The 68,420-nt window shown below is 43.2% G+C and overlaps 7 protein-coding genes and 2 long non-coding RNA genes across 33 annotated transcripts in view; 5 read left to right on the top strand and 4 right to left on the bottom strand.

Annotated features, from left to right (window-relative positions):
- Positions 1-13,428, top strand: part of tow (target of wingless) — a 14,412-nt gene extending 984 nt beyond the window's left edge. For 2 of the 4 annotated variants that reach the window (XM_076693251.1, XM_034338523.2), the window contains 4 exons: positions 474-1,696; positions 10,949-11,120; positions 11,207-11,264; positions 12,136-13,428. In XM_076693251.1, the coding sequence (XP_076549366.1) occupies positions 1,606-1,696; positions 10,949-11,120; positions 11,207-11,264; positions 12,136-12,837 (1,023 nt within the window). In that variant the 5' untranslated portion in view covers positions 474-1,605 and the 3' untranslated portion in view covers positions 12,838-13,428. Of the gene's footprint in view, positions 1-473; positions 1,697-3,979; positions 4,507-10,948; positions 11,121-11,206; positions 11,265-12,135 lie in introns of those variants that run through there. The other 2 variants (XM_034338524.2, XM_034338525.2) reach the window with 2 other exon arrangements.
- Positions 13,429-15,876, top strand: LOC143308250 (uncharacterized). Its single transcript, XR_013065234.1, has 3 exons — positions 13,429-14,679; positions 15,224-15,358; positions 15,705-15,876. It is a non-coding gene; the product is annotated as an uncharacterized LOC143308250 (long non-coding RNA).
- An 87-nt stretch (positions 15,877-15,963) lies between these two features.
- On the top strand, positions 15,964-17,362 carry LOC143308249 (uncharacterized). The gene is made up of 3 exons (XR_013065233.1): positions 15,964-16,023; positions 16,352-16,440; positions 16,631-17,362. It is a non-coding gene; the product is annotated as an uncharacterized LOC143308249 (long non-coding RNA).
- A 5,578-nt stretch (positions 17,363-22,940) lies between these two features.
- net (atonal bHLH transcription factor 8-like protein net) lies at positions 22,941-28,754 on the bottom strand. Of its 2 annotated transcripts, XM_034338572.2 has the most exons (3): positions 28,279-28,754; positions 27,853-28,176; positions 22,941-24,833 (listed from the first exon to the last, which is right to left on the bottom strand). In XM_034338572.2, the coding sequence occupies exon 3, from the start codon at positions 24,820-24,822 to the stop codon at positions 23,332-23,334; it is 1,491 nt and encodes a 496-aa protein (XP_034194463.2). In that variant the 5' UTR covers positions 24,823-24,833; positions 27,853-28,176; positions 28,279-28,754; the 3' UTR covers positions 22,941-23,331. The 2 variants fall into 2 exon arrangements, with proteins under 2 accessions (XP_034194463.2, XP_034194462.2); XM_034338571.2 differs by lacking the exon at positions 27,853-28,176.
- Positions 28,755-38,676: 9,922 nt separating this feature from the next.
- Positions 38,677-41,901, bottom strand: LOC117610778 (putative inorganic phosphate cotransporter). Its single transcript, XM_034338570.2, has 8 exons — positions 41,663-41,901; positions 40,830-41,122; positions 40,500-40,745; positions 40,327-40,411; positions 40,032-40,249; positions 39,825-39,974; positions 39,558-39,690; positions 38,677-39,482 (listed from the first exon to the last, which is right to left on the bottom strand). Exons 1-8 carry the CDS (start codon positions 41,685-41,687, stop codon positions 39,034-39,036), a joined length of 1,599 nt encoding a protein of 532 aa, XP_034194461.2. The 5' UTR covers positions 41,688-41,901; the 3' UTR covers positions 38,677-39,033.
- A 273-nt stretch (positions 41,902-42,174) lies between these two features.
- f (espin protein forked) lies at positions 42,175-48,155 on the bottom strand. Of its 16 annotated transcripts, none has more exons than XM_076693205.1 (12): positions 46,783-47,268; positions 46,524-46,715; positions 45,816-45,935; positions 45,019-45,533; positions 44,727-44,866; positions 44,590-44,659; positions 44,145-44,305; positions 43,698-44,052; positions 43,161-43,609; positions 42,927-43,102; positions 42,666-42,856; positions 42,175-42,584 (listed from the first exon to the last, which is right to left on the bottom strand). In XM_076693205.1, exons 3-12 carry the CDS (start codon positions 45,900-45,902, stop codon positions 42,320-42,322), a joined length of 2,409 nt encoding a protein of 802 aa, XP_076549320.1. In that variant the 5' UTR covers positions 45,903-45,935; positions 46,524-46,715; positions 46,783-47,268; the 3' UTR covers positions 42,175-42,319. The 16 variants fall into 16 exon arrangements, with proteins under 16 accessions (XP_076549320.1, XP_034194434.2, XP_034194442.2 ...); XM_034338543.2 differs by lacking the exon at positions 46,524-46,715 and having other exon boundaries at positions 45,019-45,214; positions 45,290-45,533; positions 46,893-47,265; XM_034338551.2 differs by lacking the exon at positions 45,816-45,935 and having other exon boundaries at positions 45,019-45,214; positions 45,290-45,533; positions 46,783-47,264.
- A 532-nt stretch (positions 48,156-48,687) lies between these two features.
- Positions 48,688-51,378, top strand: hgo (homogentisate 1,2-dioxygenase). The gene is made up of 8 exons (XM_034338579.2): positions 48,688-48,974; positions 49,074-49,209; positions 49,295-49,428; positions 49,499-49,685; positions 49,788-49,967; positions 50,057-50,280; positions 50,357-50,483; positions 50,944-51,378. Exons 1-8 carry the CDS (start codon positions 48,957-48,959, stop codon positions 51,261-51,263), a joined length of 1,326 nt encoding a protein of 441 aa, XP_034194470.2. The 5' UTR covers positions 48,688-48,956; the 3' UTR covers positions 51,264-51,378.
- A 149-nt stretch (positions 51,379-51,527) lies between these two features.
- On the top strand, positions 51,528-54,531 carry LOC117610776 (uncharacterized). Of its 3 annotated transcripts, none has more exons than XM_034338567.2 (9): positions 51,528-51,996; positions 52,084-52,144; positions 52,228-52,374; positions 52,440-52,670; positions 52,748-53,050; positions 53,129-53,230; positions 53,322-53,479; positions 53,562-53,964; positions 54,055-54,531. In XM_034338567.2, exons 1-9 carry the CDS (start codon positions 51,904-51,906, stop codon positions 54,207-54,209), a joined length of 1,653 nt encoding a protein of 550 aa, XP_034194458.2. In that variant the 5' UTR covers positions 51,528-51,903; the 3' UTR covers positions 54,210-54,531. The 3 variants fall into 3 exon arrangements, with proteins under 3 accessions (XP_034194458.2, XP_034194457.2, XP_034194455.2); XM_034338566.2 differs by having other exon boundaries at positions 52,745-53,050; positions 53,325-53,479; XM_034338564.2 differs by having other exon boundaries at positions 52,745-53,050.
- Positions 54,532-54,818: 287 nt separating this feature from the next.
- Ret (protein kinase receptor Ret oncogene) lies at positions 54,819-67,930 on the bottom strand. Of its 4 annotated transcripts, XM_034338533.2 has the most exons (19): positions 67,429-67,930; positions 61,559-61,792; positions 61,363-61,490; positions 61,146-61,281; positions 60,644-60,897; positions 60,212-60,383; positions 60,041-60,138; positions 59,422-59,699; positions 59,162-59,344; positions 58,815-58,993; positions 58,498-58,698; positions 58,270-58,372; positions 57,439-57,607; positions 56,713-57,017; positions 56,316-56,487; positions 56,121-56,250; positions 55,841-56,042; positions 55,595-55,773; positions 54,819-55,525 (listed from the first exon to the last, which is right to left on the bottom strand). In XM_034338533.2, the coding sequence occupies exons 1-19, from the start codon at positions 67,475-67,477 to the stop codon at positions 55,128-55,130; spliced, it is 3,570 nt and encodes a 1,189-aa protein (XP_034194424.2). In that variant the 5' UTR covers positions 67,478-67,930; the 3' UTR covers positions 54,819-55,127. The 4 variants fall into 4 exon arrangements, with proteins under 4 accessions (XP_034194424.2, XP_034194422.2, XP_034194423.2 ...); XM_034338531.2 differs by having other exon boundaries at positions 58,815-59,344; XM_034338532.2 differs by having other exon boundaries at positions 54,819-55,773.
- Positions 67,931-68,420: the final 490 nt, after the last annotated feature.

Below are 68,420 nucleotides of genomic sequence, written 5' to 3'. Positions count from 1 at the left end.
ACACATTACATATACGCTTCTCGTTTATTCGATATCGACACGGTTTTACTGCAAAGTGTAGTAGACTGTAGTAAGTTATCGAATATAATTACTTGAATTTTCGTGAGGTCGGCGACTATTCTGTCGGTAAGAGGCGATGATAAGAGTCCCGATAACGCGGAACTATCGACAGAGATTGATTTTCACGGAAAATTGTCAACATACCGCGAGAATTTATACGACGTCAATTTTAAACGTGTAACGCGTTCCATTCTTACGTTAGACATGCGTGTGTGGCGGGCGGGCCCGTTGAAAGCTGTGGAGCGCGTTAGACATCGTGCCAAAATGAACAATATCGATCGCTTCACTTTTACAATTGTTTTATTGATGCATACACATATTAAACCTGAAGAAAGTAAAGTGTAACACCGAGACACGATAGATGGGAGGTTCAAACGGAAGAAAGTTTCATTCTGTATTTTTTTATTTTGCAGAATCCGATCAGAAACGGAAGAGAGAATTCGGTAGAGTGGATCACGTAACCGAAACATGTGTCAGCCAGTTTTTTAACCACGTTCAAACGTGGTCACTGCCTGAAACCGGAAGTCGATTCTACGATGGAACAGTGTTGTTCAGACTCGATCAGTTGGTAAGGTGGATCGTATAGAAATCTGGGTTCAGATACATTCCTCCTTTTGAGAGAAGAACCAGTGACGAGCGAACGAATGTACAGGACGACGATAGATTGGGAGGATGCACGATTGGCTTCTTTGGACATGGGATAGATGATAGATAACGAATGATGGGGTGGTAGAAGAAAGTTGAGACGCAACATGGATTGGGTGACTCGGCTCAGGTAGCCAGAGACGAGAAAGTCCACGGCGACCGGGGCGAAACGAGCCCCGATAGCTAAGTTCTTTGGTCAAAGACAACTGATTTTGTCAGAAGGAAACAGAGAAAGTTATGTTAAGATACGCTCTTTCTACAATATATACCTACACATACATATACACATATAGCTGCCCTTTTGAAATCGGTTCCAAAGACTGATGAACGTGTTAAAAATCAGTTGGTTTAAACTGGTGATAGCGTTAGTTGAATGTAAGAGGAAAGTCTCTGGTTGATGAAAAGACTGAATTCGTTAAATGTTTTAGACTCTGTCTTTCGCGTTTATTGTTTCGCATCTACATAAAATACATATCTTTTGGGATCTCGTGTGATTAACAATCTGCCTGCTTTCTTTATACATACATACATACATACATACATATATACATATATACATATATATGTTTACACGGATGCGTATAAAAGAAATATAGGTACATGTACGTATCTGTATGTAGGTAGACATGAAAAAGTTGTTTCGCTGCCTAATATGTAGAAGAAACTTGTATCTTTGAACGACCACGCAAATGTTAACGATAGACAATGAGGGCAATGAGAACAATTCTTTCGAGTTAATTTCTTCAGAAAAGAAATCTTTTTTTTTTCTTCTTCTTCTTTTTTCTTTTCTCGAGCGAAACGATTGTTTACGGAAAGTTGTAAAAGAAAATTGAAAAGTATTGGAAGTTGGTGGAAAGTGAAGTTCAGTGTGAGCAGCGTACGAGCACGCAACAAACCAGGATGGGTTGTGGACAGAGCAAAATCGGTAACATCTATCCGAAGAATAAGAAGAACAAGAACAACAATGGCAAGAAGAACGGTGATTCTGTGGGTAAGCGAACAATTACTTACCTATTATTTTCTAACGTAAGCTTTGAATGGATGATTCACATGAATATTCTCAAGAATAATCGTGTAGTATTAATTATTCTCGAGTAAGTAGATAAATCGAATTAGGTTCCAAAACAGGTGGAACGTTACGGAATATTGATATCCATATTTAGATTTCGCGTATCCATCTCGAGGCTAAGTCGCAATTCTCTTTGTATAATTACTATATTAGTAGTTTCTCGTCCCGAACTGCTTATCTTCACCTCTGCGTATATCGAATATACACCAATTAACGAGTTTATTTTTTTTCTTTGGGAGAAGAAAATGGGTGCGTGGTGACACGCACGCGTGTTAGAACGATCGATTTTCTTCTTAACGTATATCACTTGAGGTAGATCAGGTTGTGCAAAAGGGGAGCGTAAGTTTTCAGAACGGTAAATCGAGGTTCAGCAACCACCCTCTGTTCGTATTGTTCGCCTCTTCTTTATTCGATAAAATTATTCAAATAATTTTCAAATTGTGATTATTGATTAGTGATTAGTGATTAGTGATTAGTGATTAGTATTTGATAGAGCGAATAATAATAGCTAATGGTGTATCGATTAAACTTATAGAACGCGATACATTTTTTTGTTTCTATAGATCGATAATCGAGTACGTTGAAATAACGCAATGTCTATTCCGAGAACAGTGTTTATCGCCCCAATTTCACTGCTAATAAATTATCAACGATTTAATCGTCGTTGATAGAATAGATTTTTTAATTCGTCAAGTCACGTGCATCACTTATGTGCATACATTCGATTAAATTTAGTCACGAATCTCTACTGACTGGACTTGATTTTTTTACTGCTCACTTAAATTTTTCACCATTCGTAATAAGCAATGCTATATACATACTCGCGAGCAATTATAAAAGAGAAGAGAAGAGAAAAGAAGAAGAAACCAATCTGCATGATGGCCGTTTTGAAATCGTATGACGGATCGTGGTTTGTTGTTTACCGACTTCGACGTCTGTAAGCTAAATATACCATGCGATAATTCTGATATTTATATCATTACGATGGCTTCGCTTATTACGGTACTTTGAGAAACATCTTGCGTTGAAATGTTCTATTCTCACATACTCTTCCACCTTTTCTTAGGTAGCAATCGTTTAAATAATAACCGTTTAAACAACATCTGGTGTACCTGTTGTTTATCGTTGTCCGTTGTTAACGCTGAGAAATATTCATGCATCGTCTTACCGATGAACGTGAAACTATGTAAGTACGTATGTACGTTAGGAATTTATTCGTTACGTCACGAAAAAGGCCGTTCTAAAAATAACACTACGTTTTATTCAACATCTTTTTTTCATTTTTTCATTTTTTCATTTTTTCATGTTTTTTTCCTTTATGAAAAGTATGAAAAAAATAAAATAAACTTAAATAGATAAAAGGCGAGGGTTGGTATTTCGATGGTGTACAAATCGATTGTACAAAAGAGTAAGCATACATACATGTACTTGTTGTTGTTGTTTGGAAAATCATAAATATGTTTACGAATGTAAATTCGTTGATTTCTGGTCCGTATCGCGTTCTTAATAATTTATTTTTCTAACCCGATTATTGATTATGAATGAAAATCGGCGCAAATAATAGTATCACATTTGATTTAAAACTGATGTTAGCTCTTCTTGTTTAGGCAGTATAGTTGAGACATCCAGACGTGATAGAAGCCGACATTCTACCCGTGTTTACAAAAAAGTTACTAATTTTTGCCGGCGTAAAAACAAAGTTCAACCTTAATATCGATCGCGTGACTCGTTCGATTGTTTACGAATGTAAATCGATCGATTTTTTGTCGATGCGTTAGTTTACCGCGTTCTAAGATTGGCTCGATCGTAGCTCATAAATTTATCGAATAATGTATTGTTCTAATCTTGGTTATAAATATAAATCGACGCAAATAATGTGTTGCATTGAATTAACGTTGATCGTATGACCGCCGCGCCTAAGTACTTGCATACGTTACATATTATTGCAGTTTTCAATTTTTCGCTAACCTGAAAATGGTGCGCGCGCATCTTGCTTGTCAGTTTACACTGTTCACAGTGTTGCCATGGTTCGAGCGGGAGAACGCGTTGCTTTAATGTGAACGCGGGACGTTAGTAGTGTGTGTTTGTATGTATGTACATATTTTTTAGCAAGTTGCGTAGATATATATATATATACCGAGTTCGAAAGCAATTGCATTTGGCCGGTACTTGGTCAAAACACATTGCACTTGTCGGTACGTCGCGGCGCGGCACGACGATTCGCGGCCAGTCGCGTCTTTTCTTGGTAAACAAGACAAGTTCCAAGGCCCGAGGCCGATATTATCGCGTTCGGTAGTAGAGCAGCGAACGACTTGCCTACGTGATCGTTGTTCCGTCTATAAAAGGGTCGTGCCTCTCTAGCGTCGGTGACTGTCTGTCGTAGGAATTTCATGTGCGAGCATCATTAACTTTTCAATTATTTTTGAAAAATACACTTTCGTTCTTTCGTTTACTTATATAAGTATCCGTCGTTGATCGTTATTCGCCGTGTGACCGTATACATACATATGTAAGTACATATAATACGTGCAAAAAGTGAGGTTAAGTAACCGGCGTTTGGAAGGAAGACACTTGTACGTTCCGGTGACACAGTGAACGACGATCTTATTTAAACGACTGGAGGATCCTTGTCCTACCCAGGACGTCGGATTGTGAGAATAAACAAAAGGGAGCAAAGATGTGGCTGAAAGTGCTCAGACAAAACATATCACACTTAGCCCGTAGAACGAAGGGTAAGTGTTTGTTGCACTTGTTCTTTGAAATCGGACAGTTTAGATAGTTACAATTAGAATCAGAGAGGAAGAGATATAACAAATTATTTATAGTTGTATAGTGGAGTGGTTCGAGTCAGTTTACGCGCTGTGATCAATGATAAATCTAATTATACATATATGAAGTTGAAACGAAGGTCTTTCTCTGTCTCCTCTGTACGTAGTACGGGTAATTCTACACTCGAATTGGGCTGCATCTAAATTTAAGCTGGTCTCGCATTTCGGGTTCTTTCGGAGCAGGGGGGAATCGTGGAATGCCGTTGATGACGATGATGCGTTGCAGCTATGAGTGACTCAGAGCTGCTGCTTCAGCATATAACGTACATGTACATACATATGTACAATATCCTGGCGCTTGCATTGTTCGACGTTTGTTAACCTCGTAAAAAAATTGTGTAAAAAAAAAAAAGAACGGTAAACGGTTTTGTACTTATTTAGGTTACTCATCGTCAGTGTTAGATCGTGAGTGAGGATACCGCGTGACTCGAATAATTACAGCAAGCGTACTACGTTTCATTTCTAACCAGCTATCGCGCTTTGCGGAAAGAAAATGAAGAACGAAAATTATAAATCTCCTAGTTATTATCGTAAAAAAGGAACATTTTGTTTTTCATTTTAACGGTCTAACTAGCCAGATAGTCGCAACTTCCGTGTTCGGTAAAACGTGATCGTAGTCATGTAAACCTTCGTCCGGACAGTACAACCTTGAGAACACCAGATACGAGAGACGGACGCTTATTTCGGGCATTCGTTTCTTCTTTGTTATCGATACGCTGTTAATTCTGACACGAGCAATCATCACCTGTATCCTTTTTAGGCTTCTTCTGTATACTTGTAGGTATGTATATCGTGTCGGGGTTTGTTGTTTGTCAACATCAGATATAGCTGATAATGATATACGTATACATATGTATCTAGATGATACATACATTCGACGTTTCGAAGAGAGGATCAGCGTATTCCGTTCCCCCTTTTAAAAAGAATAAGCTTTATCTTTTACGTGACATCGATCATGAAAGCAAATAACCAACTGTACCATGAAAATAAGAATAGAAGTAGAGGGTAATACAATTGGTTACGGTTTCGTTGGTTAAACATGAAATTTCGGTAGGCAGACTTTACTAATTAACGATCACTCATTAAATCAATACGGTCATTTATATCGATAACTAGCGGAATTCGTGGAATGTGCAAAAGTAGGTAACGCAGAAATACAGGTCGGCGATAATGTATATTTTGAGAAAGATACGTTAGCTTTTATGCGCATCGGCTTTTAGAATAATCATTCTAAAAGCGTTATTTGAAAAGCATGCATCGAAGATAACGGTAAGATATTCGGTGATATCTTGTTCTTATCTGGTAATTAAAAAATCGTTGTTACATGCGAAATTAACCTTACCTCTTCCTGTCGTCAACTCGAGTGACTTTGTGCCAGTGCTTCTCGCCCCTTCTACTATACTCTATATTGTATATTGCTATCAATCGTCGTCAAAGTATTGATTTCCACGGAAACCAGTTATACCGCGGTAATTTGAACTCGCAACCCATATCCGGTATGATACGATTCGACATGACGCGACGCGACGCGACGCGACGCGACGACGGAGTAAATATCACTGTCCGTAAACGGAAAATTTCCTTCCGTTATACTAGATAACTTTTTCATCAATTCTTGGCCTGAAAAAAAAAAAAAAGAAGTTTTTTTTTTCATTCCCTTTGCGATTATGCAACTGTCGACATTGAAATATCTATTAACTGTTAGGAGCATCGTTAATGATATAATATCAGTTTGGATAATCGAGGTTAACGATTGACCTCAATTTAATGGATCTCGTGTAAACGCGCGTTCATTGTCGTTCACTCGATATCGCGTGTTTCATCAAACGAGAGACCAAGCTTCACGAATGCTCCTTTTCTTTTTTTTCCTTTCTTTTTTGTATGTTAATACGAAACATGGGTCACCTTTGAAGCATTTAAATATGAACAGACATCGATGAATGCACACCGTTTGAAATTTTTTATTATTTGAATAATTGCTAGAAGTATAGGAGTTTTCATTTTCACGACAACTTGAGATCGCATCGCAAAATGAATAATTCATCGTTTCGTCTAGGTCTTCTTTCGAGCCTGAAAATATGTGTGTTGGCACGATAGCACAATCAACTGAAATTGAGCTTATCAAGTTCGGCCTAGAAAGAAAAGAAGAAAGAAAAAAAAATAACAAAAGAGTTTGGTTTGCAACCGGAACAGTATCGAGGTCAATTTTAGCACGAGATAAAGCTACATTCTCGATCGAGCTGGCATTCTTTCTCACTGAAATATCGATCCTACGTGGAATTTGCTGTTTCCTTTTTCTCTCGTAACTCGAGACTCGTGACTCGTGACTCGTGACACAAAGTAGAACAGCAAGCTACAACCGCTCCGTGTTGCAGATCGATGGATTTCTTGGCGGTTCTGCTTCGCGGATCATTCACCTCGAGATATGTAGTCACTCTCAACTCCTAAAGAAATTCAGTTCGAACGAATTGAGGGGACAGCTGAAGAATTCGTACTTCATCGATCTTCATTGGAACAGAAAAGTTTTATTTTATGGAACTACATATTTGTAAAAATAAGAATAGAAATAGTAATTCTGTTGATTCCGCGAAAAATTGATAGGTGAGAAGGTTGGCGGGAAAAGTAGGTCGGCGTCAGACGACCCTATTCAATCGGTGGCTCGCTAAAATTAACGCACGTTGTTTTCTTTTCGTTTCACATAGGCAAATCTAATTGTAGACGACGCGGCGCGGTTGGATAAGCCTCTGAAGCAGGATTTTATTGAATTAAGATTATCAAAATTCCGCTTTCCGCTTTCCGCTTGTTTTAATCACCCATTTCATTGCATCTATGTGTAATTGGAGTTTTCTTTTAGAAACTAATTCGTGACGCAATATATTCCTATATCATTAAATAGTGCAAAAAAAGTTGAGATACTCTATAAATCAAGTTAGTTCAGTCCGGATAAAATATACAAAGAATTAGTAATCGTCATCGAAATAGTCATTGTCAGTCTGGTAGTTACGAATTACGATATTGAAATTCCACGTTACGGATGTCCGGCGAATAAAAGGCGCCGCCTATTGTGCTGACCAAGTAACGAGCCAACGGAAATCTGCCGTTCGACTGGCTGAATGGTTATTAACCCTTTCACTGACATTGCGAATGCTCTTTTACACCCGTGCAAATTTTTAGACGATATTCTTGACTCGACTATATAGGCTATGTGCCTACGGCCTATGGGATGTGAACGTGTACCTAATATGCACATAGGCCCCACGGGATAAAAAGTTTTTTACGTCTTACGAGCTCGTCGCGTGTATCAGTCCCGCGAGCACGTGGAACGTGTTAATGAATCACGATTGCGATTCCAATACTGCCAGCTAAATATAGACTATACAACTATGTACATCCGCGAAACACCACCAGTGACAGCACGACAACGTGACAGAATGTATTTATGGAATACGGATTTTGCTTCGTTCGTTTTCTTCGAGTAAACGAGGGTAGATAGATCAATTAGAATCACGAAATTTTCTTCACTGCTATATCGTAGAGTGATAAAGTCATTGAGAAATTGCATGAAAATCGTGGTGTGTTAATGGAGTTAGGTCCACCGAATTCCTGTGGAATTCAATTTATCGAGTGCACACGCACTTAGGTACACGCACAATGTGAATCTATTAAGTGCAGGTCGAAGCTATCGAATTATAGCACGCGACACCCACGTATCCATGAATAATGGAAGCTTTTACCTCGACGGAAATGTATATCAACTATCATCTGTAATATCGGAAAAAGATCGACACCGACTGAAAATTTCATTCATCCATTTTATCGGTTCAATCAATAATGGTAATTGTTTGCTGGATTCGAGTGTCGAACAGAAAAGTTATCTGTCATTGTAATTTGCGATGGACTCGATCGATCAGTGTTACCTTGAAAAGTGAGACTGATAATCGCAAATATCTTGTTTGAAATTTGCGTTGTTTCAATTGAAACTGTTGCCGTTGCTGTTGATGTTGATGAAATTGAACCGAATAACGAATCCATTGAGTTTTATTATTTCTAGAGTGGAAAAAATGTTGATATATGTACATACATGTCTACATACTTATATCGAGTATAAAGAGTGAATATTCGTAACGAAAATTGATCGATTTCAGGGACAATCCTTCGGTATCAGATAAATATAAGTATTCGCGTTACGTTAAGAAAAATGGAGCAACGATAACTTGTGATGATAAAATCCGATAAATAATGTTTTGCGAAACGAATATCACAACATGTGAATTACTCTGTACATTGTGTGGGCCAAATAAAAAAGTTGGGTCCTTAATAGGAACAAAGAGAGAAACAGAGTTGTTGAAGTAAACGGCGGTGGCTCCTCTCTCTCGATGTGAAAAACCATTAACAAGTTTAATAATATAACGTCGATGAAAGGCCGTCGTTTTGAGCGACTCCAGGTCGGGAGCTGGCTCGCTGATGCACGATAAACGTGCGCGTAAAACACGTACCAGATGCGTAATTAACTGCGACGTAATTAGCTCACCTTCCAGACCGTGTGCTTTTGCTGCACTGTAACGGCCATGATATTGCTTCTCTATCTTTCTCTCTCTTTCTCTGTGTACATATCTCTATGTGGTGAGTTTTCTAATGGCTGCGCGCCAAGCGAGGGTAAACGCGTCTCTAACGCGTATGCGCGGCCCAAGTACATAGTGAGACCAAGGGAAGGGATGCTTACCCTCGTCGAGTCTACATATAAAAGAGCGTTTTAGGGGTTAGATATGTAAGTACCTCTAAGACCCTTTCGCGCTCTAACTACCAATCACGCGCCAACTGTGACAACCAGTTAGAGAAACGAACGGTTTATTTTTGCGAGAAGAGCTGCAATCTAAATACAGGGTATAAAGAGTAGAAAGGGTAGAAAGGGTGTGGAAGCAACGAGTTGCTTTAAAAACAAAATGTATGCTTTCAGTTGGGCTTCTGTTTCAAGAAAGGTATAGGTACCTATTACTGAACGTTGTAAAGGTAACTTGTACTCTATGAAATTTCAGAATTTTACTCTGTTCGTGGACGTGCCATGCGTCGGCTTTGACTAGCGAAGAGTGAAATTTCTCTACTTTTTCTTCTCTAATTCGATCGTACAGTTAACAACCAACATGACAATCAGAAGAACGAAATAAAGTTTGAGCAGTGACTGCCGCGTCGTAATTGGCGATTCGCCCCGCAAATTGACAATCGATAGTTTTTATCCTATCTTGTTTCGCACAACCGAACCGTCGCGTCGCGTCGCGTCGCCTCGCCTCGTTGATCCAATCTTCTCCATTTGATGCATCAGAATTTCAATCATTTCAAACGACTTTTATACTTATTAAACTTCTACTAGTCGCCTAGTACTTGAGTAATTATAACGAAGCGAACGTAACGTTACGATCGTTAAGATTCACCTACTGACCTACACGCGTCTACAATGAGCCGGAGCAACCGTGTCTCTTTGCGCATGTTTCTCGGTGTCTCGGGTTTATTTGCGTTTCATTGTAATACGACGAGTTCATTCTCCTTTTCCTTCCCTCTTCTTCTCTTCTCTTCGTTTCGTGTTTCACGTTTGCCAATGAATGGACCACCTATACGACGTGTTATGTGTCTTTCAGCTCCTCCCCCTCTTTCTTCACCCCCTCGCGAATTATATTTGCAGCGTAAACAAAGATTCTTTTCAAACGGATTTGCAATCTTTCATTGCGATCACATTTCACCTACTGATTTATTATTGGATAAAGCATTTACTTTAATTTATTACCTGATTTTATCGTTATTTTTCTTTTCTTTTTAGCACTTATATACGCGCACGCGTACTTCCCTCGTCGCTGAGCGTTGAACGGGTCATTTATAGCCGACGGTCGGTCTATTTTAATCGAATATTCTGTTTGGACTCGGGCCTGAGTGTATAATGGCCCTTAAAAATGTCGAGCTACTCGTGATAAGATTATAAACGTGTTTACGAGTTAAATATCGCGAACCTTGCACTCGCTGCATCGCGTTTTTACGATTTGAAAAATCGTTCTACCCCTTCTGCGTCTGGCCATCATCGTTTCTCTTGCTTTGTTCGTCTAATTATGCACGATAATATCCCAGTTCGCGACCTTTCCGCGAGAAAGGGTTCCCCCCGCGTCTATGAGGCGCTTTTTTCCATGCGAAAAATTCTCCTATACGTTAACCACTCGCGTTCTACTTTGATGATTTATTCTCTTTTTTCTTTTTTTTTTTTTCTTTCGCATCGATTTCGTATTTCGTGTTCAATAAACACTAATTGTAAGTTAATTTTATTATCGTTTAACTAATAATTCGTTCCTCTGATGTGTTTCAGGCTCTGCGTCCGTGGAGCAGAAGAATGGAAACGGTAACGCGAAAAATAATAAAACAAACAATAACGGGGTCGAGGTGAATCGAAACGAAGAGCAGAACGGTTCTGGCGAGATAAAGGGTCAAGCCAAGAAAAAGTCGAACGCACCTGGAAGCGGTCCTCTGTTGCAACAGGCGTAAGTGTCGAGAACATAGAAATGAAAGAAAAGAGAAAGAAAAGGGAGAAATTTCAATTGATCGCTATTTGTTTTCAATGTTGCAGAGAGATATCCACCAGTCAGCTTGACTTCTTCAAGATGTTAGACGAGAAGATCGAGAATGTAAGCGTTGCATCTTTCAGAAAATACCTTTCAACCCTTTCAACAGCAACCGAACAAACTTGTTCGATCATCCGTCAAATCAGCCAGTCTTTTTCCAGTTAACCCAGTTTTTTTTATTTCTGCGACCGTCAAATTATTAAATATCTACCATTTTACGTATCGTAGGAAAAATTGTTGGTCTTGTTGCACGTACCTTGTGCCTTCTATGATGCAACATCGTCACGGTAATCCACTACGCGACGAAGCTTTTAGCTTTGCCTATGTAACGAGAATCGGGATCAGCCTCGAATTACGCGGTGTATTCTCTATACTCTATCGCGTCGGCAAAATACATTGGAATCAGGCCATGTAAAATAGATTGTGTCCTCTTAAGGCTTCGTCGACCTTTCCTGGCAGCCTTGTCACAGTAATAATAATAATAATAATAATAATAATAATATTAATTCGTGCATCAATTGGTCAACCAGTTGCAACTTTTATCTACTATGGGATATGAGTTTGCTCGGTATTTCATCAGTTGCATACTACTAAACGACCTTGCCTTCGTATCGTAGATGCCGTCGCTCGTTCCTCATCTTTTTTTCTTTTCTTTTCTTTTCTTTTCTTTTCTTTTCTTTTCTTTTCCTTTCCTTCTCCTCCTTCTTGCGTGCCGGTTGTTCTTGACCTCTCTAAGCCGTTCTCGATTTCTTGAATTCCTTATTCGTTCTATAATAAAGGATACAAGTGTAATTTTGCTCCGTAGATTACTAAATGAACCTAGTTTTTTTTTTTTTTTTTTTTTAATTTTCTTTTTTCTTTTTCGATTTGATCAACCCCTTGAATCGTTCAAACAGATAAGAGATAACAGATATGGTAACTTTCGTGTTCGCAGGGTCCTGATTACGACGAAAGTTTGGACACGACTGCGAGAGCCGAACGAGTATCTAGCCTTCTTCGTCAATGGGAGCTTGCCAGCGTAACCTGGTCCAGCGTGTCCGATCTAAACAGCACCTCTCTCTCTTGCACAACAAAGAATCGTAATTCTGGATTGAACTTGTCCCGTCAGAGTTTGACTGCTAAAGATAGAGAAGGTATGAGAAATATAGTCGGTGGTAGACCGGAGAGTGCTCCGATTTACGTGAGAAACGCGAATCGCGTAGACGGCCTCCAAGAGACTCATTGCCCCTCGCCGAACATGCCGAGGCACGTGTTGGAGTCCATCACCCAAAGTCCCACTCAAAGTTTGAAGAACGTCACTCCACCAGGCTCCTCTCCTACCAGTTTGATGCGTTATCATCAAGACAGCTACAAGGATAGCTGCAACGCCAATCATCCATCCGCCAAGACCGTAAATGTTCACTATGCTGCTACTCAGAATCCCATTAACGGAGAATACGTGAGCCAGCAGGCCCTCTATCGCGAACAGTATTTACAACAAACCGGAATCATTAACGTACCCTCGCAATATTCGACTAGCTCGCCCGGTGGCAACGTTCTCAGGAACAATCCGTATATGCAACAGTATCAGATCACAAACCCTCAACATTTTACCACCTCTAGGAAACGAGGCTTCAACGCCGCTCAAATGACGTGACCGGACTGACCCTGTACCATCAGATAAAAAGACTGACAAATTATATCCTGCGAGAGAGCAAGAGAAAACGAACGCGCGAGCTGGACTCGAACTCTTCGTCGAGACGATTCAAGAAGGAAGGAGAGAGAGCCTCTACAAGGCTGCAGACTGATCGACACACGGAGAAGAAGATACGGATGTTTCTCTCTATGTTCCTAATGATTCCGTACATTTTTCGTTCCGATCAAAACAGATTACGAACATATACAATAAAGGTATACATACATATGTGGATTACTGTTGTGGAAACATGGGGCGATGCATAGCAATGCTGAACCGCGTCGTAACGATGGCCTAAAAAGATATCGCGATTGGGAACGATAGACACAGCATCGTCTGTTTCCTGGAAATTCTTCTCAACTCTGCTAACAGAATTCTTCGCTACAAGTGCCAAAATGCTTTTCTAAGCAATTCACTAATTGTCACGGGAAAAAAGGAAGAGATATTAAGGTTCATTTATATCCAACCCTACACTGTGCTGTCCGTTTTGGGTCTGAGGCTTCCCCCTTTTACTTATTCCTTTCACTTTCATAGGTTCTACTCTTGATGTTTTCCTCAGGAAATTATAGTAATCGAAATTCATTTTGAAATGAACGTGAAAGAGCAAAAGTCCCAGACGTGGAACGAATGCGATGTGATTCATTATAAATGGATCTGTAGCCGTTGAACCAATACTCCGTTCTTTGTAATTCGTGTAAATGAAACTTTTTCCACGTGTATATCATATACATACATATACATATAGATATATAGATATATATATATATATATTTTTTTTCTTTTCGTTCATTCTTGTATATTCGTCCTTTTTTTTTTTTCATTCGGTAGAATCTTTACATACCATTGATACCATTGATAAATGTATATTTCTGTAAAAGAAAAAAAAAGAACCACACGCTGTAGCGTTTTGTATAATTGTATAACTAGACAGAGGATATTTCCAAGATATATATGTACTTGGCATATACGCGTGTATGCATTTATGTATGTATCCAAAAACGAAAAGATGAAACGTGTTTAGGAGTCTTACTTATATACCGTGTATAGATTCAATTGTATGTATTGTATGGATACATTTAACTTAACGTGATGACTGTATATTTATATGTTGACCATGTTCAAAGTTAACGATATATATAGTTGATGATGAGAGTTTTATATTTCATGTTACGAATATGCTCTATATTATGGAATACACTTGATCGAATTCGCTGCATCACTGTCAAATTTAAAACTACTGTGCAAATTCTTTTCTCATTTTTTCTCTCTTCGGTTCAATAACCTGTGCTATTTTTTTCTTTTCTTTTTTTTCTTTTTTAAATAAATTTATCGTTTTTTTCCCCCCAACAAATGAAATGTATACTGTCGATTGTCGGATGCCACGGATTTTTAAAATCCGCCAAAAAAAGATTACCGTATGTAAATTGAATAAACATTAAAGAAGTCAGTATACTTAAAAGTGTCAAACTAATAATCATTCGTGTTTCATTTTCAACTGAATTTCATGACTTGTTTATTTCATAGTATTTCGGTGTTTCAAATATTTGTTGCTTCTAATAATGAAATTACAGTTGGTTTACAATTTTTAAATTAACAAATAACATTAGAGTCGTCGGTAATATAGAATTCTAGTTGATATCGTTAATCCATATACCCACAGACTGCCCACAGCAACTTTCTAATATAGGTTTTGTAAGGATCCAGCCAGTAATTAATTAATTATAACAAGGAAAAGTTGGAGAGAAGTCTAGATACACAAGTACATCATTCCTGACATCAATTCAACATTGTCTTCGGAAATGCGTAAGCAGAACTTTTTTACTTTTGCTCCGAATTTAGATACAAATTTACGCGGTGTTATCTTAATTATTTCTTCTCTATATCGATAATATGTTACTTTATTTTCATAATTTATTGTTTTAAACTCTGAAAGACAATTTAGCCTTTTCAACTTAATTAAGGTTATCTATTCGTGAGTTAAAATCCCCACCCACCATTATGGGTACACTGAACTTTTTTGTGATTTTGATCAGGTGCCCAGCATTGTTTCCTTTTTTGAGGCATTGTTTTTTGTCTTTTTTTGTACATATTCATCTTTCATTTATTCATACATTAGCATATAATATAATTTTGTCTAATATAGAATCATCTCATACGATACTGTTAGTAAAGTAATATTTCTCTTATTCATTTGTTAGATAATTACAAATAAATGAAAGTTAAATCAAGATATGTGTTGCTGAAAAAAAACATAGCATTCGATTTTTTCTTTGTTATTAATTAAGTGAACGTTTCCATTAGTATTAAAGTCGCAAAGTACACAATTTTCAATTTCTATCGATGACAGTGATTGGTCGACCCATCATGGCGTCCTCTCATTTCAACCAATCAGATTCATCGTTAAAGGGTATGACGCGCGGAGTGTGGTGGAGTGTAACAGTCCTCTTCGAAGCTTCGTCCGTTTGGCACGTGTCAGCAACAGGTAAGATTAAATTATATTTAAATATTAAATTAAATTGTCGATCGGGTGTTAACAGTACAAAAAACAGAAAGAAACATCGAAGAGAAGTCTGAATTCTTGATCTTTAACGTTAATTCAGCGTCGTTTTCAAAAATACGCGAGTTGAAAATTTTTGCTCTCGCCGCGAATGCACAATAAGAGTGGAACAGCAGAATCTGAATCATTTTCTTCTCTTTTATATCGTTAAGTTTCTAAACATTATTGAATGTTTTTAGTACTGTTTTACACAATTTGCTGTTTTTAATTTAATAACGTTCTTTTTTGAGCATCGTAATATTAGTCCTATTTAGACCTGTTCGTTGGTTAGGTATCGGCCATCGGCCGATAACAAAATATACCGAACAATCCCGAGCAAGTGCCGACCGGTCTTCGTCGGGAAGGAAGGTCTCGCCATTTCTGTCGCGAACGTCGAAGTGACAAGACGTGTTGAGGGCATTGCAAGTACTTACTTACTTATCTATTAAAATATTTTGCATAAATTATAGTTCGAACGTTTATTAATGATAACTTTATTATTGTTGATTAAATTTTATTTATATAAATTCGTATTTCTTTTTTTATTACAGATATTTGATGGATGTTGAAAGGACGCCATGACACCTGATGTGGGTTTGAAATAGAATTTTGTAAGAATTTATTGTAATCAATTATTAACGTTTATTATTACTTTTCTTTCATTGAGTCGTTGTTAATTGTAACCATTTTTGATAATTAGAGACTTAATTTTAAAGATTAGAAGAATGTTATTTTCTTTGATCAATTCATAGAAAAAGGATAATTAATTTTTCATTTTATTGAATAATTTTAACTAGTAGTTTCATGCATCTGTTGTAAACTAGAATAAAATTGAAACAATTTGTATTCTATTGCAGATAATTCCTTCTCTTCTGCAATTATTTAATTATGTTTTGATTATTTTAAACAATCTGTTAATTCTTTTTTCGTTTGTTACAGATAAATCTTTTGATTTTGTCGAGTTCCTGGATATCCTGATGGCCTTCTTCACGACTTCCGTCTTGGGCGTTGCTCCGCAAGGAAAGAGCGTAAGTATCTTATTACTTTACTTAATTGCTTTTTATTAAAATAGAATAATTTATAATTTAAAAACTTGATAATTGAGATTTCTTTTTAACTGCTAATATTTTATAAAATCCAGTTTTATATACATAATTTTATTACAATAAGAATTGATAATTATCAAAATTAATCGTGGTTCTTCTTTTTTTGTTACAGATGAGTTTCTGGATTTTGTCGAGTTCCTGGACATCCCTGATGGCTTTCTTCACGACCTCCGTCTTCTCCTATAAGGCAACCTCCTACCTGGTGTGCATCCTCCTACTTGACTGTCGGAAGAAGAGTATATCTGCAAACGGTAAGTCGCATGTTTTATGGTTCCTCCGGTGCCCAATCATGTCGTAGGACGAATGGTCCGAATCGACACGGGTTACTGGTTGTATACTTGATTGGCGAGCATAGTGACCATGGGTATGATTATACCCATGAGTAGTAACATTTTTATTGTTTCATTTCATTTAGTTCAGGCTAGGTCTTCTTGTACTCCGCGTTTTAATATCATTTCAATTCCACATATTCCAATAGATATTTATGAAATATATGAATACTCTTAAATGTTCTTAAATGTTCTTAAATGTGGAATATGAAATATTTTAATACAGAAACAATTTTATTTAGTTTTTATTCAAATCGATATAGGTAATATTGGTAATATAATATGTATACTGAATATACATATTAATTATGATTTTACATTAATTTCATTAGATTTTGTACATTGTAAATTCAAATATAATTGGAGACTTTTTTACGAGGAGTAAAGTTCAATTAATTTCATGTAAAATTGAACAATTTATGTGCAAGAAGACAATTCGTGACGGGTAGATTTCCAAGTCAGAGTGATCTATTTCAACACATTTTGCATATTCTTGAAAATTTACTCTGAGGAGGGAGTCGCCCGAGGATGTTTTAATTTTTTATTAATTTTCATAATAAATTCATTGCTTTTTTCATTGCAAAGAATTCTTAATTAGTCATTTTGCTTTTAATAAAATATCAAATTCAATTTTGACATTAAATTCCTTTTTATAAGAGTTTTGCCTTTATTAAATTAGTGTTGCGAGAAATTTCCGACGCGAGAGTAAATATGACGATGCACTGACTAGTATTCGGTGGGAATCCTTTTGGTTTTTAAACTCAATCCTTTTTATTATTTAATTAATGAAATTATTTAGAAGGATTCCGCGGCATAAGACCGTGAACACCATCTCTGGGAGATATACCCATGCATTACTAGGCCTTAGCAGGCGCAGCTTTAGAATACGGAACATATGAAAATATGTTACCATATTCTAAACTGCAGTCCTTTTGTCTATACTATGGGCGTCCGTCAATCTGACACCGTTGGATGCAACGTGTTGGACGGGCGGGTAGCGCTCTTAGCGAAGGGGTGCACTCTGTCCTGGCGTCACGACGTCCAGGCGGGGTGGGTGGTATGTAGCGTCTGGCGTAAGTCTAGGGGGCGTGAGACCCTTCGTTGCCAGCTGATATTAGCAGTGCACCATGTTTGCGTCATAGTTGCTCTATTTTACTTTTCTGTATTTGCTATTAAAGCTTTGTATTTACAAAGTCGAGTCACTTTTATTAAAATAGTGAAATATTAGCCCGTTAGATGTTTATGTACTAATCATGTTTCTAGATCAGGATTTTCAGGTTTAACCCCTTCCGTGTTTATTGCCAAAGCCCATTCACGTGCCCAGGTGCTACTTGGATGGGTAGAGGCAATGGGCACGATGACCTAGTTCATAAGAATAATAATTAATAAGCGGCTGGCATTGTGTTAGTATATCGTGCACGACGTAATTTCCACATATGGTGTGTGTGTTTTTAGGCTGTGGGATTGCGTCGGTTTAATAACTTTTACATTTAACTTTTAATTTGAAATAATATTTTATTCAATAAGATGTACAATGAACGTACAAACGAAATAGTATTATTACCATTACTATTACCATGATTATTACCATTATTATGAAACATTCTATATCAAAGTAGTTAATTAAATTTTGTAATTATCATTATACGCAATGATTGCTAGCCTTGTCAGACGATTTCAGTGAAAAATGGTACGTACCGTAGAGTGTGATGTGAGATGAAACTCGGGTGACGGAGGCGTCCCGGGACGTTCTCCCTAGTTTAGGCTTTTGCGCCCGGGTGGAGTGTATGGGGGTCGTGGAATGAATTTTTCTGAGAATGTGATTTTGCCTTTTTTAAATATAGGGTTAGGTAGGTAGGTAGTATATCTTCTGGTGTGTGTGATAGATCGTAAGTAGGTAGGGCCGGGACAGGTTGTCACAGTCTCTTGGTCGGGTAGGCGCGATTTCGCGTGATTAACCTGTACCTGGAATATATTTGAAGAATTGACGATACGATCGATACGAATGGAGTATGCCGTTCGCCTTTGATCTATCTGTACAATTTTTCAAATTTTTTGCGACTTCATAAGTCGTCATACGCGATCGCACAAGTTCTGCTCGAGCATGGCACGTGTGCACGAACAACGACTTGTATGTATAAAGTCCTTTTTCGTCCACGTGTCAATTAGTGTTTCGCGATATTTCTTTTTTGTTGATGGTCTTTTTTTTGTTTCGCGAATTTGCAAGTCTCGAGCTTTAGATATAAGTTTCAGGTGGGTGGACCGCCCGAAGAAAGAAAAGGCTGTATGCCGAAGCGCCCCGACAAACTGTCTTTCAAGAGGGGAACTACTAATGATTTTGTATCCTTTTGCAAAAAAGGATGGGAAATCATTATCGTTACTGCTTTGTCACTGTGCTCGCCTGTAGTTGTAGTTTTGTAATTTCAAGACAAGAGGGGGCCCGTGAGCCCCATGATTTTGGGCAAATCGCGTTTTCAATTTAGTGTTGCGAATGAATATCGATCACGGTTCAATTTAATGTTGCGTATGCATGATTATCGCGATTTTCATTTAGTGTTTCTTTCTTGCATTGCTTTAAAATAGAATTTAACTTTTCAATCTTGATTTTTAGTGTTGCGAGTAAAAGATTCACGGTTTGAGAATCCCCTTTTTTTGCATTTTAATTGCATGTCTGGTAAAGATAGCGTTGCGAATGACATTAACGCGATTGTATCCCAGTGCTGCAACTTATAAATACGCGATTGCTTTGCATTAGTTTATAGAGTTCCCTGCTAATTAGTGTTGCGGTAATGAATATTCGCGTTTTGCATTAGAGTTGCGATATATGATGAATTGCCGAAAAACGATTCAGTGGAGTTGCCATAGTCCATAAGGCAGCTATGGACCAGCTGCCGTGATACAGCCTTGGATTGGCTGTACCCCTTTTGTAGATTAGTGTTGCGTCTTAGAAAATTCGGTAGATTTGAGTAGTGTTGCGTTACAGTTCGCGTTTTTTCTTTTTTTCTTTTTTTCAGCTTAGCGTTGCGCATAATGGAGCAGCCTTCACGCGTACGCTTTTGTACATATTATATAATTAATGAAATTAGTGTTGCGAATGAATTCGCGATTGTTATTAAATTTTTCACCTTTTTGTATTTATTGAATTAGTGTTGCGCGTAATTTCGGTTTGTTTTATAGGGTTTGCTTAGGGTTTTCTCTTATGAGCAGTCAAACTTTTCTTTTCAGGTTCCCCCCTGTATATACATACACCCCTATATGATTTTAATGTTTTCAGAATATTATTAAATACGATAAAGTTTTAAATAGAACTTTATCCAAAGTTTTATTTAAAATGGAAATTCATTTTATTTTTTCATGATTGGTGATAAATTATTTCAAAGAATATTTGTTCATTTAAACAAAAGTTGAGTTGTTCGAGTTTAATTTGTGATCGCGATGTTTCGTTTCAAGCTAACGGAGAATATTAATTTCTAATTAAATTACTTTTATAAATTTTCACGAAATTCTTTTACGAAATAATACGAGCAAATTGGTTACGAGGTTTGTAGGTTGTTTTTCTATTTTGAAAATGGTAATGGAGCTGTGTAACTTACCGACACATGCAACATAAGGCTTTGCGGTTCTTGTATATGCTACCTTGAATGTTGTTTATAGATTTCTGTTTTTTTGCAAGAGTTGCAACGCGGCAAGTAAAACTCGGGCGGGCCTGATGAGCATTCTCTATTCTTCTCCGTCAAAATTAAAGTTTTCAAGCCTACTTGAAGCCGTCGATATTGAACATACGTCGATTAAGAATTCTTAATTCATAAATTCAAAATTAAATTCTTAATTGAAAACCTTAAGTGTGGCAGTTTGATGATTTTTAATTATTAAATATAACAAAATTTAGTATATATGATTAATTAAAAATATGAAGAATAAAATAAATGTCAATTGAAATGAAATTTTGCCGCGTAAACGTTTGTACGCAGATAGTGGTAGAATCCGAGACCTATACAATATGTATGTACATACATACATACATACATATGTGGGGCCTTCTCCTTTCCTTCATCGACATTTCCTATTCTACATGTATAAAACAGTCACGCGATGTCGCGTGTTCAATCAGTGATGTTTAAGTGTTGCGGCGTAATGCGAATGATATAGATTGTTGAACTTTTTTTCGATCGCCATATGGAATTTCGGTAGATCTGTATTGTTGCTGTTCTACAGGACAGAAGGTAGATATCGACGGAATCGAAAGAGACGCGACTGCGTTGTTTCTTAGTTAAACACCCTGTATGTACATACATACGTATATATATATACATATATAGTGGTATCGTCCTCGCGCATCGCGGCAAAAGAGCAGAGAAAACTGGCTTGTATGCGAGAGCTTGGCGCCGCACTGTCGCATCCTATATACAGAATCACTCTCGCACGGACTAGCAGCACACAGTTAGAGACAGACGTACGCACCGCATGACTACGAGCTACAGACAGACAGAGGGACGCATCGCGAACAAGTTGCAATCGATTTTCTTAAGAACGATATCGTTCTCTTTAAACTGCTTTTCTCGATCTAGTTTTCTCTTACCTCTCCTTCTTTCTCTTCTGTTTTTTTCTTGCTTCTTTTTATTATCCTTCAACACGTTCGCTACCAGCTTCCCGTATATACATACATAAAGGTATACCTATGTGACGCCATCGATTTCCCATACGAGATTGTAATTTTTTGCTAACATTGAAAATCAATGTTCCTTTGCTAGCAATGTACATATGTAGTAGTAGCCGAAGCTGCGTTAATTAAACGCAGACACCGATGCCCTATCAACCGCCATTTACCATTGCTGTAGAGGTAAGCAAATGGCTGCATATGCGTACGTTTAATTCGATTGAATTTACGAGCAACGTTGAAAAAGTTCGGTTAGTTTTGTTGTAGCAATTGCGGCAAGAAATCGGCGATTCAGTCAGTTGGTTAACTAGAGTGCAACTGGCTAGCTAAATCGTCTAGGCAAACTGCTGCGACGCGACGCGACGTCTGGTTGGTATGTAGTACCACTTTGCTCCAAATAAGTCAGGTTCTTTTTCATTTCTCATTACTTTGCAACCACGAATCTTCCAAGTTGGAATTTACTGGGCCCCAATCCATTGAAAAGAGGTTGGAGACAAAAGAGATGGTTGGTTTATGTGGTGAACCAGGAGGGTGGAAAGGAGGGGCGGTCGGTCAGTGGGTAGTAAAGGCGTGCGTACCGTATTCGCGTAGGACCTAGACGTCGTAGGTCGGTCGACGCGACGGCCGCGGCGGTCAGCTGGCGCCAACGCTCTGCCAACCTCCCACCACCAAACACGTATGTGTATTTCGCCTCGTTAATCTTGCTTTATGATTCCACTCTTTTCTCGTCTCTTTTCTTGTCTCACGTATCTCTTGCTTGTCCTTCGTAATTAATCGATAATAAACCAAATCTCGAGATAGAATGCGATTCGTTAGGGTGTATTCAAAATGAAAAAGAAAGTACCTACTTATAAGAAAATGAGAGAACGGTGTAGGAAATTCAAGATACAACCAGCCCTATATTATTCGTGGCGCGTAACTGCCAAAAATTAAGCGATGTTCATGAAAGCGGCCAGACACACCTGCGTTCGTTAGCAGGTGCGCGCGTAAAATTTCTCCCCGTGTCATGTCGGAACTACGCTGTTAAGCGGTGTATCGCGACCCGTTTTATTCGGCCTTGCTGTTTCGACCGGAACAGCAATAACCGTGCCTCCTTTCTTTTGCCACGCGATCGATTTTAATTTTCTTGAAATTATTAAATAATGAAATCGTGTATTATCGTAGCGCCATTTAAGTAAGTGCGACGCGAGTTACACGCGTACTTAGTTTTATCGTTGCATATTAGCCGAGGTGTATGTATTGATAACGGGCACGATTTCACGTGGATGGTCGCGTTGTGTTCGAAGAATCCGGCTGCAACCGGTTGCTGCTACCGAACCAATCTCGTTTGTTAATCGTTTAGATTTCAAAGGAATATCGTTCAACTTGAGCTACGCGTTAATTATGAAACTTTGGTGGGAAAGAAGGAGGGAGGATTGTAGTACATACCACCGGTCTACGTTCGTCTGTCGAATTTTATTTATTCGAATCATGAGAGATAGCAGAAGCACGCTTCGACTTTACGCAACATCGAAGGGTTACAATTAGATCGTGTTCGATCGATGTACAGAATCGAAATAGGGCGAACAGTTTGGAAAGATTTTTCTGTTCGCGATGAAATTCTTGCGAATTGTACGTTTTACATTTTACATTTTATATTTTATTTGTTGGACGACGAGAGTTTTGGCAAATTTGTATTCGCTATTCCGCCTCAAATTTCCCGCAAACGATCGAAAGAGAGAAAAAGTAGAAAAATTAAATGCGTAAAAGGTAAACGACGATTCGAGGCGAGGGTCGGTGGGATACGAAAAATGGTACATAATTGGTTGCGCGGATCGTAATTCTCACTCAGTCTTCTTTTCTCTTTCGCAGTTTGCCTTCGGTTTGGATGGTCCTGGAAACGAGATCGACGCAGGCCCTCAGTGAAGTACCATTGGTCGGCTCGTTTTCCACGGTAGGGTTCACGATTTTACCAAGAGTCATAATGTAACTGCAGGCGATTCTCAAAACGGACAACTTTGATAACTTTTGATTATGAGAATAAGCAGGAATGGCTCGTCTGAGAGTGTCGAACGCGGCGCTTATCGTATGCACTCTCGTTCTTTCTCTCGCGTTCGCTTCTATTCTCCTTTCTCGGGTCATATTCTTGTAATTTCTCTGTTGACCCGCTACTGGATGTTGCCTCGAGTGACCGGTTTGGATGTTCGTGGTGGTGGTGGTAGTTGTGGCAGTGGCGGTGGTCGTAATGGTTGCGGTCGTAGACATCGCCGTTGAGAAGGAACCACTGCCAGTGGAGGAGTCGGTTCGATGATTCGGTTGACGATGAAACGACGAGGAGGATGATGATAGAGAGGAGGACAATGACGACGACGACGACGACGACGACGACGACGAGGATGAGGATGAAGACGAGGACGAGGAAGAGGAAGAGGAAGAGGAAGAGGACGAGGACGAGGACGAGGACGATGCGGAAGATGACAAGGAGGATAACGAAGAGAGGGAAGCGGAGGAAGAGGATAACAAAGCGGACGAGACGTTTGGTCGTTCGACGGTGTACGAACAGGGTTTTTCGTAACTTCCGTTTATTGCTGGATGCGAGGGCACCCTGCTGGTTACGTCTTCTCTCAGGACGAGCGACAATGGTTCTTCTTGCAACCTCGTATGCATCGTCGTGGATCGTAGTACAGACGTTGAGGTGACCGTCGAGGTTGTTTCCGTAACGCTGGTTACTGTCGATGAATCGAATTTTTCACGAGTCGCATGACGCAACCTTGGCGGTAGATGGTCTCGGTTTGTCTGTAACTCGTTTCGTCTTCTTCGGGACTCTTTGTTTCCCTCGGAATTTCCACAAACATCGTTATTCTCTGAATTCTGACCGCGTTCGCGATCATCCTCGAGGATGTTGTCGCTGTCGTCTACACGATTTATTCGCTTCGAGGTAAGAGACGTTACGGAGAACGGTGGTGCGTCCGAGAGTAAGGAGAACACACTCGGTCTTTCCACACCGTTCTTCTCAGTTATCATCGACGACGAGAGTTTCGAATCGATGCTTTTGCTGGAACAGTTCCATGGTCTGAACGGACTCGGTGATCGAAGAGTTCTGGACTCTTCGTCCTGCACGATTTCTTCCTCGATTTGCTCGAATCTTCTCTTCTTCAATGGTGCCGTACTAGGTTCCTGAATCTTTCGTGGTTCGGCTAGTTTCCTCTTGTTCTTCAAGGATATAGGCGTTACCTGCACCTCCACGCTATCCTCCGAGGCGCTCGGCGAGTGGAGACCAGACATGTCGTCCTCGTCGCCTCCGCTACAGAAACCAGCATCCTTTTCGGAACCAGTCATCCCACCACCGACTAAAAAGAAACAAACATGAACGTCTGTGAGACGTGTTAAATCGAGTCTAGATCTAATAGAATTTTATCAAAACTATCTCTAAATAATAATATATAAGAGGAACAACTAGAACAGCTAGAAATTGGGGAGAAGACAATTTTTGTCTCGTCTCGTCTCATCTCGTCTCGTTTTGCCTGAAATGTCTGAAATGTCTGAAATGTCTGAAATGTCTGAAATCTCGCCCTGCTAAGGAAACGGAATGTTTTCAGGTTTGATGCGTCATGCAACTGGTACCATCTGGTGCACAGGACTGGTCGGAGATTATAATACGCCTAACCCATCCCTCTTTTCGTCTCTTTCGGTTTCGTCTACATATTTCCATTACCGCCTTTTCCTTCGGGTTCGTTTCTCCTTTCTTTTTCGGTATCATTTTGAGTGTATCGTTTTAGGTGTTATTTTACATGTCGGATTCGACAAATTTTAAACCTGTACTTTAAACGGTTTCGTGTCGCCAGTCTCATTTGCTTGACCTATACGTCAACACATGCCTGATCCTTCTACGGATCCTGTATCGTATCGTATCGTAATAGAACCGGAAGGATAGCGATCATTCTATTTCTTACAATTAGTACGAATCACGACACGTTCGAGTAGATAAATAGACGCGTAACCGATTACGCGTATGCTGTTGGTTAGCGCTTCACGGTGGGTACATATTCAGTTGAAAGAGTTTAGTGACGAATCGAATCGCGAACAAGATCGATTTCCTTCGAAATCAAAGATACCGAGGACAGGGTCGAGAAATAAAACGGTTCGTGTACCTGGTGACAACGCGAGTCCAAAGAATTTATCATAACCACGATAAGAATACCTACTAGTTCTGTTTTTGATATCGAGCACATCTGCTCCATATTTTCCCTCTTTCTTTTTCTCTTTCTCCTTCTATTTCTATTTCTATTTCTATTTCTATTTCTATTTCTCTCGTCGAATCAAACAGCGTGTACTTGTCGATAAGTTTGTAATCGCGTTCAAAAATGGCAGACGATAACAGTAAGGAAATTTTTCGCTTTCCGACGCGAAATAAAGAAAAAAAGAGAAACGGGTATCTATTTTCACTGGAATAAGATAACGAGAAAGATGCGTTGCAAACACGTGTCTTTGGATTATACTGGCGAATATGTTGGTACCACCTTTGTCGTGTCTCGTTCAGCAATTGTTCAAACAACCGAAAATAACATCTGGACATCTGTGTAAACTCGCGGTAAGGCGCACAGCTTAAAGCATACTGGCTGCTATATGTATATCGGATCTTTTCGTTCGGGCTCGAGTGGGCGATTTGAAATTTCTGCGATGCCTGCGATACTTGTATGCAGAAAACAAACTATATCTGAATTATATGTAATTTCAGCTACGATCAAAGATTCTTTAATTCGCAGCACGATCTTACAAAAGCTAGATACGCTCGAGTGTAACGTCTGAAGACGCAACTGCTCCGAAATAAGGAGAAGAGGGGATCGCGGCCAACTCTCGCGGTGATTATAAATAAGCGACATCGACGAAGTTGAAAGAGCGAAAGAAACGAACACCGACCAACACGAACAATTTTTCCCTTTTCATTCGGATAATTCGGATAATTCGGATAATTCGGATAATTCGGATAATTCGGAAAATCGATAGAAACGTGGTTAACGAGAGGCATGATGCTCCGGCGAAGCAAACTAACATGGAGCATCCTCGAGGAGGAAAGACGAGAGAGGAGTCGAGGGGAGTGAAACACGGGCAAAAAGAGAAGGTGGCGCTAGCCAGATGGTGTCCAAGCGTGAGTGACGTTTAAATCGATATCATTGTCCGCGGATTCCATGGATACTTTTACCATTTATCATCTCCTACTTTATTGAAGACAAAAACACGCAAATCGTATAAATATTTACTTACTAGGAGCGATTTCTATCCTCGTTTCACTGATTCGCGAGAATACCGATAGCGCGTTGCTCGAGTAGTCGCGTGCGAAAGATTTCTGAATGAACACGCGAAACATATTTTCCTTCGAGTGTGATAACGAAGGAGAAGAAGGCGGATCAAACGAAGAGAAACCACTAAGCAAGGAGCAAGGAGCGAGAAAGAAAAAAAGATAAAGACGGGTTTCGATACGGATCCGACGCGACGGAAAAGATCCGGTTCAGGTAGCAGGTGCGATTTTGCGCACAGGTGGGTGGAAGTTTCGACGCTTAGTTAGCCTCCGTTGCTTTTCGTTTCTTTCTACCTGTGCGTACCTTTGCGTACCTCTGCGTACCTGTCCCACGCACAATACGGTATCGATTACACTCGAAAAATCTACTTTTCCGGGCTTTTCCTTCTCTTTTCTGCCCCTTTATCCTAGCCTTTCCCATCGACGCGACGCGATGCGACGCGATGCGACGCGATGCGACGCGATGCGATGCGATGCAACGAAAGTTTACGATAGCGCTCCGTAGGTAAAGTTCTTTCGCTTTTTATGCTTGTACTTTACGGACCAAGTTGTCACGGAAATGAAATCGCTTAGTCATTGTTTCCATAGGATCGGAATTAGCCAAAGGTCAAAGGTTTTTCTTACATCCGTTTCATGGTAAAACGTTTTATATTGGTCGTTTGCCGTGGCTCGTTTGCATTAAAAGGTAAGGAGTAAAACGAAATGGCACGCGGCGCGGCGCGGCGCGGCGCGGCGTGGCGTTTAAAATGAAAAATGAAACGCGTGTCGCGACGACGAGTATGTCGCATGTCGGGGAGGGAAATAAACGATGAAGAAACCAAGTATTCGGGTAGCAGCGATTAGACGGTGAGTTTCGAGTTTGGTCAAGGGGTCGTTTGTTTCGTGCAAGTCGGTTCGCGCTGTTTGCTGCTGTTGCTGCTGGCTCGTCTGTGTGGCAACCCACGCTGGCGCCGCCGCGCCCTATCTCTCTTTCGCCTTCTCTTGCGGTGTTCCTTGCTTCATTCCTCGCAGACAAGTTTCTCTCTCACAATCAGCAGCCTCTTGGTCGCGAGTCGCAGGCATAAACCTACTACTTTATCTCTCTCTCTGTCCATCGTCTAGACTCTAGACTCCAGAGTGTAGAGGAGTTTGCGTTTGTCCTTTTCTTTTCGAAGCCGGGTGTCTCCGCGCTGCTAAACTAGTCGATCTCTTTCTCGGGGACGGCTGGCGCCGTTCATAACAATAATTATCGTTCTCTTTGCAACTCCCACCATGCACGATACCGATCGACGGAACAACGATGTTTCTCTATTAGGTATAACGTTACGATTTTCATCGAAGATGATTGATCGCAATCGTTAGAACCGATGGAATTATTCCGGAAATCTCGACAGATAGGTATTTCGCATCCATATCTAATTTAACGAAGAAAAAGATCGCTTAGCGAAGGGGAATAGCAGCAGCAACCCTGAAAACAGGGTTGAAAACAGGGTTGAAAACAGGGTTCAAATATTCACCTTTCATCAATGTGGACAGCTCCGAGATGGATTCCAGCACGCGATGGGTCATTTTTGTCAGCAGCAATAGTCACGGGTGGTGCTAAACACAGCCTCTTCTATTTTTGATCACCGTACATCCACTACTACTTTCACACACTATTCTTCATGGGGTGGATACCACCGTACACGTGTAACGGACAAGGTTTCCTTTTCCTCTTTTATCCTGTTTTCTTCCACCACGTACACTTTCTGTTTCTCCGTTACAAGAGTTTTAGAAATCACTTGAAAAATCGAATGCGATCCAAGCACGACTCGTAAACAACAATCGACAAAGTTCAGATTCAAGTAAAAAGAGTGAAAGAATTACGGAAACGGAGCACGACCTCGCTCGATTCCCCTCGACCATCTACTGACTCGCCTCGTGCTTTCGAACCTCTTTCATCGCATACGAGCGCAACCGAGTCCCGGAGTCCCGACTACTGGCCTGCAACTTTGCTGCCTCTAACGTTACTACCACTACCACCACCACCACCACTACCACCGCCACCACCACCACCACCACCACCACCACCACCAGTGTTTGTCTGTTCGATACTACATACTAACTACCAACCCAATGAATCTTGTCTTTTCCCGCTTTTCGCAGTATCATCAATGATACCGAGTACCAGCCGAATAGCTTAGACACTAGCACAAGATGGAAAAGTTAAATTCGATTGCAAGTTTCGTGGAGCAGATTTGGTTTATGAGGTTTTTAGCGAGAAATCGTTAGATCGTTTGTAAGGGAATGTAAGGAGAATAACGTTGACATCGATGGTGAATGCTGGTGGTATCGGTATCGGTATCGGTATCGGTATAGGTGTTGGCGTTGACGTTAGCGACGATGGCAGGCGAAACGATCGGCTAAGAGAGGAGAGGAGAGGAGAGGAGAGGAGAGGAGAGGAGAGACGTACGGCGCGCATTGTTGGCGGCAAGAGGCAGCCGGGCCCGACAGAACGGCGCCAGCCGGCGAGAGTTTGACTCGGCTTCTCCGCACCGTCCATCTTTCTTTCCCACCTCTGCACTGCTAGCTCTTTCTTCCCTTCCTGTCTCGTGATGTCGTGCCTTTCTTCTCTTTCGCCTACCATGCCGGTCTCGTCTGTTTCCTTCGTAGTCGCGCGAATATCTTCTCGACTCGAATTCGAGTCCGAATACTTTTGTTTCCCGTTTCTTTATCAACTTGTCTTTTTGTTGCGTTTATTTTTATTCCTAACACGTTTACCACGTGTTCCTTTACCATCGAAGTCAAAAGGTTTCTTACCTTCTAAACGTCTTGAAGCTAAATGTTCCTTCTACCTCCCAGATAGTCCCTCGAAATCTACTCGGCCGCTCGTTCACCCTTGTTTGGAACCTCTTCGAGCTTTTCTCAACAGCCTGTCCTTTCCGTCCGTACAGCGTTCGCAAGTCCAAAGGGTCGAAAGGTTTTCCTTTCTACCCTTGTTCGACTATTTACGAGCGGAAAAATCCCTCCAATTGTCCCGATTGCTCTACGATGACGAGTATCGTTGCGCCTCCTCGTAGCTGGCGTATGTTGGCCATCTGCTACTATTGAACTTAATCTCTGTTTCGACTGGTCGGATTATCCTAATTCGATCGATTGTTTGATCGCACCTTCGTTGGCCGAACCAACAGTTCCTAGTTCCAACAGGCTAGCTTCTTTCGTTTGCAATCGGTGCAATCGATATTTCCGATCAAGTATGTACAACGACCGGCATTTATCGTTGCCGTTATCAGCGATGCGGCTGTCCTCGAATCGCGAACAGGTAATCGTTTTCTATCGCAACGCACTCGTTGCAGCTGCGAGCCAGAATCGATTGCAATTTGCAAGGCGTTGCGATACCACGAACGAACCGTTGCCAAAACAATTGACATTTATTCTTTTCGACCCACTCGAACCTCTTTTCCTCTCTTTTCTCTTCTGATTGTGAATGGTGAAACGTCCATATTCCTTGGACGAGATGGAGCCAGGCAAAGGACCCCCGATGCGAGCGCGATCGGATCGTCTGGTATCTGCGAAACATATGCGCAGATAGGGGTGTGTTAAGGGTATTAAAGAGAAAAGGCGAACAGGCAGGCCGGGCCATCGGATTTGTTGGGATGCGTGTCGACCAGATGCGACGAAAAAGGCCAAGGAAATTCCCAAGGGTACAAACTGCCCTTCCAACTCGGAACGCGTTCGACCGAGTTTTATACATACATACATACATACAATTGTATAAGATCAATGTAGACGATTCGTTTCCTCGAAAATGTTTCCTTGAGATGTCGCGAAATCTGAAAGATGATGGGGAGGAATCGTTGACAATTTCTGAGAAGGATCCATGTTTCCAGCCCGAGTACGAGGTAGTAACCTGTCGGGCGAGTTTGGCAAGGGTCTTCTCATTTCCGAGGGCGTCGCGATTTGTCGGTATCCCCACTGTGTCGTAAGTAGCGGCACACGCACCTGCCGTTGCCACTTGTGTGTATAGTAGTTACCAGTCTGTTAGCTTGCTGCTAACAATAAATCTTACACCTTGCTTCGTTCCTCATCTCTTCTCTTATCCGCGCCCCTTTAATTCTTCGATTCGCTGGACTTGGCCTATTCTTTTCAATATCGATCAGTTGTGTTTTACGCGTATTACCGACCGCGAAACGTGTTTGCGTGGACACGGCCGTTTAACGTGGCGCGCGCAAACCATGTTACAGCAACATGTGCGTACTTTATATCTCTAAATATTTGATAGGCGGATCGCGCGGCTGCGTTCGCATCTGCGCCACTGTCAGCTTCAATTATTAAAGCTTTGCCATATGTCCTTTCTCATCCCTACGAGCCCACCCCTCTCTATCACCACCACCATCACCATTTCTCTCTCTCTTTCTTTCTCGTTTCCTTTTGGGCCAACCACACGTTCCATTTTCCTTTTCTTTTTCGTGGCTGTTGCTAACGCGTACCGCTGTCTATCCCGCGATTCGGGCGCAATCGAAATTCTATCGTCGTTTTTTCGGGGCGATTCCGTTCTCGCAAATACATAGTGCCGTTATCAGGGTGAAATTCAATTAATTTCTGTTGGAGTCAAGGTTCGACGTATGTACCTATCATTATTCGATCACGGTCGATGGGTGCAGAGTAGCAGGTGTCGATTGACTCGGCTCTCGGAGGTAAATGCACCGGGGCGACCAATGAGAGAAGGTGCATGCGTGTGCGCGCGCGAGCGAGCGCCAACAGCAACAGCAACACCAACATCCGTGTCATCGGTGGACGGCTGAATTATTTCGCGTGGTCCGCGCGGTTCTTCGCACCTGCCGTTGTCAAAAAAGACAGCGTCATCTTCGGCCGTCGTCGACGCTCGATTCCGATCGATTCGCTTCGAAATTCGACATCTTCTTTCTTCGGTGAATTTCGAAAGGGGCCACCTTGTTCGCGGCCACTCTTTTACTCCTTCGCTTCTCGATCGCTGCTTCGATAAACGGAGCAATGTTATGGTATGGAATTTCTGATTAATCCACATTATTGCAGCTGTTTATTTCGTCCATTTTTTCCCTCCAAATTTGCTGCTTTCGAATCGAAGTAAATGGCGCGTTAATGACGGAGGAGGTGATTGACGCGCGTTGACCAGGATGCTCGTGGAACGCGACGCTTCGGGCGGTAGCCGGTATTCCAGCGTTTTCGTTCATCCTTGGAATTCGAGAAGGCGTACACGTGCTGACGAATGGTTTGGTCCGTAGGAAACTAGCATTAAAAGTGTATAGTAGTAATTTGTAGCCGCTCAAGTTGGAGGAGAGATCGGCAAACGCTCCCACGCTTGCCTGCGTAGCTATGCGATAATGGAGCGACGGAATCTTGTTATCCTACGTGTGTATATCGTTCGGTAGCGATCGGTAGCCATCGGTAACGAGCAAATTCTTTTCTTTCCTATTGACGATTAGACAACAACCTAGAGCAACGAACCACGAAATCTTTTCGAGTGTCGAACGCCTGTTTTTTTTTTTTCTACGAAATTCACATTTCGCACGCGACGCGATGCAACGCGATGCGACGCGATGCGACGCGATCGTAACCGTGGGAAACATACGGTGGGCGGGAGTACCGTCGTTCGTCAGTTGATCCAGAGTTAAATTGGACGCGTTTAAACGGACAACTACTCGTTTTTCATTTATCGCTTTGTATTACACGGCAGGGATGAACGCTCCTCGATTATCGCGACCTTAATCGGACTTTTACGATTCCTTTGCGAATCTTTGAAAGTAGAAAATTTCACGCGTACGCTAGAACGTCTATAGCGCGCGATTGGTGAAGGAATTGATAATGGAATTGATGGGGAAAGAGATAAGGAGCGAAAAAGGTATGTAGTGGCGGTGGCGCCGTTGATGGAAGGAACGAAACTTGCCGAAGCTCAACAGGTGGCTCGATCGAGATCTGGATGAGAGAAGGAAGGCGTGCAGGGGCAAGAGGAAACGAGAGAAAACGAGAGAAAGAAGAAAACTGCACCATGCAACCGTGTATGTATGTACAAGAGGGAAAGAGAATATGAAAGACAGAGAGTAGCCTAAGAGCATTCTTAAGCGGCTTTTCTCCGAGCGCAGTCGCGCTGCGATCGTATTTCATCTCGCGCGTATACGGCATCGTTTATTTCTCACGTTCTCGAACCTCGAGGGCTCTGGCTTCCTGACTTACGGTCCTTGAAATATTGCGCGCCAATTACCTCTTGCCAAAGAATGTGCCAGGCGGGGCGGATCGACGAACCAGTTTCATTAATTTCTCCTTTCTTTCGCGCTTTACGATTAGAAGAAATTTGATGCAACACAGTTTACAAAATTTCTCTAGAAATTGAAGGTCGAAGCAACTGACGTCAACGACGACAAAGACGAAGACGTAGACTGTATACTGTATCGTTCTTTCGAAACGATTCGTTTGGTCGACGAAACGTGTTACAGGTGCACGGAGCCTGGAACCGGACCACTCACTCGTTAAACATGCCACGATGCACCTGCCGCGCTTCTACCCTTCGTTGCCACCGTTCACCCTCTCCCCGTTCATCCATCCTTTTGCATTCTCCGTTCTTTATCCATCAGTGGATAATCTGTTAGTACTCGAAATCTTATCTTTCGTTCTTTCTCTTCTCATTGCGCTTCCGTTCTTTTAGTCGTTTGATTCGTTCAAGTTGTCAAGGAGTCTCGATGGGTCAGCCATTGTCAGCTGGAAGAACGGAGAAAGATTCGTTTCGGTCCGAGGCAAACTCGGACAGGTGTAGCAGAGAAAATACGAGTAGGTTTAGGGTTTAGGGGTATCGGTTACAAAGCTGGGTAAGAGTCGACCCTTTAGAAGTTTAGGAGGCCCGGTCGCATCAAGAGCGTATTGTTCGCCGAAGGAAATTTACGAATGGCAAAGGTGCGGGGGTGCGGGGGTGGTGGCGTAACGAGTCTGATTTATGCCATGCTCGAAGTTCGAAGGAAAGAAGGCGTTCTCGACCTACCTCGTCTCGCGTACCGGGCACCTACCGATTTTCCCTTGTTTAGATGTCTTGCTTTTCCCTCGGTGACCAGGGAACGTGAACGTCCAAGCTAATGGATTAGAGAAAGAGAATTGGTTGTTGGAGAGCGTGCTCAGCAGGCACGAAATATCCAGGTGTTGGCTCGTTCGAGGTAATAATGGTGATGCGCGGACAACGGTTCGATGACCCAGGTGGTAAAGGAATTGTATACGGTGACACCGATACCCCAAATACGGCCAGCGGCGTCATTGTTCACGGTGTAACCGATACCCTCTGCTTCCGAGAACAGGCTGATCTTCTACCTGTTCCTCTGTCCGCATAATTGCTCGGCCTTTACACACCTCGGCTTTTGTGTTTCGACCAGTCTTCTTTTTTCCGGAATGGAAACTCTTCGTCTTTCCTCGAGAGGGAAGAGAATCTCTCGGAGGTACATATTTGACGCGTTGAAACGTTCAATTGACAAGCTTACGGTACGATCGACGTATCGGCAAGAAATGCCCCGTTCAAATCGGCAAAGTGATCGCGGGTAAAAAGTTGCAGCTCCTTACCGTCGCGACTATGAAACACGATACGAGGAGCGAGAGCATGGCGCTTCGATCTCGAACGCTTGCCAGTGCAGACGAGCGAGAAAGAGGGTGCGAAGCGGAGAGGATCGAGAGCGCGTGTAGCGTGTAGCGTGTAGCGTGTAGCGTGTAGCGAGACCGTCGCGGTGCGGTGTGGTGCGGTGCGGTGGTTTGGTCTAAAGATTACGGGCCGCGACATCTGGCGCCACATGCCCATTTAAAAGCTGTCGCGTATACGTAATCGGACGATGGATAGAAATCGTTCACGGTTCTCGTACAATTTTTCATTTTTATTAATTGTACAAAGAATTTTATAATTACATGGATAGTCGGTCTGTTGGATTTCGATTCGAATCGTTTCTTCGAAGGAAACGTTGAAACCTTAGGTTTCAAGTGACAAACGGTTTTCTTTTTCTTTTTCTTTTTTCGTATTAGAACGATTCAAAGGGTTTCCCGAGTACGGAGCTGGGTGAAAGCTTTCGCTTATCCGGCGAATCGACCGCATGAGCATACGCGCGAACGCACGTTTATGCATAATTTGCTGTACAGCTTGGTCCATTTCTATTCCAGTCGTATGTATAACAGCTGGTTGGAGGATTGGTTAACTGGACCAAGTTTCAGTTGGCAGTTTTGTGAAAAAGTATTTAATCAGCCCGCGCGTCATTTTGTTTTGCGACGATCCGTTTCAACGTGGCGCGGCAAAGATTTTCACGTTTTCGTTACGCTCGATTTGGCTCGTTTTCACTCCTCTTTCCTCGTCTTTTCTCGAGCGTTCTAATTTCGTGACCGACACGTGCCCGGATGGAAACAGATGTACCTCGGCATCGTCGTATAAATACATCGATGCTCGCTCGGGTAACTGGGCGGCCGAATATCCCCGACGGTCGACGCGACACGACGCGACGCGACGCGACGCGACGGGGTTTCGAGAGTCGAGAGTCGAGAATCGAGCCTTGGAATCGATATAAAGTTACCGGCGCGGCGCGGCGCGGCGCGGCGCGGCGCGGTGGTACGACTGGCGCCAACGTGACTGCGCGATTCCAGTTACTTGGATCGTGGTCGCGGTACGTTTCGCGGTCGTTAGCGAGACTGCTATCGCATAGATTCCTCCCAGTGATTCTCTTTCTTTTATTTTCTTGCTTTCCATCGAAAGCGTACAGACTAGAAATGGAAATTAGATTACCAACCGAATACTGAATTAATCTCGCTTGAAGCGAACCTGACAGAGTTCGGTTTCTTGCTGCGTTTCACGGCGAAGGTACCGATTACAGCACGGCGCGGCGTGGCCACGTTTCTCTCGTCTACTTCGAACTAACTTTGCGCCTACGTGCTCCGCGTAAAACGCCTTGTCCGACTCTTGTCGTTCCAGCTGGCGCCGGTTTATTTTCTTGCGTTTCGATGCGTTAAGACTTGAAATAAAAAATTACATGGAATTTGTAATAAAAGTTGATTTAAAGGAATTGAACGGAACGGGATAGCGCGGCGTGGCCCGCGTTTTTTTCCCAGCAATTCGTGAACGGGAGGCGTTTTAAAAATGCACACGGCAAAAGGGCAGGTGATCGCGAACAGACCGATCCCGACAAAAGGGTCCCGAGCCAAAGGGTAAAAAACGAATTGTGCAATTCGTCGAGAAACGCGAGCTACTTGCACAAACTAAATACAAACTGCGTGTCAGGTGTTGTGCCATAAGGGCGGTGCATACAATTTTACGAAACCTCTCGCAAAAGCTATGAACGCGATAGAATCGAGTAAGTCGTAATTGTTGTCACTCGAATTCGTAGGGCGTAAGGGAAGAGTTTGTTGCGTCATGTCAGGTGGAAATTTCGACAGGTGGGAATGCATATGCGAGCGCGCTTCGAAACCGGAAGCTGCTCGAGCACGCAAACACGGCGCGTGTGTTCCTATGAAATTCCTCGTTCCTTATTACACCACGTTTCTCACTTTTCTGTCACCCGTCGAATTCGTTTTACCTTACCTTTGATTGACACCGGTGGCCGCGTTTCAGCTGATATCGAGATAAGCAGCGCTTTCTTCCCCCCTCAGTTACTTTCTTTTTTCAATTTGCGAACGATTCTTCTCAACGAAGCGGAATGTCGTCAACCTTAAGAGAATTTTTTCCTCGAAAAAGTGGTGTTCGCGTGAGGGTGGCGTGTGCCCGCGGGGGCGTTGGATTTCGAATCGCGTGCAGGCTTATTGGATCGTGGTTCTCATCAGCCACGTCGCAGAACTCGTTCGCCTACAATTCGAAGGAGCATTTTACGGAGCATTTTACGGAACACGCTCGGCTCCCACTGCTTCAGCTCCGTGTCGGCTCGCAACGATGCTGCGCGTCTCTAAACGTGGGCGGATCGGCCGGTCAGCCGCCCCGGGTGTTTCTCACCCGCATACCTTGCGTACGTGCTCTGCTCATCCTCCTCTTCCCTCTTTCCTCTTCCCTCTTCTCTCCTCTCTTGTCTCGTTCTTTCTTTACACATCTTGCGAGCGATTCTTTTTCCAAAATCGAGATCGAATCCACGAAGAGTGAAAAGAGGTAGAGAGAGAAGTGAATGGGGAAAGAGGTTCGCATCGCCTCGAGCTTGTTCCCATGAGTTGGGGGTGGTAGGGGAGCAGTTTGCAGCGCCGATAGTTGTTCTTCGGCTACTCGAGGGCATCGGCGTTCCTCGAGATCGGTGCGTGCAACCGTTCGCTTTCCAACGCGTTATTACGAGAAACCATAATGATCGGCCAACATCATTTCTTCCTGCGCTCTTTCGTTTCGTGCGAAATCATCGGGTCAATTATATCTTGAAAAACGTCTCTTGCAACGTCTCTTCTTTTCTCACTCATCGTCAGCGAAAGAATTTTATCCTATATCAGTTAAATTGAGAGAGTAAAAATTTAATTATCCATTACCCTTAGATTTTCCAATTATTTCGTTTTTTTTGGCTTCTTTATGCAATGCATTGATTCAGAGCCATTAATGCTTGCAATAAGGCTCACCGTGGGATTGAAAGATGATGCGTCTAACGTTCCGCGAATACCGCGATCAGGAATGTATACGAAAGACGAATATACCCGTTTGGCTTCTGGCTTCTGGCTTTTGGCTTCTGGCTTTTGGCTTCTGGCTTCTGGCTTCTACCTTCTACATATCTTCTATGTATGTATGTACCTTCTGGCAAGAGACAGACAAGACTGGATAGTAAAGGGTGGGAACTAGAACGCGTGATCTTTGTCGTTAATAAAAAACTGAGCAAGATTTTCAAAGCATCCAAGGGTTTTCAACGCGTATCGGGTAACGTGGAAATATTGCCAGGGATTATCATGCGCGTGTATGGATGACGAAAGAAGTTTAGCTCGTAAAGCTGATTAAACCTTAGTTAATCAGAAACGAGCAAGAGAGTATCGGATCGAGGAAGCGGACGTGGTATTCGGTAAGCAACTCGTTAACTTGTGCTCCTGGTGAACGGTTGCCTGAGCGGGCGGTCCCGCGCGGCAAACTCTTCGCGGGGCTACCTCCGTTACTCTGCTGATCGCCTACTCTTTGCGACATTGCGATTGAATTCAGTACCGCAGTCCGTGGATTCTTCGCATTCTACATTCTACATTCTACATTCTACATTCTACGAGTATAATACGTCCTTCCATTCGACTCTCTTCGACTTCTTTTATTTATCCTCCCTTTCTCACATTATTCCACGGTCCATTTTTCTCGATTTACTTGCTTGCTTCCACTTGAATCTCTACCGAGGAAATATCTACTGCTGTTATCTCGTTCTCGAAGCGTTAATGATATTCAAACTTGATTTATCAATGATAATTTTCAATTGGACTGTTTCCCGCCAAGATTTCTTTATTTTCGGGCGCGAAACGACGGCAAACGAGGTTGAAGGCAGCTGGTTTACAATTAAAGGTAAAATAAACGCGGATAGTTGCGGAAAGGAAACGAAGGGAAGAGCAGAGAAATCAGCTTCTCGATCGGCTGCGTTCCTGGCATGACGGTGAAGCGCCGCAGCGCCACGCGTCACGGCGAGCATCACCGCAACGCGCGGCGCCTTTACGCCGGTCATCGCGACGCGGATCCGCCGTCGTCTTATGTCTTCTTCCCTTTTATCGAGTCTTCCTTCTTTTTCCGCTCTACTCAAGCGCCTCGTTACCACCGACAGACGAAATGAAAATTGCGCGGGCTCACGGCTCACTCTTATTTTATTCAAAAATATCCAAGTCGCGCGTATTCGTATTATCGATAGTCGATAAATCGCACCGCCCTTAAATTGAAGTTCATTTCAAATGGTCGGCCAGAAATTGAAAATATATATATAAATAAGCAACAATTATAAATATGTTCGAAGCAAAGGCTATTAATTAAATTTTTTTATGTTATTTTATTATGTTGATCAAATTGTACAGCTGTAGACATCTAACAGTGCAATGTTAAAACTAAAAGTGGTAAATTTTCATTCACATTTTTCATCGTATTTCATTTTCTCGGCTTATTAGAAGTCGCAATATATTCTGCATCGATCGTATATTTTGTATAATAGCATTAAAATGCATGAAATGCGTTAAAAATATAAAATGTATGTATACATATACCTAACCGAGTTTTGATACGCAATCATTTTCAAGCCGCTATCATTCTTTACCGGCAGAGAGTGTTACGAGTAGCGTTCTCGAAGCGCGCAAATTCTATTTTGAAACTGTAAGAAATGTTGAAGAAATGGTTAAGAAATCGTCTGGTCTTTCAGCGATATAGATTCGCGTTTTGAAGTAAGAGATATCGCTGCGTCTGCCTTCTCTCTATCTTCGATCTGCTCAGGATTGTTCCATTTCTGCAGTTCGCCGCTGCCGAAGATAGCAAAGGTAAGAGCGCCAGAACAATAAGTCGAAGCTAGAACCCAGAAAATGATGCTCCATCGAGCGTAGGTCTGATTTTTGTAAGTTAGCGTGCCGACCATATAACTGCTGAGGAATCCACCGAAAGAGCTAAGGGTGTTCGCCATGCCGAAGATGGTCCCGGAAAAATTTGGTGCAATGTCCAGGCTGTTTCCTAGGTAACCTGCCGTTACCGCTCCGTTGATCGTTAAAGCAATGGTGAAGATGGCTACGGACGTGACACGGTCGCATCCATGATAAGCTTGTACTATCATCAACAGTCCTGGGCTCAAAATGGCTACGAAGAAGCATTGAAAATGAAACGCGACATAATGTCGTATTTTTACATAGATACGTATGTAGGTGTACTCACCGAACGTAGTGAAAATTTTTCGAATGGCAGTTATAGACAACTTTTTTGTTCTTAGTAAATAATCGGCCAAGGAAGACATCGACACGGCGAATATGTATTTACCAAGATACGGCAAAGAAGACAGTATTCCATTCTAAGAGAAAGAAAGAAAGAAAGAAAGAAAGAAAGAAAGAAAGAAAGAAAGAAAGAAAGAAAGAAAGAAAGAAATTTCAGATTAACGAAATCGAAGAGGTACAATTCTCATGTGTAATACGAATAGGAGCAAACCTCTTTAATGTTAAAATTCAAAATGTATTTCATGTACGTTGGTAGTTGATTGACAACGGTGAAGTAACCGAACACGCTGCATGCGTGCGTCACAATGATGGCCCAAACTGGAATCGAGGTGAAGATGGACTTCCATGGAACGGTCAATCGCTGAAAAGGGAATAGATTCTCCTCGCTGAAAAGTTTAATCTATTTTTTCTCGATTACCTTTGTGGTGGCAGTCGAGCCAATCGCATCTTCGATGTATCGACGTTCTTCGACGGAGATTCTTGGATGCTGAGCTGGAGAGTCGAATATCAATAGAAACCAGGCTATGCTCCAAAGCAGCCCGATCGTACCGGTTACGTAGAAAACGGATTGCCATCCGAAAGAAGCGATGAGAAATCCAGACATCGGCATCGTTATCGCCGCACCGAGCGACGAAGCTAAAACGAGGTGAAAAAGTCTTGTTTGAAAAGCGCGCGTTTCTAACGCAGCGTTGTACCCGATCGTTGTTAAATACCCATCATGTTGGAGACAAATTTGCTTCGGTCGGTCGGTGGAATCCATCGAGCAGTCATGGGTTGCATAGCGGGCCAAGTAGCTCCCTGCGTTCAAGTAATCGCAATCGCAATCGCAATCGTTTCTAGTCTACACTGTACAATTATTTGAACGTTTAAAATTGTAGAAACGCACCAGCATGAATCCAAGAACGGTTCTTAAACCTGCCACCATAATGTATCCATAAGTGGCGGATAACGGTGTTAAGAGCGTTATACCACTCGATAACAGCATACTGTATCCAAACACCCTCTTCGGGCCTACGATCTCCGCCAGTCTTCCGCCTGGTAATTCGGTGCAGATGTAGCCCCAGAAGAAACTTCCCAGTACAAGATTCACTTGGTATTCGTTCCACGGGTACCTAGTTTCATTCACTTCCTCCTGAAAGGAAATGAAACGCGTATACCTGAGCAATGAAAGAGACCAAGCAGAAGTGGTTTGAAGAGAAAAAGAAATGCGCCATACATGTGTAGGGAATTTAACGAAAGAAGAAACGTTGGTCGGGGAAGTTGCATCGTCAGTGGTCGTCGTCTTCGGTTCTCTTCTCGTTGTTCCATTATCAAATAAGTTTGCAGCGGTTCGCTCGGGGGAAGATTCGAAACATTCGTTGGAAAGGTGAATTCTGCTGGAACGAGAGCTATCGTTGCTCGGAATTACCATCGACACGATGGCGATCGTCATGTTGACGCGTAACATATAGTTCAACATGAAACCCAATATCACCATGATGTTTAACACTTGTCTGCACGTGAGCAAGTCTGCAAGTAGGTACATGAAAGGAGAATAAAGCGAGTTCTTGGTTGACCGGGTTAACTCGTTGACTCGTTACGTTTTTCAGTTACCGTTTGTAACTTAATTTATCCATTGAGAAGCGGTCGGTGTTGATGGGGTTACAAGGATAAATTTGAAACGAAGGGAAATATGATGAAGAGTTTGGTCGCGCGACGACCCTCCATGATTGCTTCCACGCGTATTAGTGACCCCTATGAGTAACAATTTTGTCTCGTTGACGATTATTTAACTCGGAGGGTTCGTCGGTTCTTCGAATCGCGAATCGGAACTTTTCCTCTTTTGAAAGATGTGCGAGCCGATTGGGAAAGAAGAAGCATTGCCTTTGAAACTTTGCTATGGCGACCTTCACCCAGAACTTGGTTATTTATATTCTTCTTGGTCGGTGTATTTGTCAAGAGCACGGACGTCGGAAGTATACTTCTTTATCGAACGGAGCGTGGACCGTGCCCGTTGAGCGCGCGTTTATGCGTCAGATTGAAATACGAAGGTGAAGGGTCGTCGCTTACCTTTTATGTTCCGGTTCGACGCCATCCTTCGTATCCCGCGTGCAGAAAGTAGCTCGAGGGAAAGAGAAAGTTGACACTCGCGTTTTTCGTATGGTCGTTGTCGCGAACCAACCGGCGGCAGACTAGAACATCTTTCGAAAGAAAGACGTCGTCGTCGTCGATGTTGGCAAAAGTTTTTGGTGCAAAATCGCCAAGTGGGAATACGCGGTTGGCAGCTGTTGCCCTCCAACTGGTCGCGCGATGGTTCAGTTACGACAGAGCGGTTACACGTTACACGCACGTATAACTAGTTGTGTTGGTGCTTCAATTCCTATTCCTATTTCCGTGATCGTAGATGTAGATATTCACGACGCGGCTAGTTCTGCTGTTCCACGAGTGGACCGTTAAGGTTGCCGCAACTAGCAACCATTGGCACCGTTACCGTTGCTCTCGTCCCTTCTGCCGATTGTCGCGTCGCGAGAACGATGGGATCATTAACAAACATATAGGACGTGTATTACGTATCTAGCGAGTTACTAGGCAAATTATTGTTCGACAAGTAGAGCTTTATGTAAAAAGATAGTTGAGGGAACTGATTGGTAGAAATTTTACTGGATTCTATGTACATTCTGTGTTTCATTCGCGTTGGTCACGACGACGACGTTCGCTTGGGAAAGATTAATCCAAAATGCTGAGCTTGCTGTTGGTTTTCCGAAGTTGTGCCCGCCAGGGTATGATCGGAGCGTCATCGTCCACGTCGTTGGCGTTATTCGTGCAGTTGGCGTCGTTCTTCTTCTCTTCGCTTTCTGTCTTGTCCTCTGCTTTCTCTTGTCGTTGCGCGTCTGCTTTCGGTGATAAGGTGGCATCAACTTTGACCGTTGGTGCCGCTGATGCCGCTGGCGTCGGTTGCACCGTTGCCACCACCACGTGTGCTTGATTCAGTCTGCAAGAAGAAAGAAAACAATTATTCCGATTTTGCACCGGAAACAGATCGCCATCGTGGATTCCGAATATCGAGAGCAACCTTTTTTCCTCGTTGTCCTTCTTCGCAAGGAGTTGTCTCTTCCAAGCAGGAATTGCCTTTTGTCGTCTCTCCTCGTTCTCTCTGGCAATCTGTTCCTCCAACTCTTTTTTTGCTCGCTCGGCAGCCTTTCGTGCCAACATTTGGCGTTTCCATATCGGTATCAGATTGCCGGAACTATCCTTCTCCGGAATCTGAAACGACAGAGATCGATCGTTATCGATCCATTGTGTAGATTAGCCCGAAAGGAAGAGGGTGACTTACCTGATCGACAAAATTTGAAACGTTGAAAGCCTTGTTGATCTCCGATATGAGATTCTGCTCTTGCGTTTTCTCCACTTGAGCCATTTCCACTTTAAGCTTCTTGATTCCTGGAATGTCCTTGGTTCGCTTCAGCTCCGCGATCAAATCGGTCTTCTGGACGAAGAACGACTCTGAAACTGAAGAGAACGAGGAGGAATGAATATACCGTTGGATAGGAGGGTGCGAGATACGTACCGTTCGTCATAGACACGCTTCGCGGCGGTGGCGCGGAAAATGTTTTGGTCGCGTTCATTTTCGCGCTGGTTCTTCGCAGCTGGATACTGGTTAGGTCTTGAATGCTGATAGTGGCCAGAGGTTGGGGGTTCTTGGGGGATTCTGATTCCGTGTTCGCGTTGTTGTTGACGGAAGCAGCAGAGTTCTCGCCGTTTCGTCGTAACTTTTGAAGCGGGGACAGCGGCGGTGGTGGAGGGCCCGATATAGATCTTCTTCCCTCTTCTCCCTCTTCTTCCGCTTGCTCCTCCTCTTCCTCTTCCTCTTCCCCCTCCTCCCCCTCCTCCTCCTGCTCCTCCTCCTCCTCCTCCTCCTCCTCCTCCTCCTCCTCCTCGTCCTGTCGCCGTTCCGATCTCGAGCTAATTTCCCTTCGATCGTATCTTCTACTCTGTATATCCAAGTTGTCCACCGACCTACGATAGTCTACGATTACCCCGAACCTCCACGTTTTATAGGTATGTAGTTACGCGAGAAAAAAAATGACGACATCGAATGACCGACCTTGCTTTCGACAGGCTATTCTTCGAGGAAGCTTTGCAGATGCTTTTTAGGTACTCGGACGGTTTGAGCAAAGTGTTGGAGTCCGCGTTGGCGAACTTGGGAGGTATGAACGGCAGCACCATATGTTTGTTCACCAAATGCGACGTTTGACTCGCCTTAATTTCCTCGGTGTCTGCAGCTGGACTGGCAGGAGGCACTTCCGGCTGGCGATGCTCGCCGCAGGATACGTCGGACTTGTTGGTCGCTGTTCCGAAACAGAAGCGGTAGGGAGAAGGAATCGCAGTAGGTCGGGCAAGTGAAATCCAGGTAAGTGTATTATATGCCCGATGAGCGCTATGGTCTAGTAAGTGGTAGTCTACGCGATTCAGCGGTGCCTTAATTATTGTCGTTATTATTGCCACTGGTTAAGTCGAACAATCGACTAATCGATTGTTCAAACTGGATTACCTGGGGATACGAAGAGGCCGCTCTCGTTTCTTGCATCTCGGTTGCTCGCCTCGGCACCGTTGTCCTTCTTCTCATCCCGGCCAACGTTCACCAACAGCACCACGACGTCTTCTTTGTCTGGCGGTGGAGGTGGTGGCGGTGGTGGCGGTGGCTTAGCGAAACTGAGAAACACGCAGGATGGAAGGGGATATGGTGGCGAGACGATGAAATTTTCTTCGTACGAAACGATGGTTGGCTTCGTCGACGCGACGGTTTGCCGTTTCGGTTCTACCATTATCATCGCGAGAGCGCAACAACAGTCACGAGCAGAGGAGACTCGACTCGATCGGACAAAATCGAATCGGATTATAAGCGAACCGTCGCGTCGCGTCGCGTCGCAAAGTTCGATCGTTTCTCCTCCCCGGTTGTTTTTCCGTCGCGGTCGCTTATCGCTCGACCTACTTACCTAGCTCCGTTGCTGACCGGTTTGATCTCCTTTTCGCTTTCTACTTGCGAACCCGTCGAGTCTTTTTTCTCTGAAAATCGATCGCGACGTCTCGTTAGCACGGCGACGATTCGACAACGCGTTTTTCGCCTTCTTACCGATTCGTTCGTTGCTGCTGTTTCGCGACAACGACGGAGTGGACGCGCTCGAGGAGAAGCAAGGAATCTCGCTGCTCGCGTTCGACGACTCGCTACCGCTACTCGATCTGCTGTATCTTCGATCGGCTTTCCGGCAGCGGCTGAAATTCATTTTTATGCTGATCGCGATTTGCCTCGAGCTTCCCTACTCTGTTCTTTTAACCGTAACACGTTCGAGAAATCGAGCTGGTCAAAGCTTTGAAAATCTGCTGACCGAGCGTCAGCGAAATCGGCGATATCGTTTTATTCGTACCTGCCGTCGGATGCGTTGTCGGAGAATTTCTTTTGGGCAAGCGCAGCTACACCGGCAGCTTCTGGTTCCTGGCGTAGACAGATTTGTTCGTACGCGTGCTCGGATGACTCGCGAACCATATCCGACTTGACCGCGTAACCGTTTCCGCTGGATGGTCGGTCGAGGAGTCCATTGTTGATGTGCACGTCCACTTTCACTGAAATCGACCGATAGAAAAGAATCAAGAGCCGTTTAAAATCGGCGAGGATACTCGCCGAGTCTTGACTCTTACCAGTCAAAGGTTCCTCTTTCTTCTCAAAGTGGCGATGCTTGTCCGTGTCGGCGAACAACCGCGTGATCCTGGTGTAGACGAGATCGTGGGGACTGTGCAGGTAGAAGGACTCGGTGTCCTTTGGCTTAGCGGGCTCACCGATGTACGCGGACATGGGGTTTATGTAGATTCCATCGCGAGGCCTAGAGCCGGGCGGATGGAGGAAAAACGGTTCTTGAAACATGCCGCAGCCGCGTAACGAGCACTGAAAGCAGTAGAGCACCAACGACCATTATCGTACACCGCACCGCGCCGTCTCGCATACCTCTCGCACGCTCTTCCGGAAGAGTGACTCGCGCCCGCTCGGAGCTCCGCGTGTACCGTTCGTCGCCTGGTCGCGTCGCGTCGCGTCGCGTCGCGTCGCGTCGCGTCGCGTCGTTGCGAACTCGGTCGATCGGAAATTTTTCACTCCGCGAGCAACGAGTCTCTCCTCCGAAGAAAGCCGTAACCCGCGCCCCATTCGACCCTCTGCATCTACTCTACTAGCCTTGTCGACGGAACCCGTCGTGCAACTGCAGCTCGTCGCGTCGCTGATATTCTCCGTATATTCCGAATCGGAACGATTCCTGGCCATTTCGACATTGGTACGGTATTCTTCCTTCTTTTCCTACGGCACATCGCGTTTCTCTGTTAATCTGTGTTCGTTATCGAAAGAATCAGGATGGACCGTTAACGCGTTTAATCGCGCTATTCCAACACGGTAACTTTCTACACGGAAGGAGGAATGAAAGCCGAGATAAACGCGCCGCGATGAAGCGACGAACGTAATCGCGATTGCAACAGGGTCACCGGTTATGCACGGTTGCGGATGTTTGCGCGCACAGGGATTTCGTAATTGATCGTCACGAAATTCGTGTCAACTCGTTTAAAAGCTTTGTTACCGTAAGTCTGGACCGTGAAACAGAAGGCGCTGTTTCCACGCCGTTCTCCGTTCTCCGTTCTCCGTTCTCTTTCGGTCGGTGATCGCGCGCGCGCACACGGAGAAAACGGGTTGCGATTCTCGAACCGATACGGCCGAGTTACCCTTATCCAGAGAGAATCGAGCCTTTCCCAGCCGCGCTAATACTTTCCAACAACTACTTTAGCTCACGTTTCAATGTCGATTCCGCGATTAAAATCGATTATCGAACGCGTCGCAACGACATGCTGTGCGAATAACCGGGTGAAGGATAATCGTAACGCGTGATATACCTACTCGTAAAAGATTCCGTTCAACGTAAAGAACAATCTCTAGAATCGATCTTCAAGGATCGACGCATATGGAAGGTGTATGCGCGCACCGTGATTCAGTAAATAGAACGGAAAGGTTCCGCTACGACTTCTGCTCCGATTTTTGTCGATTCGTACGATGCAATCTGTCGATCGGTCTGAACGTTAGGATAACATTCTGTAACAACGACCGTTCTAATATACCCTTTGCTCGCCTTTCACCGATTTAATTTCGTTTCACTTACGTGTATGTATGTACACCCATGCAAAAAATTCGAGCCGACGATCGTTGCTCCTATTCCAAAGAATCAGTTTATCCGCTGTTATCGTAATTCAACTGGCGACGTTTGCCTACCATTTGTTTTTCCCGAAAAGTTTGACGGATTTCAAGCCTGCACCATTCGTGATCCTTGACGAGTCTGCGTGGACCGGCGGAGTCGAAGGAAACTGGTGTAAAACTAACAACAAGTCGGTCTAACGGTTCGATAACCGACTCCTTTATATATACATATTTCGGATAGTCGAGTGTAACTTTTCCTCGTGGCCGAAAGCAACAAGCGTCGAGAGAGACCGGACCGGACCGGACCGGTTGGACAACGAACTCGATCCGCGCGCGGTAAGCGGCAGACCGAGACTCGATTCGATTCGATTCGATTCGATTCGATTCGACTCGACTCGACTCGACTCGGCTCGGACCCACCTGTTTCGAGCGACAGCCAGCTAACTGGTCGCTACAGGTAGGGGTAACACTGTACCTAGTTTTACTACTACCACCTCTTCCTTTCTCCCCGTTTACCAACCTACCTTTCCTACCTGATCCTCCTCGTATTTCGCTGAACGTGCTCCGTCGAGGTTCGCTGAATCGCGATAGACTCGATTCCGCGAACATTCGTGTCAAGCTTTAACCGGAAACGAGTAAACTGGACCGATAATTGTGGAAGGAGAGCAAATGCATTGCAAGGATCCGTTATCGTTATCGTTATCGTTATCGTTATCGTTATCGTTTTCGTCCTTTAGACCGAAACTAGCTTCGAACACCGCGTCGACTCTGGCGCGAGCGCTCGTTTGCGATCCCCGTTAGTCGTTTCGTCAAGTAGGATGCAGAAGAAAGGTTGCTTCGTTGTCGAGAGAAGGATTCCTCCGTGTAAATCTCTCTTAACTGTAAAAGGCCCCTACTCTTTCCCTGTGTTTTCCCTTCTTCTCGTCCGTTCCTGGTGTTGTTGCATCGCACCGCGTCGCAATCCGGTCAATTACGCGTAATTACCTTTGTTCCTTCTTCCGATTCTTTTTCCCTATTCGATGATTCGTCACGACAGTCATTCTCATTTCTTTCGATCGACGTTCACATTTTCTTGAACGTTCATCGTGCTCGTGGTTACCGATCAAGGACCGGTTTTACCAAGCGAAAGGCTAACTTTACCCTCTTTTACTATCACCGATAGTAAAACTATCACGTTATAGCTGTCCCCTTTCTATCTCGATCACTGCTTTTCAATTTTCACTTTTCGATTTTCGATTTTTTATCGTCGATCGGTGACTCGGGTCTCTGACCCGATGAACAAAAAAAGATCGTTGTTACGAAACACGAAGGTTTTGCAACGTCGCGTCGTTTGCATATCACTCTTTTGGTGTCCAAGAAAAACATGGATCGTGTTTACGTGGTGAGAAACGAATCGTGATTAGAACAGCTCTTTCCCCCACTATTCGTTCCGTTCCGTTCCGTTCCGTTCCGTTCCGTTCCGATTAATATGCCGATCCGTGAATCATTATTCAAGGGAGCGTGTTTTTATTCTTTAATATAACGTGTAAATTGCTCGATGAAACTTGTTTTCGATGGAAATTTTCTCGACAAATCTTTGCGCCACGATGCGACGATCGGTTGACGAACTTTGGGCGGAAGAACACCTCCACCACCACTTACAAAATATTTCACTTTGTTTCTCTGTTTATCTTTTTTTATAATTGATACGCGTGGAACGCGAAAGAAACGAGAAGGAGAAGAACGTCGAGTATCGAGCATTGCTGATTCGTCGAGCATCATCGGCCGAGCCCTCTAATAATAATTAACTCGGGTCGAAGAAAAAAAAAGCAATTAAACGCAAAATGTCCTACGGGGGGAATATAGCTGAGAGGCTCGCCTTGAGAACGTGATACAGCGATAAATTTTCATAGCACGCGTGGAATTTCTGGCTTTGAAACGAACGTCGAGTGGACGTTTTAATGAGTCGCGCCTTCGTATGCACGGCTTCGCGATTGGTCGATATCATAGTAAAACGCGTAAACACGTTCTTTGCATAATGACGATCTCTTTGCGATTACGTGTTTTCTAAGGACGGCCAGTTGGGGTCGTTGGGGTATATATAAAAGATTACAGCAACCCAGAAATCTCGTGTGTGTTCTGTGACACGTCGAAGGCGCGATGAAAACGGAATTCAAGGTACGTGACACGACCCCTTTCGAGACGTTATCCGTCCTCTTACTTTCCAACTTACTTAACGTCGTCGTCGTCGTCGTCGTCGTCGTCGTCTCGTTTCAGTATCTGACGGGCTTTGGCTGTGAGTTTTCTAGCGAGGACGAGCGTTGCCCAGCTGCTCTGCCCGACGGTCAAAACAATCCCCAAAAATGTCCTTACGGGCTGTACGCCGAACAGTTGTCCGGTACAGCGTTCACTGGTAAGCTTACCTCTCGTGCTTTCACGCGGATAGGAAATTTCAATTTTCCCAATTAATTCTAATCATTATTACGATTTACTCGCAGCTCCACGGTCTCGAAACAAACGTTCTTGGCTCTATCGAATCAGACCGTCCGTCGTACACAAACCGTTCGCGCCCATAAACGCAAACACTCGTCTCGTCTACGATTGGGACGCGATTCCTCAGATGCCGAACCAGGTATTTACATAGTACCTTTGTCTCCTCTTTATTTCGTCTTCTTTTCGACGCTGTCGATTCTGTGTTTCAGCTAAGATGGAAACCGTTCGACGTGCCGAGCAGACAAGCTGCCGAGGTAGATTTCGTTGATGGTTTGCACACTCTATGCGGTGCCGGTGATTTTCGTGCTCGACAGGGTATCGCGATTCACGTGTACCTCTGCAACACCTCCATGAGAGATAAGGCTTTCTACAACGCGGACGGAGATTTCCTTATCGGTTCGTTTACCTTCAACTCCAACTGCGTCGGTCAACGGCCAACTGATTCGTGAGTGAAAAGCTTCCTGTAGAATGGAATCGAAAGAATTCTGGTTGTTGCAGTGCCTCAATTAGGCGCATTGGTGATAACCACGGAATTTGGGAAAATTCGCTGTGAACCGAACGAGATATGCGTAATTCAACAAGGTATGCGATTCAACGTTACCGTTTTCGGACCGTCCCGTGGATACATCTTGGAGGTGTTTGACGATCACTTCCAGCTTCCAGAATTGGGTCCGATAGGTAATTTCTTTCTGTTTCCCTACGTTTCCCTACGTTTCCCTACGTTTCCCTACGTTTCTCTACGGAAACTGAACGAGATTCTCGAATAGGAGCGAACGGCTTGGCGAACCCGCGTGATTTTCAAACGCCAGTCGCTGTTTACGAAGATCGAGAAGTCGATTACGAGATTGTGTGTAAGTATCACGGCAAGCTGTACGTCGCGAAACAAGACCACAGTCCGTTCGACGTGGTAGCCTGGCACGGAAATTACGTCCCCTACAAATACGACCTCGAGAAATTCATGGTCATCAATACGGTTTCCTTCGATCATTGTGTAAGTACTACATGACTTTCGAAACTGACGATGAGAAGAAAAGAAACAGAAGATCGTTTCCGTTCTCATTGCATAGGATCCTTCGATCTTCACCGTTTTGACGTGTCCATCGGGAAAAGCTGGCACCGCGGCAGCCGATTTTGTGATATTCCCTCCTCGATGGTCCGTGCAGGAGCACACTTTCCGTCCCCCGTATTATCATCGTAAGTAGCAAATATTTTTTGACAAACGGAGAGAAATTTCCTTTTCTTTTCGTTTCTCGTTTCTCGTTTCTCGATTCTCGCTTTCCTCGCTGAAAAACGAAATAATACCACGTAATTACATCCGTCATTCCCATCCTTTTGCTTTTCCAATGTGATCCGTTGCTCGATACCTATTTCGTCATGCTAGACCGCTTCTAAAAATCGCTTAACCGAGATACCGGTGAAAACTCGGAATTTTCTCCGACGATATCGATCAACTTTTCCTTTTTCTATCAGTTTGCCTTTCCTTTCGTGCGACACCTAATATTTTTATTCCACCGTTGCTTACCGTTGCTGTTCCATTTTTATTTCATTCTGACCTACTACGTGCATCTACAATAGATGTATTCTACGATTTCTTAAGACGGGAGTATTGCAGTGTCGTCGTCGCGTCAATGAATCGATGCTTTTCGATCTTCAGGGAATTGTATGAGCGAGTTTATGGGCCTGATTAAGGGACGATACGAAGCTAAAGAGGATAGTTTTCATCCAGGCGGTGCATCGTTGCACTCTATTATGACGCCTCATGGACCGGATACGCGTTGTTTCGAAACCGCTTCGAATTCTGAGCTTAAACCCGAACGCATCGCAGATGGAACTCAAGCTTTTATGTTTGAGACGTCCTACAGTTTGGCGATAACCGAATGGGCAGCGAAAGTTTCCAACAAATTGGACGATAATTATTACAGGTGTTGGGAAGGTCTGAAAAAACACTTCAGTCCGTACGGGGAAAATGTCTAGAGACCACCGATGATTTTTATCCTTTATTATATTGTATGTACGTATATTCAACGTTATTCCTTATCTCCTTTCAATTTCTTTTCTTATTTTTCTCTAATAAAGACGACAAAGTTTATTTATACTCGTTATTCACTCATCGTGACTATCTTTGTACTTTCTGAGAAAATTATTACGATAAGGACCAAGAATATAATTATACAGCGGTATGATTTCAAAATCAAATTACCCGCAAAAAGTAGTTAAAAAATTGGACCATTGCGCGATCTATAGAAAGACGGCTGAGATAGGTTAACCAGTGGGGCGTCATCTATTAAAAAACAGCGGAAACTCTTTGCCGGCTTATCGATTGATCTACTTACTTACCACTCGTGCTTCCCCTCCGCAATACTTACTAAGTACTTACTTTTTACGTCATACAAGTATAAGGCGTCGCGTTGGTGTGGCCATTTTCCCCCTACATACGAGATATATTTATATCTCTGACAAAATAGTTTCGATTAAATCGCGATTAAGTGTTGCATCGTGAAAGAGTCGAACCATTTGTCGTCAGTTGTTAATATTCTGTGCACAATAAATATGGTGACTGTGATACGATTCACATTCGATTGTTGTGGTTGATTCATAACTATATAACCTTACGATGAAAAGACTCGTAAGTCTTGTGATACTTATTTGTTTTTACGATGGAAACGTCACCGGTTTGTCTTGTTTTTCAGATTACTGTCAATACCTAGTAAGTATTAATCTTGTTCATGTAACAGTTGTACATACGTACTTACATACGTGATCTTATTTGCTAAACGGTCATTTACTTTTACAGACCGATATTAATTCGACGCTTGGAGCACAATGCTTATTGACGAAAGTTAAAAGGGGTGAAGGTATGGTTTTCATTTTTTCATATATGTATATATTTTTACTTCTTTTTTATTGATTATGTTTAAATGTATCTTTGGTTTTGTAGGTTGTACCAAAATCAGGATCGCTGACGCGAATCGCAAACCTCCGGAAAATGCAACGGCAAAATTTACTTTACGCGCGTACGTGTACAAGGAAGGCGACAAGAAAGTAACAGCATTTAATTTAAGCATTACCGACATAGATTTCAATGGTAAGAATCAATGGGTAACATAGTTTATTACGTAGAACTAAACGCGCATACGTACTATGAAACAGGTTTGTTTACGCGTTATCAAAATTTAATGGATGAAAATCAGTCAGCCTGTAGACACGTACAGCTTTATGAGAATAAATCTGACCCTGCTCCAAGGGAATTATACGTGTCTTGTCCGTTTGCTGATATAGTGTACGAAACTCTTCCTTATCAGTTAGAATATGTTGTTAATGGAAATGGGTACAAATACATCAAACAATACATTTTCACCGTACCTAGGCATAAATATATTGGTGAGCATAAATGATAGGTGTTAAGGATGAAACGTGTTGCAGATTTAATGTCGTTCGAATTTCTTTCGTTTTAGAAGAAAACGTAAGCATAAAGGAATACGTGCCGTTTGTCTATATCGATAAGACCTGTGAACCGGATTTTTCGTTGCACGTTCAGCCTTTACCGGAAACGTATAATGTAAGCGAATACAGAATTTGGTGGATAAACAATGACACCAATTCCGTGTTGTACGCGGGTCTGTTATCCGCGTCGGACAACGAGGATATTACGTATAATTTTACCGGTCATGTTGGTGCATTTTATTTCAAAGTTTCTCCCGTACATCCGGATTGTGGGGAATATGGGTGCGCAAACAATACTACACCCTGCATCGTTAAACGTGAGATAAAAATGATAGATGTATATGTATAAGTAAGTCATTTATACTCACGGTGCATCGAGTTTTATACTTTTACAGGAAAAACATCTCATCCTCTTATAATTATGATTATCAGTACGGTGTGGATACCACCGGTGATAGTGTACGTGCTGTATCATCTTTACAAATTGTATCAAAAGGGTAAAGACGTAATACCGTATATCTCCAAGCGAGTCTTGTAATTTTTCTTTGAAATTAAATGAAAATATTATTGTCTCGTGTGTCCTTGCAGTAGCATTGAAAAGAAGAGAGAAACCAAAGTGTTTATTGGTATATTCACCGAGCCGTCAATCGCATAATAACGTGATGATCGAATTGGCTAAATATTTGAGATATTGCCATATTAACGCTATGATAGATGAACTTGATTTTACGGATACTTCAGGAAAAGTTAGTATCAAAAGCGAGATAGGGTAACTGGTATTGTCGTGCAAAAATTTCACAATTTCACGATTTCCCATATCGAACGTAGGATTCAAAAGAATGGTGTGACGCTGCTTTCCAAAGTGCAAACGTCGTTCTTATCGTAACGTCCCCGCCAATTAAGAAACCTGCAGTGTTGACCATTTGTCAGAAGACCGACAGTTATCTCCTGAGATTGATCAAAGAAAATATTGGCGAAAAAGACAAGAGGTATTATGTCGTACACTTACCGTATTGCAAATTCGACGATGTACCCGAAGAAATGAGGCACCTGAAGAGATTCGATTTACCGAAGGAGTTACCGAGACTTGTCAAACTTATTCACGGAATGGAACGTGTTTTTGGATGCTTTCCTTCCGTCTGCGACAAAGACTTTTTAGACAGCGTTAAATTAGCGAAACTAGAATTACTGAACGAAGTTGCGAGTATGTCGAAAGAGAAGCCAGAAACTGGTCAGTTTTCGCTAGATTGTAAAACGCGAACGGTTTTACCGAAAATCATGAATTTACTTTTCTGATCGATCTTACGATGCGATGTTTCAGAGAATCTACCACTGCTGCCAAATACTCAGTCTTGTGTGACGAATATCGGAGAATTGAATTTACTCGGAGAGAGTGGAGAGAATGAACGCGTGCTCCTTTATAGATCCTCGACGAATCATGACAACGAATTTCGTATAAATCAATTGGATTTGTAACTGCTTCAAGTACCTTGCTTTAGTAACGTGTTCGTGAGTAAATTTTTTAAGACCTTAAAATATCTATAGCTATACTGATTTACTTTAATAAATACCGATGTTTTTTTTTATTATTATTATCATTATTATCATACAATTTGTTGGATCCGTTTTACACGGTATTATAGATTTATAACTGTCGATTTGTCTCCTTACGGATCTAAAACGAAACATTTTAGCCCTTTATATGTATGTATAAACACGATGACAATAGTTACATTTACAGTATGTGTTTGTGCCAAAGATTGTATGGGAAAAAAAAAAAAAAAAAAACAGATTTTTACTTGAACGCTCGCGTAATTTATGGTAATCAACTAACTCAGTGGAATGCTGCTGTGCTTTTTTGTACATAAATACAAAGAGGACGAATTTATTCGTTGAGGTACGAAACGCAGTCTTTTCTGGATATGAGTTACATCGACCGGAAGTCGAGTATTTGAATTCTCGCTTGCTTGTGCATTCGATTGTCAAATCTTTATTTCGTGCACGCGTACAAGCCGGAAGCCTATTCAAGGAAAAAGTTTAATCGGAAGCTTAAATGTTTAACAATGCAAGTTGAATTATGTTTTTCTTCTAATTGTTCGTCGTGCCGTTGACGAAAAAGTATCAAAGGATGAAGCGACAGAGATGTTTGCAGGCTTATTGCGCAAGACATAATCAAAGTAGAATCTAGTCAATGGTCAAAATGTAAACGACCTTATTGATTAAGATTTGTCAATGGGAAGCCGTTGCTCTCGTCATGCTCCTACGAGCTGAAACGAGTCCTCGTGTACTCGTGTAAATGACGAAACGTAGGAAAATCCCAAATAAGAAACATCAACTATCTGTCCCCTCGACTCATCACTATCGATACTTGACAGTTTATCTTCAAATTGCTTCTCATTTGGTATCAGTTTCGTGATCGTTGTCGTTTGTACCGGAAAAGACGAGAAGATCTTCAGCTTCCGCGGATCTCTTTCCTTTCATGTCGATATAGGATTGTCGTTGTTCGTTTATCGGCGTGACCAAGTCATTTTCGCTATTGCTGGTAACGCTAGTGTTTCTTATTTTGATCGGACTCTCGTAATGATTACTGGTTTGTTGATCATTCACGTACAAGAGTTTGACGGGTTCCTCGGGAAAGGACGCTATAGGCTCGTGCCAGAGGGTATGAAGTTTGTCTATCTTGTCGCATTTGGTCACGGTATCGCAGGATGGTTTCTCCAAATAGTTGATGTCGGTTCTCAAGGCGTTGCTATCGATGCCATCGATTCCATCTATGGCATCGTTGCCAGAGCCTGATTGATAAAAATCGTCAAAATGGAAAGCGATAATAGATAAAATAAAATACAATATGAGATACGTACTGCTCGGACTGTCCAAGGCGTGAAGAGAAACAAAGTATGCCTGATTGTGAACGGTCCTGGGATTCAAGTCCAAATATTCGACGCTATCCTCCAGCATTTTCTCCCACTGACTTGTAAGCTCTTTGAAGGATGGCCTCATACCAGGTTCTTGGTGCCAGCACGATACCATCAACTTATACCTACATACGTATAATAACGAGTTCGTACAACGATTGCGACGCATTTAAGAGAAATCAATTTACTCACAATTGTTGCGAACAATTCGCTGGCCTCTCCATACGATATCCTGCTTTCAACAGGTTGTACAGATTGTGCACGTCCACGCCAGGATAAGGAGACGCGCCCAACGTGACTAATTCCCAAAGAAGAACTCCGAAACTCCATACGTCCGACTTGCTGGTGTACACGTGGTCGGCCAGCGATTCAGGTGCCATCCATTTCACGGGTACTACGCGGAAAGAAAGTAATTGTAACGAGCGAAAGAAAGAAAGAAAGAAAGAAAGGGAGATACGAAACAGAAGAGTACCTCGGCCTTTGCTGCGCTTTAGGTACGCGTCATCCTCGTACACGTCTCGAGTTAGACCAAAATCGGAAATTTTGCAAACCTTCTCCGCCGCTAGCAGCACGTTTCTGGCAGCTAGATCTCTGTGAACCAACTTTACGAGAGGGCACAATTCTCTCTCTTAGTCTCGATTTCGATCGAGCGAATTGTTATTATTACCTTAATATCGGCGAGATAGGTCATGCCTTTGCTGATCTGCCAAGCGAACGAAAGAATATCGCGAGGAGTGACCGTGTAAGCCGCTGTCGACACGGTGTCGAGGATGGACAAGGAGGGACAACCGGCGATCCTCCCTTCGGATTCCAAGTGTCGGCTACGTCTCAAGTAATTCCTGCAACATTTCCATATCTCCGGTGTACGTGAACGTTTTGTACATTCGTGCGTGAAAATGCGACTCGGAAGAAGAATTTAATTAATCCACCGCCGTTATTGTCCCGACGCGACGCGAGGCGACGCGAGGCGACGCGACGCGACGTCGACGGAATGGAATTCCATAGTCGGTACACGCGTCGCGATCTCACCAAACTAAAAGGCGCAAGAATTTCAAGTCACTCACCTCAACGAGCCGAATTCCGCGAATTCGATGATGAGATAGACCGGAGCCCCGGGAGTAGTGCAAGCTCCCAACAGTCTGATCACGTTCGAATGCTGAGCTTCTTTCAGTAATTGATATTCGGAGAGTAAATCCGCCAATTCGGAAGCGCAAGCGTTTTCCTTGAGCGTTTTTACCGCAACAGTGGTAGGGCCGGCTATTCCTGCGATGTCGATGGCTTTCGCCCGCAACACGCGGCCGAATTCTCCTTCGCCCAACACTTGTTCGATGCTTAATCGCGATCGTGGGAATTCCCATTTCGGGTCCGGCTAATTGGCACACGTTCAACAATCTTTATTCGTCTATGTTGATAAGAAATGCGACTAATAAATAAGAAAATTTGATTTTTAAACTTCTGCGACGCAGAATAGGTTTCTTCATTTCGTTGAATTTAACTGACGATATCAATCTCGTTATTCAGAAATCGCATCTCGCATAGGAAACGGTGTTCCTCGGAAACCATTTTAACAATCTCAGTCAGAAGATTAATAGCTTTAAATGATTTTTTTTTTCTTTTTTCCTTTTGTGTATGTTGGCGTTTGTCACTCGCCTCGTTTGCTTCGTTTAATTAAAAATGAATTTTTATGAAACTGTGAATTGGTTGGTTGCGCGTTTCGTATAATGTTGCAAGAAGGAAATGGAGCCGTTAAATCGATAAAGCGATGAACGACTCCATTGGGAACAACTTACCGGACTCGTCTTGGGAAGAAGATGACGATTGGCCGCGGTGAAAGTGTCCAAACCTACGAGCAAGCCATCACCTCGGTCGATGTAGTCCGAAGAGGGTAATATACCAACTCCGTTCGAATCGCGTTCAACCCTCCGTTTACCTTCTCTTCGCGCTTCTTTTGCGGCCATTCTGAAAACGGGAACGGAAACGGATACGTTTTTTCGGCTTACAATAAAAAGCGAATAAACTGGTCGGTTAGACGAGCAAACAAGAAGAAAAGTTTATCAATTTCGCGCCCCCTTATCGTCGTTTACATTGGCGAATAATAGGTTGCGATCTGAAAATGAAAAAATTGATCGAAAAGAGAAGAAGGTTAGGCGTTGAATGAAAAGAGAGGATCGATAAAAGGAAGATAAACGAGTTGGATAATGCACGTTGATAAACGTATCTCTGTTCGTTGTGTGTCGACGAGTAAAGTATCGGAGAATCGGCTCGTTCTATTCCTCTATCGAACAGAGTTTGTTCGCGCGAGGATAGTTGACCAAGCTTAGCGATCAACGTGACGCGTACAAAGGATTCGTTTCGAAGTTATCTGGATTTCGGCCAGCCATCGTTCTCCAGCTGTCGCACGCACCCACGTGTATTTTCTTCCCTCGAACGCAAATAAGAAGTTTTCACTCTGGTCACGTTTCGCGTTACGCGTTACGATCAGAATTCAAACGTACAGGAAGAACAATATATATTCGACCGATTGGTTTGCGCTACTAATTTAGCTATCTAGGCCATCGACCAACATTATTACTCCCACTAACGAGACAAATTTTAACCGATCCTCACCCCACCTGGCTTACCTGTATCTCGAGCTGACGAAAGAACCGACAATCGCTACCAACAAAAAGAAACTGCCTGCGATTACGCCTAGCATACAAATGGGTCCGCATGGTCCGCTGGATGCTGTGATAACATAGAAAGTTTGTTTGTAATTCAAATTACAGAAGCTTCGTCTTCGAAGCTTGTTCCATTATTATTGGAATCGTTTTAATTATCAATCGTGTACTAGTATTATAAATGTCGCGAACCTTTTCTCGCACCAAGTACGTTATCTTGATAGCGCGGTTTAGCGTCCTTATCATCCTTGTTATTAGTCCCTTTACCAGGGTTATCGTTCGGCATGCGATCTACGTTGCAGGTACACTGCAGCACGTCGTTACACGAGCACGTTCCCAAACCGCTCTTTATTCCGCGGCCACCTTTGTTCATGTCGGCAAAGTGTACGTCCGCTGAAACGTTAGTTGGTTGGAAATTTTCCTGTCAGGAAAAACAGGTGGAAACGGATGAAAAGAAAGAAAGAAAGAAAGAAAGAAGGAAAGAAAAGAAAAGAAAAGAGAATGTTTACATTCGACGGTACAATCTTGCGGGCAAATGCGAGGATCCAATCGTTCGAGCTCGTCGCATTGGTTGTCGGGACAGTAAGTCAAGTCGGGAGAGCAGGTGGGATAGTGATCCGACATCATCGAGACCTCGTTCGATCTCTTGTTCCATCTCCACACGCATTGCCCGGAATAACTGCCTTTACTGAAAATCCAAAGCGTTCCCGTTTCCATTTCGGAAGAAGCATTCCGATGATCGGAAGGAAGAGAAAGGATATAAAAGTTTTGATTGAAAGGCGCGAAGACGGGTGGTTTAACGGCTGGTTTAACGGGTGGGAAACGGTTATCGTGAGAAGCGAAGCAGAGCCGTAACCTGTATAATCCGCTGGCGACACCGCAACTGGATTCGCAGTCCTGCGGCGTTTCCGCGTTCGCACAGGAATGCAAACGAGTCTGATTGCATACGCTCGTTTTCGTAACTGGCACTGTTATTAGATTCATTTTAATCGACTTGGAACCGACGAACCTATCCTTCTCGGTCCATTTGATCTTCAGCCTATAAAGTTGTTAAGATCATTTCCAGTCAAAGTAATTTGTCGCGGTAATTACTTCTGATCACCACTGACAACTTACACCAAATTCGATGGCTCCGTTTTAAGTAGACTCTCGTTAGCCACGTAGACGATGCCTCCTTTCGGAGTGACAGCGAACGCATTCGATCCGTGAGCGGTGAAACTGGTGAAGGGATGCGGTTCGCTGGTCGGTTTCGCTATTCGTGAATATTTCGAGGCCAGTCGAGCAACTTTGGCGCTCGAAGGATACGAGATTTGCTGTCTGTTGAAAGGTACGGATGACACCGTGGTAGTGGTCGTTCGGTGTTCCGGTCCGAAAAACGTCAACGAGATGTTCAACTAACAAGACAAAATGCATGGAATAAAAATTCGACGAACAGAGACAAATAGAGAAGAATAAAGCCATTCGATTCGTTTTTTCGACAGTGGGCGTGAACTGAAAGGTACGATTAATACGTCGAAATCGGAAGTTTGGCGTACAGATAATAAGGATCTTCCGCCTACGCGAGTGCCGACGAACAATTTCCATTAATTCTCGCTTGGCCGGATCCGCGGAATCAGCTTCGAAACCGCGCCCATCGAACAACGCTATCGCCATCTAATTGTTTAATGAGTCGCGATTAGTTGAGACGAAGCGAAGTGGAAATGGAAATGTAAATGAAACAACAGAAGAGACTCACCGTATTCTCTCCGTATCCTGGAATCAGGGATTCGTCCTTCACTTGAAGCGTCACCCTGTAAGGAGACTTTGGTAGGAGGGTAGTTTTCGCGGAAATTCCTGCAACAGACCAGAGAGAGAAATTTACAATCGGACGGATCAGCGCAAAGATAAGAGAAAAAAAAGTTCTCACTTGTTAATATGGCAGTGTAAGGAACACCGTTGGAAGGCTCGATCGGTAGAGTGTTGTACGTGACGTTTAGAGCATCGTGCGCATCGCCTAGTATGCGAACGGTGTAACTATTACTGCTCTTCTCGTCCGCGTCTTTCAGTATCAAGTTGTTGTCGTCCACCAGCTTGTCACCCTGTTGGAACGAAGAAAAATGGTGGACGCTGTTTAATGGAAAAGAAACGCGACTCGCAAAATGTTTGGAATGTTTCGCCCCGCGAATATCAGGGAGAAGAAAGGCATCCGAGCTTAATCAAGATCAGTTCCTGAGGGCTTTTTCCCTCGTCGCGCCCTTTCCGCCAGTTTTCGCGCGTAGCCCGCTCGAAACAATGCGACGCGATCATGGGAACAATGCGTCGCTGATTAAGTACGATTCTTTAGAGTTTCGACTCTCACCGTGGTAAAATCTCGAAGCGTAATCGCGATGGAATCGTTTCCTTGCGCCATAGGAGGATTGTCGTCCTGATCCAAAATGTCTACGTGCAGGAGGCTGATAGGGGCGTACTGTATGCCTGTGGTTTCCTCCCAGACGATACACTGCACTTGAAGAGTGATCCGCGGACCCGGACCTCCGGGTGGACCCACCGCGTCCCTGTCGAGAAACGCGTTCGCCACCAACGTGTTGTTCGTCGCTTGAAAGTACTCCGTTCCTAAAATTGATCGTACGTTTCCAGGTTACAACCCTATCTTGTCGGTTCCCCGGAATTTCAAGGCGTGCTGCACGTTCTAACGCGAAAGATTTATTCGGCCCGGCCCACTCGGATTATAGGGATACGAGCCTCTGTTCGCTTTAGCGACTCGAGCTCGTTAATCTCTCTCTAGAGAACGTTTCCGTGCGCGAGCTCATGTTGAGCTGTTTCAGCATAAAATCGAATCGAGGATAACGTTTAACACTTGCCGTTTAACAATTTGTAGCCGGTCACGTGAAAGCCAGGACAAACGTCGCTGTAAATATTCGGTCCGAACGTGCCGATCATCGTGATCGGTTGATTCTCGTAAATTCTGTACCTACATTCGTACCAGAAGCACATATCCTGAAATTAAACGAGATCGCGTAAGGAATGAATCCTTTAAACCCGCTGACTCCAGTTTATCCGGCTGGAAGGCGCGATTACCTGAACATAATCCGTGCAATTAATTTGCTTGCCCTCCAAACGAATCGGTTTCACCTTTATCTCCAAAGCGGCCTCGCTGCTGGCATTTACCTTCGCCAGCACTACGATCGTCTCGTTTTCGGATCCACCTTTGGACGCAACGAACCACCCCGTAACTAATTGGTTTGATTTGAAAATTTCACGCAAACAAACCTACCTGTTTTTTTTGAAAAACCGTGCAGCAACAAGTTATTCGTCTCGGAATCTATCGAAACGATTGGCTCCCGTGGCACGGTAATTTTATAGCTGGCTATGGAACCGAAAGGTTCCATCGAGTCTTTTCGAAGCGTTCTCAATTCGAGCAGCTTCAAATTCCACGAAAATTTACCGTCGTCGTCTCGCGGAAAATACGGCAATCTCACGGCCAAATCCGACTGTGGAAAATAAACGTCTGGAACAGAAGAATTGAACATAATAGGATATTGTAAACTATTAGCGACGACCGCGACGCGACGAAACGATGTCGCGTCGCGTGTCCAGGCTGTTCGGTATGCAACGTAATGTCACGGGCAAAGTAAAGGGTATTGTTTCGATCGAACAGCAAAAATAAACGTTTCGTCTAAAGCGCTGTTGTATAAAGTTCAACGGTGAGAGTTCGCGTATGGTCAATTTCGTGGAAACGCAACCTGTGTCAAGGTGAACGTTTAATCGATATACAGAGAGGAGGGTAGTTAAAGTCTCGTCCGTGCGCACAAGTTCTCGCCGAAAGAATCGCAAACACGATACGCTACCATCTCCATTCCTCGAATGATTTTCTACACGATACTAAGAATAAGCAAAAGCTCGTATAATGTTGGAGCTTCGCTTAATAATAGGAAACGGTTAAAACTTTATGGTTGAACCGCGTTTCTATTCAACCTCGTTGGTTTGCGAGCTACGTTCGATGCCGATGTTGTAAAACATCGCTATGCAAATAATAGGTAACTCTGTTTGAAATGATGTATATGTAGAATAGAGAAAGAGATGGGGTTTGGTGAAAAGGGCAACGAAGGGAGATATTTCGGTGGTTTTTCAGTTGCGGCGGGGTGGCTGAGTACGAGGTAAACGACGTGCAACCACGATGCGTTGCGTTAAGTCACGCGAAAGTCGAGTTAAAGCTACAGTATTTCTAACGCGTTTCGCGCAAACCTCTCCCATGATATACGTATACATATGGGGAATATCAACGAACCGAGATATTGCCATGATATTTCTAGTCGAACCCAAAATGGCCAACGAATTTCAAATGAAACACGCTCGTAGATGGGTAATTTGCGATTAGACGAGAATCGGGTGGAAAAACGAGGAGGTCGGGGCGCGAGATCGTTGTAGCTGGAAACCCTATTCGCACATCGAGTTACAATTCCCGAAAACAGAGACCGTGAATACGATACGCGCAGCCATAGAACCGACACAGCCCTATTCTGTCTCGTTCGCCGATCTCCAAGGACCTTCCGCGTTCGAGTTCCGGTTCCGAGCTAGGTTAGACACCCTCGCCACCGTGGATCCCGATACATAATTAGACGTATAATTTACTTTGCTCTTTCCCTATACCTTTTCTACATTTTCCAAATCTTCTTTCTTTCATCTTGAACGTGTCAGGGAAAACTGAAAGAGTATCGCACGTGTACAAACACGCGACACTTGCGCGTCCGCGTCGCGTCGCGTCGACTCGATCGGAAACGTTCGAACATGGCCAAAACACCTGCCTGCGCGCATCTGCTAGATATCGATAAATAGCTCTGCGTCATGCCAATTTCTCATCGTCCTTTAAAACTATCTTTCCTTTCTTCCGATCACCAAAACGACGCGCATTTACGAACTACTTACGTCCTACAGAATTCGGAAATAGCTTAACTATATTTAGGTCACTTCTCTCGACACCCCGAGGAAAAAGTTCGGCCAACTTTTAACCGTTGTAACAACGAGCTTACGACCTTCTTAAAATCTCCTCCTAAGATATTTATCGGTTTTCTTTCTTTTTCCCTCATTTCCTCTTTTACCCCGGAAAAGAGAGAACGCGTTTCGAAGGACGAGTTTGCTTTTAAAACCGGCCGTCAACGCTTACGCCCTCGCCAGCATCTTTCTGCTTAGCAGGAAGAAATTTATTCCAACCGTTTAAAGAATCGAAACTTTCCTTCTTTTTCGCGTTCTTACAAAGAACACCTTGATATCGATCGTTTCTGCAATTCAGTCTTTCCTACTTTGTTCTTGCCCCGCGAATGAGTTTACCTCGAAGCCGTAAAGTAAGCACATCGTGGTAGTTTCACTGGCAATAAGGTGGCTAGCGCTTAATCAAAGTTCCGGTAAACATGGCCCACTTTCTAACCACCGGCTTCTTCGACTTGTTCGAATCGTCGCGTCGGACGAAAGTTTATCATCCGGTTAACTGGTGAGAATGTTTAACGTGTATCGCCGTTTTTAATCCGGGAAAGATGCATCGTCAGGGCAAGGTTTTTCGAGAAAACAAGCTACGGTAGTCTAATCTAATAGAAAGAGTCGACGTAAAAACGTTCGTTTTCGTTTTTAAAAGCAACCCAACTTTCCTGTGCTTGTAATCCCACTGGCCGAGATACCTATCTTCCTAATAAATCTTCCGTATTCTCTACTTGAACAAAAGTTCCTAGTAAAAACGTTCCTAGTATCGGTTTTCCATGTGTTTTTTCAGTGTTTGAAAAAATCCTGCGACTGTAAAAAACTAGTTAAAAAAGAAATTTATCTTTAGGTGATTCCATCGTCTACTACGTGGAAGAATCATTTGTGCAGTTATAGCGTTATTAACGAGGCTGATACGTGTACGGGGAGGGTTCGATCGCGGTCTGTCAAACACAGGCTAGCTAAGCGATGTTGACAAGGGCTAACTGTGTGTCGTTTGACGCGAGGTCTACCTCGATTCTGTTTACTTGGTATACATCTCGCGTCATAATAATACCGCGGATGCAACGTGAAAACGATACAGCAAACGGACATACTATAATACGATGATTAATTTTCTCTTCTACCTCGTGTCGTTCACCGATCCGATCGGTCATCGACCGATAGAAATTCGTTTCTTTCTCCTCGTCACGAGCCTCCTACGTATCGGTGAAATTAAACGAAAAGAGATTTTCAGCCAATTCTCTAACTTTGCTATATTAATCAAAGTAAATGGAATTTTTTATTAAACTGAATTTATTAACAGTACAAGAGTGTACGCGTTAATAAATATCAAAGCGGTAGTTGAGCAGCGTTATATATATACATAGAAATTGTAAACGGAGCCGTATCGTTCCTGCGAGTTCACAGTAGCGTTCCTCGACCATTTGTCCGACACGGAACGCGCTTTCGTTGTAAGTTTAATCAACGGCTGCTCGACCGTGATAATAACGAAAGAAAATAACAGAAATTTTCGATACGTGCAACGGTACGGTTCTTCGAACGGATAGCGTCAGACGGTTAATCCGTTGGATCTGTGTTTAATTATCATCGACGTTAAGAAGTTTGACATTAGCATATGCCTGTGGCGTTGCTTCGTCCAAAAGAAACCTCCGCGGCGAACTTATATATTTTCCAACGGCCAACTGTCCGTTCCTTCTTCGTCTATATTCTACGCGTTTAGACTTTTAAATTAGCTACCCGTTCGTTGATTGCCCCATTGAAATTGTTGTTTCAACTATCAAGAATCGAAAGGGATTGAGTATCGTGGTAAAAGTTTGTCGATTCTCGTTCTAGAGATCGCGATGCGATGCGACGCGACGCTGCGCGACGGAGAAGTTGAAAAAACAAAGTAAAGTACGTTTGTTTTAGTATTTGGGTTATAGGGTGTGGCAAAAATGAGAGCCCCGTGGGATCGTCGGTGTCGCTTCACCTACATACACCTAAAGTTTTTCCTAGTAAACCTTAGATTAAATTACATCGTTAACGAATTACCGCGAGAAAGCGTTGCTGCGACGCGACGCGACGCGACGCGTTCGTCGATAAATTCGTCTCGATTCTACCCTATTGTCTGCTATGGGTTTCGTTAATTTCGCTAAACGAGACAACCGCGGCACGTTAAGTACACTCGGTTGGAGCAGAAATTCCGTTACTTTAGGGAACGAACCAGTTCGAAACAGAAAATAGTGTAGGTATCGCGAGGATTACATTGCGAATTGTTTGCTTCAGGATCGGTCTGGCAAGTTACGACGAACGCGAATAACAATAGGAATGGCAAACGCATAGATATAGATAGGTAGCTACAATAAGTACGTAGATGGTTGTTTGCTCGAGGACAGAGGTAAACGTTTGCAGGCTAGCCAAACATCATCGGTTTCGGCCGATCTTTGGCCGATCAAAGCTCAAGAGCGGCGGCAAACGTATCGAGGAATGTTAAACTTACTTAAACGAGAGTTGCGTTACAGTGGAAAACTCTTTCCTATTTCGAACGTTGATCGGCTTCCTTACATATCTACGTCGAGTCTCTATTTCTCTTTTTCTCTCCTCCTACCGCGCCTGTCCGATCACGAATCGGCGTTGCAGTTAGGGCGAGGGTTGCTTTTAAGACCGGCGTTGATTAACGATTTTCCGGTTGCACGCGATCCTTGAGGTTCGTATTTCGTCGCTGGTTACCTTACCGTTGCCTTCTTCGATTTTACGCGTTCACTGCCATCATGAAAACAGTGCCACGTTGGAACAACCTTTTATTTAAGCATTCGCTGCTGCCTCCCTATATTTGCATACCGTTAATACCATTGCGATCAATTAGTTCTCTGGTCTTTATCGACCACGAATATTAATTATAGTCGCTAATGCGCGCAGGTCGTAAAGTGTTCGTAGGTAAAAGGTGAAAGTTCAGTTTGCATCCGAGGCTTTTTGGTTCAAGTTCGTCGAATGAATTCGTTTAAGAGATAGGTGGTGCGCGTTTGGGATGAAAGAAGGTAAACAGAGCTGTCTGTTAATTATTCGCAGCAATGTGTTGGGTTGTGTGTGCATGCGGGCGTGCAGGTTAATCGGCCGCGTGCCTGGCCTCGGGATTAACGCTCCTTTCTTTCTATCTGTCCTGCATTTTATCGAACAAGCGGATAGATAACTCGCATTTCGATCGCGTCCTACGCTTTGCTGTCCACGTCCGCGAAGTCGCACGCGATTGGAAAGCCGATCTCACGAATAATGATCGACCGATAAACGTAATACCTTTTCAGATTTAATTCTCACCTTTTCTTCTTCTACGACGGAGTAAAACGGGAAGAAGAGAGCATTAAAACGAGATGAACGAACGTCGATCGCTCGATCGCGTACACTCGCGTGTGTACCTGCCATTAAATGACCGTTTCGCACGTTATGGAATCTTGTAATTAATCGAGTCGAGCGTGTGTACGAACTAGCGTAATAACGCTAGTTAATGAATTCACTCGAAACGATAGTCTGTAATTGCATTTGCGACGCTATGCGAACCATCAAACTCCCGATTCGTTGCGTTACCATTATCGTCAGCTTACTGTTTCGAAATGGAAAATCAGCTGATTCTGATTAGCACGAGAATCGTTTGAAAAAAAAAAGAAGAATCGCGTAGGAAGAAAAAGGTACGCATGGTCGTGCATCGTCGAACGAAGGGCAGTATCGATTTTTACCCTGCATTGGAATCACGCGAGTCCTAGGTTGCACGCGACATTACGATATCATCGCATTCTCTGATTACGGTCAAGTGCGAATGTCATTGGTTCAACTTTAGAATTACAACGAAAGACTTTCCCCATCAATTTGTGTAGCGGCGAGTCGCGGAAGAATTTTGCGATCGCTTCGTTACTGGAGAAAGTTAAATCGGGTTAGAGCAGCCTTGGTTCGCAGGCAAATTTTAGCATACAATGCTAGGCCGCATTAATTTGTCGTGGATTTAGTAGCGTGACTTTGCGCAACCGAACGTCGCGACGTTAACACGCGTGCTTCTCGCGTTTCGGCAGTTTGCCTGTTACTTTCATCTGTTCCACCTACATATTATAGTACATATACTGTGCGTATGTACATAAATACACGTAGAAAGTTCACACGCGATCGGATCAATTTGAGAGCGAAAAAAAAGTCGTGACTTACCGGAGGCAGGTGTGCCTAATGGTAATAACAACAGCAAAAGAAACAACATCGTCGTGGTCGAGGTTGGTCGATCGATTCTAACGATTGTTCGCACGACGGAACCGCCAACCTAATCCTAGATGTCAACGTAATCTCATCCTCAATTTAATTTTCCGTACGTTCAGTGCCTCGTCGAGAATCGGTTCTCCTCTTCCCGTGGCTCCTCATTCGAGTTTTCCTTTCGCGTTGCGCTCTTTAACGAGTCGAAGAAAAACGCGCGAAACGCCGCTCTTTTCTTTCCATGGAAAATAAACGACTAATCCACATGTCGACAGAGTCGGCGTATCGTTTCGTTTATTTCGATAATTCGATAATTCGATAATTCGATAATTCGATAACGATTGGGGTGAATTTCGTAGAAAATCAACGATCCGATAGAGCAATCGTAATCGATAGGATTCGTAACTGAAAACGATAGCGGAAATGTCGTTGAAAGATAGGTTTGGAGGCGTCGCGACGCTAAGACGCTCCAAGCGTAACTGACTACCTCGAGGCAACCGGCGTTATCAGACAATTTTCCAGGTGCGCGCATGCGTGCACGCGGGTCGGAAGCGTGTGCGCACCCCGAAGAGGAATCGGGGCAAACAGAGCGAGGGAGCCGCTTGGGGAATAGGTGCGATCCTTCCACGCTCCCCCTAAAAGTCCTAAGTGCTACGTTACCCCTTCCCTTCTTTTCATTTCTTTCATTTGTATCATTACTTTTCTCCTCGAATACTTTTTGCTCAATAATACACCTTTGATACGTTAAATTCATTAAATTGCTGAATAGCAATTCCGATATCGGAGGAAATTCACTTCGGAGGGAGATATAATCGATTAGAATTTCCAGTAAAACAAGGATATTCTCTCGGGATATCCTTGGACTCGACGTCCCGAAAGCTCCGTTTCGGCGAGGAGAATCAACTTTCCCCTTTGAAACGATAACAGAACGGTACGCACGAGGCGAGGGGTGC

This window comes from Osmia lignaria, chromosome 3 (assembly GCF_051020975.1).
Source record: "Osmia lignaria lignaria isolate PbOS001 chromosome 3, iyOsmLign1, whole genome shotgun sequence".
In the NCBI taxonomy this organism is placed as follows: Eukaryota; Metazoa; Arthropoda; class Insecta; order Hymenoptera; family Megachilidae; genus Osmia; species Osmia lignaria.
The sequence above is the reverse complement of the archived record's forward strand: the minus strand, read 5'-3'. Positions and strand labels throughout refer to the sequence as shown.

Excerpts from the sequence above, each read along its gene's own strand:
- net (XM_034338571.2), bottom strand. The coding sequence starts at position 28,330 with ATGACCCATCGCGTGCTGGAATCCATCTCGGAGCTGTCCACATTGATG. Across the intron at positions 24,834-28,278 it reads GCTGTCCACATTGATGAAAG|TCGGTGGTGGGATGACTGGT; the intron begins GTGAATATTTGA and ends GTTTCTTTTTAG.
- LOC117610776 (XM_034338564.2), top strand. The coding sequence starts at position 51,904 with ATGAAAAGACTCGTAAGTCTTGTGATACTTATTTGTTTTTACGATGGA. Across the intron at positions 52,375-52,439 it reads TACCGACATAGATTTCAATG|GTTTGTTTACGCGTTATCAA; the intron begins GTAAGAATCAAT and ends ACTATGAAACAG. Across the intron at positions 53,965-54,054 it reads GAAAGAGAAGCCAGAAACTG|AGAATCTACCACTGCTGCCA; the intron begins GTCAGTTTTCGC and ends GCGATGTTTCAG.
- LOC117610778 (XM_034338570.2), bottom strand. The coding sequence starts at position 41,687 with ATGGCGTCGAACCGGAACATAAAAG. Across the intron at positions 41,123-41,662 it reads GTCGAACCGGAACATAAAAG|ACTTGCTCACGTGCAGACAA; the intron begins GTAAGCGACGAC and ends ACCTACTTGCAG. Across the intron at positions 40,412-40,499 it reads CCGTTCTTGGATTCATGCTG|GGAGCTACTTGGCCCGCTAT; the intron begins GTGCGTTTCTAC and ends ACTTGAACGCAG.
- hgo (XM_034338579.2), top strand. Across the intron at positions 50,281-50,356 it reads CGGTTTCCTTCGATCATTGT|GATCCTTCGATCTTCACCGT; the intron begins GTAAGTACTACA and ends CTCATTGCATAG. Across the intron at positions 50,484-50,943 it reads CCGTCCCCCGTATTATCATC|GGAATTGTATGAGCGAGTTT; the intron begins GTAAGTAGCAAA and ends TTCGATCTTCAG.
- Ret (XM_034338530.2), bottom strand. The coding sequence starts at position 67,477 with ATGTTGTTTCTTTTGCTGTTGTTATTACCATTAGGCACACCTGCCTCC. Across the intron at positions 61,491-61,558 it reads CGGTTTTTCAAAAAAAACAG|GTGGATCCGAAAACGAGACG; the intron begins GTAGGTTTGTTT and ends TTGCGTCCAAAG. Across the intron at positions 59,700-60,040 it reads CAGGATACGGAGAGAATACG|TTGAACATCTCGTTGACGTT; the intron begins GTGAGTCTCTTC and ends TTGTCTTGTTAG.
- f (XM_076693204.1), bottom strand. Across the intron at positions 44,660-44,726 it reads CAGCAGCAACGAACGAATCG|AGAAAAAAGACTCGACGGGT; the intron begins GTAAGAAGGCGA and ends ATCGATTTTCAG. Across the intron at positions 43,103-43,160 it reads AAGCGTGTCTATGACGAACG|TTTCAGAGTCGTTCTTCGTC; the intron begins GTACGTATCTCG and ends CGTTCTCTTCAG.